We start from the raw sequence: 70,562 nt of genomic DNA on the forward strand, positions 1-70,562 counted from the left end.
GACTCAGCGCAGCACCCGGGGAGGACTCAGCTCCCAGCACCCGGGGGGACTCAGCACCCAGCACCCGGGGAGGACTCAGCGCAGCACCCGTCACCAAAGAGGACTCAGCGCAGCACCCGGGGAGGACTCAGCGCAGCACCCATCACCGAAGAGGACTCAGCGCAGCACCCACGAGTCAGGAAGACTCAGTCCAGCACCTGGGAGGACTCAGCGCAGCACCTGGGAGGACTCAGTCCAGCACCTGGGGGAAAGGAGGACTCAGCGCAGCACCCATGACTTTACCTCCGCCGTGTGGGTCCGAGGGCAGCGGGTCGGCCGGGAGCTTCGGGTAGAGGCCTGGGGAAGGAGGACTCAGCGCAGCACCCACGGGGCGGGGGGACTGAGCATCCAGCACCCACGGGATGGGAAAACTCAGCGCAGCACCCATGGGGCAAGAAAACTAAGCACAGCACCCGAGGGGGACTGAGCATTCAGCACCCACAGGATGGGAAGACTCAGCGCAGCACCCACGGGGCCGGGGGACTGAGCACAGCACCCACGGGGCGAGGCGACTTAGCATAGCACTCGGGGAGGACTCACCACACACCACCCATCCCCGGGGAGGACTAAGCGCAGCACCCGGGGGAAGACTCAGCGCAGCACCCGGGGGGAGAAGTCAGTGAAGCACCTGGGAGGACTCAGCGCAGCACCCGGGGGGGAGAACTGAGCACCGCATCTGGAGGACTCAGCACAGCACCCCTGAGAGGGGGAGGACTCAGCACAGCACCCAGGGGACCCAGGAGGTCACCTGAGGAGGACTCAGCGCAGCACCCACGGGGCAGGAGAAAGGAGCACACCACCTGGAAGGACTTAGTGAAGCACCCGGGGGGAAGGGAGGACTCAGCGCAGCACCCGCCTGGAGGGACTTAGTGAAACACCCGGGGGAAGGGAGGACTCAGCACAGCACCTGGGGGAAGGGAGGACTCAGCGCAGCACCCGCCTGGAGGGACTTAGTGAAGCACCCGGGGGAAGGGAGGACTCAGCACAGCACCTGGGGGAAAGGAGGACTCAGCACAGCACCTGGGGGAAAGGAGGACTCAGCGCAGCACCCATGACTTTACCTCCGCCGTGTGGGTCCGAGGGCAGCGGGTCGGCCGGGAGCTTCGGGTAGAGGCCTGGGGAAGGAGGACTCAGCGCAGCACCCACGGGGCGGGGGGACTGAGCATCCAGCACCCACGGGGCGGGGGGACTGAGCATTCAGCACCCACGGGGCGGGAAAACTCAGCGCAGCACCCACGGGGTGGGAAGACTCAGCACAGCACCCACGGGGCAGGGGGACTCAGCGCAGCACCCACGGGGAGGACTGAGCATCCAGCACCCACGGGGCGGAGGTACTAAGCATTCAGCACCCACAGGATGGGAAGACTCAGCGCAGCACCCACGGGGTGGGGGGACTCAGCGCAGCACCCACGGGGCAGGGGTACTAAGCATCCAGCACCCCACCCCACCCCCCGGGTCCCCTGACGGCGTCACTCACCCCCGCTGGGCTTCGAAGTTGGGTCTGGAAGAGAAGAGGACTCAGCACCCAGCACCCAGCACCGAGCACCAAGCACCCCGAGCACTGAGCACCGAGCACCCAGCACCGAGCACCCTGAGCACTAATCACGGAGTACTCAGCACCCAGCACTCACCGGGGTCCAAGGCGTCCGCGAGGTCGAAGTCGCCGCCGTCGTCACCTGCGTGGGGGGTCAGGGGTCAGAGGGGGACTCAGCACCCAGCACCCGGGGGACTCAGCACCCAGCACCCGGGGGACTCAGCACCCAGCACCCGGGAGACTCAGCACCCAGCACCCAGGGAGGACTCAGCACCCGGGGGACTCAGCACCCAGCACCCAGCACCCGGGAGACTCAGCACCCAGCACCCAGGGAGGACTCAGCACCCGGGGGACTCAGCACCCAGCACCCAGGGGGACTCAGCACCTAGCACCCAGCACCCAGGGAGGACTCAGCACCCGGGGGACTCAGCACCCAGCACCCAGGGGAACTCCGCCCCCAGCACCCAGGGAGGACTCAGCACCCAGCACCCCCGCCCGCCCCGGGGGACTCAGCACCCAGCACCCAGCACCCGGGGGACTCAGCACCCAGCACCCGGGAGGACTCAGCACCCAGCACCCAGCCCCCCCCCCCCCCCCCCCCCGCACTCCGCCCGCCCCGCCCGCCCGTGACTCAGTTTCCCCCACGCCCCGAAACCGGATCCGCCGGTTCCCGCCGCGCCCCGCGACTCCCGCGCCCCGGCCCTGGCCGCCCCTTCAGAATAAAAGCCCCGACTTTTATTTCTTTAATTTTTATTTTTTTTTGATTAAATTTCCGATTAAAAAAAAAGAATTTTATTTTTATTTTCTTCGGCAGGGGGATGACTGTTTTGAAAGGATAAATTTTTATTTTTATTTTAATAATTTTTAATCATTTTTTTTTTCTCTCTCTCTCCGGACCCCGGACGCCCCGGACCCGGGCCCGAACCGGATCAGACCGGACCAGACCGGATCCCGCCGGTGCTCGGCGGAATTTTTTCTGCGCCAAAAAATCTCGCGGTGTTGAATGAATTAATTAAATTTAAATTAATTAATTTTAATTGATTCGATCTCTGATAATTAATTTCTTTTCCCCCGCTCCCCGCCCCGCCCGAACCGAACCGAAGGGAAAAAAAACCCCGGATGCTTTGGGGAAAAACCCGGATGTTTGGGGAAAAAACCCGGATATTTTGGGAAAAACCCGGATATTTTGGTTTTATTTTTTAATTAAAAAAAAAAAAAAAAACCCGGATGGCGCCGAGAGAAAAAGACCCGGATGGGCGCCGAGAGAAAAAGACCCCGGATGGGCGCCGAGAGAAAAAGACCCCGGATGTTTTTTTTTTTTTTCAATTAAAAAAAAGCCCGGATGTGAAAACCCCGTGACTTTTAGTTTGGAAAAACTCAGAAAATCGGATTTAAATCCCACATTTTCGGGGTTTTTTTTTGGTTTCCTCTCGCGCGGGAATTCCGGAAACCCCGCGAGACTTCCCAGCATGCCCCGCGCCCCATAAAAAAATAAAAAAATAATAAAAAAATCCCGATTTTTTTCCGGATTTTTCCGGTTTTTTGCCGTTTTTTTTGTTCCGGCCCCGCCCCCCTCCCTCCCGGCCCAGGCCCCGCCCCGGTGACGTCACCGCGCCCCCCCTCACCGCGCACGCGCAGCAGCGGCAGCAACGGCAGCGCCAGGAGCAGCAGCAGCGGCGTCGCCATCGTCGTCGCCATCGGGAAACTGAGGCAGCGGCGGCCGCAGCATCCGGGGATTTTCTTCCAGCATCCGGGGACTTTTTCCGCGGGCGGCGGTGCTGGGGACTCGGTTCTCCCGGTCGGACCGGTTCCCGCCGTGACGTCAGCCGTGACGTCGTCAGCCGGGGGCGGGGCTTCCCGGCCGGCCCGGAGCGGCGTGCGGCAGGGGGATGCCCGGTTTGGAAGTTGGATTTTTATTTTCTGCGGCAGGGGGATGACTGTTTTGAAAATTAAATTTTATTTTTATTTTTCCAGCTCGGAGCTGCGGCAGGGGGATGCCCGTTTTGGAAATTAAATTTTTATTGTTTTGCCCCAGCACGGAGCTGCGGCAGGGGGATGACTCTTTTGGAAGTTAGAATCCCCCCCCCCCGCCAGCTCGGAGCTACCGCAGGGGGATGACCGGTTTGAAACTTAAATTTTTTTTTTCTGCTCAGAGCTGCGACAGGGGGATGACCGTGATGAACTTTAAAATTTTTTTTTTCTGCCGCAGGGGGTGACCGGTTTGAAATTTACCATTTTATTATTATATTTTTTTCTGCGCCCGGAGCTACTGCAGGGGAATGACCGTGCTGAACTTTAAATTTTTTTCTCTCTCTCAGCTCGGAGCTACTGCAGGGGGATGACCGGTTTGAAACTTAATTTTTTTTTTTGGCACAGAGCTGCGGCAGGGGGATGACTGTTTTGGAAGTTAAAAAATTTTTATTTTCTGCGGCAGGGGGATGACCGTGTTGAAACTTAAATTTTTTTTTCTCTCTCCGCGCGGAGCTACCGCAGGGGGATGACCGGTTTGAAACTTTTTTTTCTCTCTCCGCCCGGAACTACTGCAGGGAGATGCCCGGTTTGGAAGTGAGAATTTTTTTATTTTTATTTTTTCTGCAGCAGGGGGATGCCCGTTTTGGAAGTTAGAATTTTATTTTTATTTTCTGCGGCAGGGGGATGCCCGTTTTGGAAGTGAGGATTTTTCTCTTTATTTTCTGCTGCAGGGGGATGACTGTTTTGAAAATTAAATTTTTATTTTCTGCGGCATGGGGATGACTGTCTTCAAATTGAAAATTGCTTGTTTTTTTTCTGCTCGGAGCTACCGCAGGGGGATGACCGGTTTGAAACTTAAATTTTTTTTTTCAGCTCAGAGCTGCGGCAGGGGGATGACCGTGTTGAAACTTAAAAATTTTTTCTCTCTCTCAGATCGGAGCTACTGCAGGGGGATGCCCGGTTTGAAATTTACCATTTTTTTTTCCCAGCTCGGAGCTGCTGCAGGGGGATGCCTGTTTTGAAAGTTATAAATTTTATTTTCTGCGGCAGGGGAATGCCCGTGTTGAAACTTAAACTTTTTTTTCTCTCTCCGCGCGGAGCTACTGCAGGGGGATGACCGTGCTGAACTTTAAATTTTTTTCTCTCTCTCAGCTCGGAGCTGCGGCAGGGGGATGACCGGTTTGAAATTTTTTTCCATTTTTTTTTCCCCAGCTCGGAGCTACTGCAGGGGGATGCCTATTTTGAAAGTTATAAATTTTATTTTCTGCGGCAGGGGGATGACCGTGTTGAAACTTAATTTTTTTTTTCCTCTCTCCGCCTAGAGCTACCGCAGGGGGATGACCGGTTTGAAACTTTTTTTTCCTCTCTCAGCTCGGAGCTACCGCAGGGGGATGACTGGTTTGAAATTTTTTTCCATTTTATTTTTTCTCTCCGCCCGGAGGAGCTACTGCAGGGGGATGACCGCCACCCGCCCCCGTCGCCCGTGACGTCACCGGGCCCCGCCCAGCCCCGCCCACCCCGCGATGGATTGACAGGCGGACACCTAGGGCTGGGGGGGGCAAAGCCTTTATTACGACGGCGGCGGCGGGGGTCACGCAGAGGTCACGCGGGGGTCACGACGTCACCGGGGCCCCGAGGGTCCAGCCTGGGCTCACGGACAACAACGGTGAAGCCCGGAAAAAAAAAAAAGAATAAAAAAAAAAATCGGGAAATTTTCGGATTTTGATTAAAAAAATTTTATATAAAAAAATTAATTTTATTTTATTTCTCTCTTGATTTTCTTTTTTTTTGGGGGGGAGGGGGAGGCGGGAAATAAAAAAAGACAGGAAATGAATGAAAAAAAAATAAAATAATAATAAGATAAAAACCACAAAAAAAGTGAGTTTTCCCCCCTCCCCAACCCCCCCGCCAAAATAAAAGTCGGCAATAAAAAAAAATTAAAAAAATTTGGAAATCTAAAAAAAAAAAATAATTCCCCACCTCCTCCCCGCCTCCTCGCTCCTGGGGGGGGGGGATCGGCGGTGATTTGCATAGATGCAAACGATATGCAAATGACGCAGGGGAGGCGGGGCCGGGCGTGGGCGGGGCTTTGGCAGCTGCTTAGGAGTTCGGTTGCTCAGCACTGGATTGGCAATGACATCATTGCGGCAGGGGGGCGGGGCCCTAGACGGGGGCGGAGCCTGCGGGGAGGGGGCGGGGCGGGAAGGGGCGCGTCCGTCATCAGAGGAAGCCCCGCCCCCTTGCCCCATAGGCCACGCCCCCTCTTAGGCCTGGAAACCCCGCCCCTCACGCTCTCCGAGGCCCCGCCCCTCACGCCTGGCCCCGCCCCCTCCCTGGCTCCGCCCCAGCGCAGGCCCCGCCCCTCACCCCCCTAGGCTCCGCCCCTCACCCCTGGCCCCGCCCCCTCCCCTAGGCCCCGCCCCCATCCTCACCGTGCTCCCGGAAGCACAGCCTCCGCCTCTGGTAGGCTACGAAGCTCGAGATGGCGCCGGCGACCGCGGCCACCGCGGCCCCAATGAGGCCGGGGACCAGGCCCTGGGGGGCGGAGCCTGCGGGGTGGGGGGGCGGGTGCTGTGCTCGGTACTCCCGGGTGCTGTGCTGAGTCTTTCCCTTCACTGGGTGCTGCACCGAGTCCTCTTTTCCCCCTGGGTGCTGTGCTCGGTACTCCCAGGTGCTGCCCTGAGTCCTCCCCTCTCCCCCGGGTGCTGCGCTGAGTCCTCCCCTCTCCCCCAGGTGCTGTGCTGAGTCCTCCCCCCCCCCCCCCCCCCCCCCCCCCGTGCTGCACTGAGTCCTCCCCCCCCCCCCCCCCCTGGTGCTGCGCTGAGTCCTCACCGTCCGCCTCAGGCTCCTCCTCCCCTTGGGGTCCTCGGCCTCCACCTGGGTAGGAGAAACGACAACGTCACCGTGGGTGGGGCCTGCGCGGGGATGATGTCATCACAGGTAGGCGGGGCTATGACATCACAGCGGGCGTGGCCATGACATCACGGGTGGGTGTGGCTATGACATCACCGGGGCAGTGACATCACAGGTGGGCAGGGCTATGACATCACCAGGGCTGCGACATCGCAGGTGGGCGGGGCTATGACATCACAGTGGGCGTGGCCTCACCTTTGCCCCCTGCGGCTTCTTCCAGGTCCCTGTTGGAGAAGTCGCCTGGGAGGGGACGGATTTGCACAAAATTAGCATGGATTTGCATAAAATCAGCATGGATCAGCATACGGAGCCAAGGAAATGGCCTGATTCGCATAAATTAGCATAAAATTAGCATGCGGAGCCGAGGAAATGGCCTGATTCGCATAAATTAGCGTGGATTTGCGTGGCAGGAGGCTCATTAGTAACTGGTCATTAGCATGCATCTGCATAAATTACCGGCAGTTCGATTAGCATATATTTACATAAGCGGATCGTGTGTCTCCCCGGGCTCATTTGCATGGATTTGCATAGTGGCGAGCCATGCAAATGGGGCTGATTTGCATAAGCCACACTCACCTAGCACACGCCAGCGCGGCCTCCTCATTAGCATGCATTTACATACCCGGTCGTTAGCAAACATTTGCATACCGCCCTGCAAAGCCCGAGGGGTTCGAGGTCGTTAGCATAAATTAGCATCTCAGCGGCACGTGGGGAGGAGCTCATTAGCATGCGCGGGACCTGATTAGCATACGCCGGCGTTAGCCCCTAACACGCCCACCTCATTAGCATAAATCACCATCTCATTGACTGGCCTCTCAAAGGACTTCAGCACACGCCAACCTAATTAGCACGTGGAGCCTCGCCCCCTCGTTAGCATAAACCCGCGTGGCGCCGCCCCTCATTGGCATAAATCAGAATATCCCCTCATTAGCATAAATCTGTGCCGCCCCGCCACTCATTAGCATAGACCTGCTCTGCCCCGCCCTCTCATTAGCATAAACAAGCATGTCTTCTGCATGCTCAGCGCCTAATTAGCATGTGGAGCCCCGCCCCCTCATTAGCATAAGTCTGCATGGCCCTGTCCCCTCATTAGCATAAACCTGCTCTGCCCCACCCTCTCATTAGCATGAACAAGCATGGCTTCTGCATGCTCCACGCCTAATTAGCATGTGGAGCCCCACCCCCTCATTAGCATAAATCTGCACGACCCCGCCCCTCGTTAGCATAGACCTGCTTTTGCCCCGCCCCTCATTAGCATAAACCCGCATGACTTTGGCATACGCCATGCCTGGTTAGCATGTGGAGCCCCGCCCCACATTAGCATAATCCCGTGAGGTCCCGCCCCCTCATTAGCATACACCTGCATGGCCCCGCCCCCTCCTTACCTCCCGAGGGCCGGGACTCGCGATCCGGTTTCGGCTTCGGCCTGGGCGGCGGGGGGGCGGGGTCTGCGGGGGGAGGGGGCGGAGATTTCCCATGATGCCCCGGGCCGCACGGGGTCTCCCCACGCCCGCCCCTGCGGCCCCAGCACCCGGGAGGACTCAGCACCCAGCACCCGGGGAGGACTCAGCGCCCAGCACTCAGCACCCAGCACCCGGGGAGGACTCAGCACCCAGCACCCAGGACTCAGCACCCAGCACCCAGGACTCAGCACCCAGCACCCGGGGAGAACTCAGCACCCAGCACCCGGGGAGGACTCAGCACCCAGCACCCAGGACTCAGCACCCAGCACCCGGGACTCGGCACTCAGCACCCAGCAGACTCAGCACCCAGCACCCAGGACTCAGCACCCAGGACTCAGCACCCAGCACCCGGATCACCCAGCACCCAGCACCCAGGACTCAGCACCCAGCACCCGGAGCAGCCAGGACTCAGCACCCAGCACCCAGATCACTCAGCACCCAGCACCCAGGACTCAGCACCCAGCACCCAGATCACTCAGCACTCAGCACCCAGCACCCAGGACTCAGCACCAAGGACTCAGCACCCAGGACTCAGCACCCAGCACCCAGGACTCAGCACCCAGCACCCGGCACTCAGCACCCAGCACACAGGACTCAGCACCCAGCACTCAGCACCCAGCACCAAGGACTCAGCACCCAGGACTCAGCACCCAGCACCCGGGACTCAGCACCCAGCACCCAGGACTCAGGACCACCCAGGACTCAGCACCCAGCACCCAGGACCACCCAGGACTCAGCACCTAGCACCCAAGACCCAGCACTCAGCACCCGCATCACTCAGCACCCAGCACCCCGGACTCAGCACCCAGCACCCAGGACTCAGCACCCAGGACTCAGCACCCAGCACCCAGGACTCAGCACCCAGCACCAAGGACTCAGCACCCAGCACCCAGGACTCAGCACCCAGCACCATGGACTCAGCACCCGGGACTCAGCACCCAGGACTCAGCACCCAGGACTTAGCACCCAGCACCCAGATCACCCAGCACCCGGATCACCCAGCACCCAGGACTCAGCACCCAGCACCCAGGACTCAGCACCCAGCACCCAGGACTCAGCACCCAGGACTCAGCACCCAGCACCCAGGACTCAGCACCCAGGACTCAGCACCCAGGACTCAGCACCCAGCACCCAGGACTCAGCACCCAGCACCCAGGACTCAGGACCACCCAGGACTCAGCACCCAGGACTCAGCACCCAGCACCCAGGACCACCCAGGACTCAGCACCTAGCACCCAAGACCCAGCACTCAGCACCCGCATCACTCAGCACCCAGCACCCCGGACTCAGCACCCAGCACCCAGGACTCAGCACCCAGCACCCAGGACTCAGCACCCAGCACCCAGGACTCAGCACCCAGCACCCAGGACTCAGCACCCAGCACCCAGGACTCAGCACCCAGCACCCAGGACTCAGCACCCAGCACCCAGCACCCGGGACTCAGCACCCAGGACTCAGCACCCAGCACCCAGGACTTAGCACTCAGCACCCAGCACCCAGGACTCAGCACCCAGTACCCAGGACTCAGCACCCAGCACCCAGGACTCAGCACCCAGGACTCAGCACCCAGCACCCAGGACTCAGCACCCAGTACCCAGGACTCAGCACCCAGGACTCAGCACCCAGCACTCACCACACAGCACCCAGGACTTAGCACTCAGCACCCAGCACCCAGGACTCAGCACCCAGGACTCAGCACCCAGCACCCAGGACTCAGCACCCAGGACTCAGCACCCAGGACTCAGCACCCAGGACTCAGCACCCAGGACTCAGCACCCAGCACCCAGGACTCAGCACCCAGCACCCAGGACTCAGGACCACCCAGGACTCAGCACCCAGGACTCAGCACCCAGCACCCAGGACCACCCAGGACTCAGCACCTAGCACCCAAGACCCAGCACTCAGCACCCGCATCACTCAGCACCCAGCACCCCGGACTCAGCACCCAGCACCCAGGACTCAGCACCCAGGACTCAGCACCCAGCACCCAGGACTCAGCACCCAGCACCCAGGACTCAGCACCCAGCACCCAGCACCATGGACTCAGCACCCGGGACTCAGCACCCAGGACTCAGCACCCAGGACTTAGCACCCAGCACCCAGATCACCCAGCACCCGGATCACCCAGCACCCAGGACTCAGCACCCAGCACCCAGGACTCAGCACCCAGCACCCAGGACTCAGCACCCAGGACTCAGCACCCAGCACCAAGGACTCAGCACCCAGCACCCAGGACTCAGCACCCAGCACCCAGGACTCAGCACCCAGCACCCAGCACCCGGGACTCAGCACCCAGCACCCGGGACTCAGCACCCAGCACCCAGGACTCAGCACCCAGCACCCAGGACTCAGCACCCAGTACCCAGGACTCAGCACCCAGGACTCAGCACCCAGCACCCAGGACTCAGCACCCAGCACTCACCACCCAGCACCCAGGACTTAGCACTCAGCACCCGGGACTCAGCACCCAGCACCCAGGACTCAGCACCCAGTACCCAGATCACCCAGCACCCAGGACTCAGCAATCAGCACCCGGGACTCAGCACCCAGGACTCAGCACCCAGGACTCAGCACCCAGCACCCAGGACTTAGCACTCAGCACCCGGGACTCAGCACCCAGCACCCAGGACTCAGCAATCAGCACTCAGCACTCAGCACCCAGGACTCAGCACCCAGCACCCAGCACACGAATCACCCAGCACCCAGGACCCAGCACCCAGCACCCGGGACTCAGCACCCAGGACTCAGCACCCAGGACTCAGCACCCAGCACCCAGGACTTAGCACTCAGCACCCGGGACGCAGCACCCAGCACCCAGGACTCAGCACCCAGCACCCAGGACTCAGCACCCAGCACCCAGGACTCAGCACCCAGGACTCAGCACCCAGCACCCAGGACTCAGCACCCAGCACCCAGGACTCAGGACCACCCAGGACTCAGCACCCAGGACTCAGCACCCAGCACCCAGGACCACCCAGGACTCAGCACCTAGCACCCAAGACCCAGCACTCAGCACCCGCATCACTCAGCACCCAGCACCCCGGACTCAGCACCCAGCACCCAGGACTCAGCACCCAGGACTCAGCACCCAGGACTCAGCACCCAGCACCCAGGACTCAGCACCCAGCACCAAGGACTCAGCACCCAGCACCCAGGACTCAGCACCCAGCACCCGGCACCATGGACTCAGCACCCGGGACTCAGCACCCAGCACCCAGGACTTAGCACCCAGCACCCAGATCACCCAGCACCCGGATCACCCAGCACCCAGGACTCAGCACCCAGCACCCAGGACTCAGCACCCAGGACTCAGCACCCAGCACCAAGGACTCAGCACCCAGGACTCAGCACCCAGCACCCAGGACTCAGCACCCAGCACCCAGGACTCAGCACCCAGCACCAAGGACTCAGCACCCAGCACCCAGGACTCAGCACCCAGCACCCAGCACCCGGGACTCAGCACCCAGCACCCGGGACTCAGCACCCAGCACCCAGGACTCAGCACCCAGGACTCAGCACCCAGCACCCAGGACTCAGCACCCAGTACCCAGCACCCAGGACTCAGCACCCAGGACTCAGCACCCAGGACTCAGCACCCAGCACCCAGGACTTAGCACTCAGCACCCAGCACCCAGGACTCAGCACCCAGTACCCAGGACTCAGCACCCAGCACCCGGGACTCGGCACCCAGCACCCAGGACTCAGCACCCAGCACTCACCACCCAGCACCCAGGACTTAGCACTCAGCACCCGGGACTCAGCACCCAGCACCCAGGACTCAGCACCCAGTACCCAGATCACCCAGCACCCAGGACTCAGCAATCAGCACCCGGGACTCAGCACCCAGGACTCAGCACCCAGCACCCAGGACTTAGCACTCAGCACCCGGGACTCAGCACCCAGCACCCAGGACTCAGCAATCAGCACTCAGCACCCAGGACTCAGCACCCAGGACTCAGCACCCAGCACACGAATCACCCAGCACCCAGGACCCAGCACCCAGCACCCGGGACTCAGCACCCAGGACTCAGCACCCAGCACCCGGGACTCAGCACCCAGCACCCAGGACTCAGCACCCAGGACTCAGTTCCCAGGACTCAGCACCCAGCACCCGGGACTCAGCACCCAGGACTCAGCACCCAGCACCCAGGACTCAGCACCCAGGACCCAGCACCCAGCACCCGGGACTCAGCACCCAGGACTCAGCACCCAGCACCCAGGACTCAGCACCCAGCACCCAGGACTCAGCACCCAGCACCCGGGACTCAGCACCCAGGACTTAGCACCCAGCACCCGGGACTCAGCACCCAGCACCCAGGACTCAGCACCCAGCACACAGCACCCAGCACCCGGGACTCAGCACCAAGCACCCAGAACTCAGCACCCAGGACTCAGCACCCAGCACCCGGGGGACTCAGCACCCGGATCACCCAGCACCCAGGACTCAGCACCCAGCACTCAGCACCGAGCACCCGGATCACCCAGGACTCAGCACCCAGCACCCAGGACTCAGCACCCAGCACTCAGCACCGAGCACCCGGATCACCCAGGACTCAGCACCCAGCACCCAGGACTCAGCATCCAGTACCCGGGACTCAGCACCCGGATCACCCAGCACCCAGGACTCAGCACCCAGCACCCGGGACTCAGAACCAGCACCCCGGACTCAGCACCCAGCACTCAGCACCCAGCACCCGGGACTCAGCACCCTGCACCCAGGACTCAGCACCCAGCACCCAGTACCCAGGACTCAGCACCCAGCACCCAGATCACCCAGGACTCAGCACCCGGATCACCCAGCACCCGGGACTCAGCACCCGGATCACCCAGCACCAAGGACTCAGGACCCAGCACCCGGATCACCCAGCCCCAAGGACTCAGCACTCAGTACCCGGATCACCCAGCACCCAGCACCCGGATCACCCAGCACCCAGATCACCCAGCACCCAGATCACCCAGCACCAAGGACTCAGCACTCAGCACCCGGATCACCCAGCACTCAGCACCCGGATCACCCAGCACTCAGCACCCAGATCACCCAGCACCCAGATCACCCAGCACCCTGCACCCAGCACACGAATCACCCAGCACCTGGATCACCCAGGACTCAGCACTCAGCACCTGGATCACCCAGCACCCGGATCACCCAGCACTGGATCACCCAGCACACAGCACCCGGATCACCCAGCACCCAGCACCCCGGGGTCCCCCAGGGCCGCCCCTCACCATCTCCGCCTCCCAGGGCGTCGCTCAGGTCCAGGTCTCCGCCTGTGGGGGGGGAGGGAGGGGAGGGTTGGGCTAGCCTTGGCAAACCGGAAGTGAAGGGAGGGGGCGGGGCGAGCCCAGGGGGGGGGGGGGGTCCCCAGTTGCTGCCTCAGTTTCCCCACACCACGACCTCACCCGACGGCGGAGGCTTCTTGGGCGGCGACGTCGGCTTCTTCGGTTCTGGGGGGGGAAAAAATCAGGGAAATTTTATTAAATTCATTAAATATTAAATATTAAAAATTTTATTAAATCTATTGATTATTAAATATTAAATTAAATTTATTTATTAAAAATGTTAAAAAATTTATTAGATTTATTTAATATTAAATATTAAAAATTTTATTAGATTTATTTGTTAATATTAAATGTTAAAAGTTTTATTAAACTTATCAAAAAATTTGTTAAAAAAGATTTGTTCCAAAAAAAACAGGTGAATGAAAAAACTTCACTTTTGCCTCCTCCCCTGAAAAAAAATTTCATTTCTTCATGTTTTTGAACATTTTTTTATTAAATTCATTTAATATTAAATATTAAAAATTTTATTAAACTTATTAAAAAATTGATCAAAAAAGATTTGTTCAAAAAAAAAATAGACGAACGAAAAAATTTCATTTTTGCCTCACAAATATTTCATGCCTTCATTTTCCTTTTTTTTTCCTGAAATGGAAATTTTCCATTTATTTATTTATCTGTTTTCATTTATTTATTATTTATTTATTAATTTTTAAGACCGGAATTTCCCGGTTTTTTTTTTTTTTTTTTTTTGGCTGGAAGCCTCGGCCCCGCCCCGCCCCCCCCCCACTCACCATCAAGCGCGTCCGAGAGGTCGAAATCTGGAAGGAAAAAAATAATTAAAAATTAAAAAAAAATTAAAAATTAAAAAAATATATTAAAAATTAAAAAATGTCACAACCCGTGAGTCATTTTTTTTCCCCCTCCACCCACGCTGACGCCCAGGGCCGCACCCGCCCGGCCCTGAGTCACCGCGTCACGTGACCCCGCCCCCGCCGCCCCGCGTCACGTGACCCCGCCCCCGTCACGTGACCCCGCCCATCCCTCCCCGGGAATCGCCGCCCCTCGGGGTTGGTTGATTGACTTCACGAGAACGCGGTCCGGAGTGGGAGGGGCGAGGGGCGGGGCCAGAGTCACGTGGGTCCTGGAGTGGGGGGGCGGGGGTGTGGGCGTGGCGCACGGCATGCCGGGAGCAGCCGCGCCCCAAAAGTTTTTAAAAAGAAAAAAAAAAAAATTCCAAAAAATAAAAAATTTCAAAAAAAAACCCAAAAACGGAAAAAAAAAAATCCTCGGCGGCGGCGGCGGCAAAAAATTTTCCAGCGTTCCCCGCGCGCGCCGCGGCGGGAGCTGCGGCCGGGGATTGACGGCGAAGGGGAGGGAGGCGGAGGCGCGGACTCCTAGGCGCCCGCCGCGGCCCCACGCGCGGAACCCGAACCCCGCCGCGACCCCGCCGTGACCCCCGCCGCGACCCCTGACCCCTGACCCCGCCCCGACCCCGCTCACCCTGGCCCCGGCCGAGGCCTCCGAGCAGCGCGAACGCGAAGAGGAGCAGGAGCGCGGGAGCCATGACCGCGGCCGTGATTGAGGGCGGGCGGGAACTACATTTCCCAGGAGCCTCGGCGGCCGGGACGGGAAGTGCTTAGGGTCGAAACCGGAAGTGCCCTTTCCCTGGGCTCTAAGGCTCCGTATCGGGTCCGGGAAACTACATTTCCCAGGAGGCTCGGCGGCCGCGACCGGAAGTTCCCAGGGCAGGCACAGGAAGTGGTTTTCCCTGGGCTCTAAGCCTCCGTATCGGGTCCGGGAAACTACATTTCCCATGGTGGTCGGCGGCCGGGACCGGAAGTGCTCAAAATTGCACCGGAAGTGGTTTTTTTTTTTTAGCTCCGAGGGTCCGTTTCGGGTCCGGGAAACTACATTTCCCAGGAGGCTCGGCGGCTGGGACCGGAAGTGCTCGGCACAGGCACAGGAAGTGCCTTGCCCTATGCGCTGAGACTCCGTTAAGGGTCTGGGAAACTACATTTCCCATGGTGCTCGGCGGCCGGGACCGGAAGTGCTCAAAATTGCACCGGAAGTGGGTTTTTTTTTTTTAGCTCCGAGGGTCCGTTTTGGGTCGCCGAAACTACAATTCCCAGGAGGATCGGCGGCTGGGAACGGAAGTGCTCGGCGCAGGCACAGGCAGTGCCCTTTCCCTGGGCTCTAAGCCTCTGTGTCTGATCCCGGAAACTACAATTCCCAGGAGGCTCGGCGGCTGGGACCGGAAGTGCTTAGGGTCGACCGGAAGTGCCCTTTCCCTGGGCTCTGAGGCGCCCGTTCCGCCATCTTTGTAGTTCTCCGGTTTTCCGGTGCGGCGCGGTGGCCGGAAGGCGCGCGGGGGACCGGAAGTCCCGCCTCCGCCGCCGGCGTCACGGGGGAGGGGTCGCGCCGGGGTGACGTCACGATGCAGTCGCTGGTGTCGCCCGTGACCAAGGCGCTGCTGGTCGCGCTCTTCATCTTCGCCATCCTCCTCATCCTCTACGTCATCCTCTGGTACATCTGCCGCGACGTCGACTGCGACCACGGCCTCTGACCCCCGCGCCCCGCCCCCGTGACGTCACGCCCCGCCCCCCGGATCCCCGCGCGCCCCCGTGACGTCACCCGCGGGTGAGGATGGAAAAAAAAAAAAAAGATCCGCCGCGTTGGTTGGTTGACTTCGCGATGGTAAAAAAAAAAAAAAAAAGACGTGACCCCTGACCCTTCCCCCGTGACCCCCTGACCTCCCCATGACCCCTGCCTGACCCCCGACCTCCCCCTGACCTCCCCGTGACCCCTCCCTGACCCCCGACCTCCCCGTGACTCCTGCCTGATGCCCTGACCTCCCCCTGACCTCCCTGTGACCCCTGCCTGACCCACCCGAGACTCTCTGTCCTCGTCTTGACCTCTCATGACCCTGTGACCCCAGGGGAGGGGGCGGAGTCCTCGGGGGACAGGAAGTGACCTCAGCGGCCTCGACCTCTGACCTTGGACTCTGGAGAGACCGCACTGAAACATATTTAATTCGGAAATTTAAAATTTCGGTGGCTCATTTGCATGCGGATTTAAATATTTGGGGGCGGCCCCCCCACCGGGTGGGGTCTATCTGCGCTCGGACCCGCATCAATTTGCATAAATCTGCGTAGATGCGTGCGAATTTGCATAAATCTGCATACATTTGCATGAATTTCATTGCTTGATGGATTTTCACTTTTTGCTTATTTCCCCCTTGCCCGGCTCATTTGCATATCCCCGCCCACCCTGACTAGGCCCCGCCCCCTCTCTCCCAGCAGGCCACACCCCCCCGCCATGGACGCCCTCGGCCCCCGGGTTTCCGATGACGTCGCCGCCCGATGACATCACCACCCGATGACGTCGCCGCCCGAATGATGACATCACCGCCCAATGACGTCGCCGCCCGATGACATCACACCGCCCGACGACATCACGCCGCCCAAATGATGATGTCGCCGCCAGAACGATGACATCGCCGCCCGATGACATCACCGCCCGATGACATCACCGCCCGATGACATCACACCGCCCGAATGATGACGTCACCCGCCCGAACGATGATGTCGCCGCCAGAATGATGACATCACCGCCCGATGACATCACACCGCCCGACGACATCACGCCGCCCAAATGATGACGTCGCCGCCCGAATGATGACATCACCGCCCGATGACATCACCACCGCCTCCAGCCATCTCGCGCCGCGTGCCTCCTCCCCCCCTCCCCACGTGACCACATCTTGCGTAGGCCCCGCCCCCGCCGGACGCCGCCATCCGTCACGTGACGCCATTTTCTACCATGTAGAGAGATCGCCCCGCCCCCCCCACCCCCCCCACCCCCGACCCTTGATCCCCCGCTTACGACGTCACAGGAAGTGACGTCGCCGCTGCTCGCGGAGGGACATCGCCCGCCAATAAAGGAAAAGGTATTTTTGAGCCTGGTTGGTGTGTGTGGCTGTCAATCAGCAGCGGAGGGGGGGTGGCCCCGCCTCCCGATGACGTCACTCTCGGGTCGGGCCCGCCCCCGCTGCCCCCCGCTGTCAATCATCGGAACTGGGGTCCGCCCAGGTCGGGTGTCACGTGATTGGCAGGTGGTGGGCGGGGTCATCCTGTGCACTTCCTGCCTGTGGGGGGGGCGGGAGGACACCCACTTCCTGTCGGGGGGCGGGACCATCACACGCCAGCCATGGGACTCCGTTTCCCAGAGGGCCGTGCGGTGGCGACAGGAAGTGGGTCCCAGATGGACAGGAAGTTGGTATTGGAGGGACAAGAAGTGGGCACAGGAGGGACAGGAAGTGGGTCCAGGAGAGACAGGAAGTGGGTCCCGGAGGGACAGGAAGTGGGTCCCGGAGGGACAGGAAGTGGGTCCCCGAGAGACAGGAAGTGGGCACAGGAGGGACAGGAAGTGGGTCCCGGAGGGACAGGAAGTGGGTCCCAGAGAGACAGGAAGTGGGCACAGGAGGGACAGGAAGTGGGTCCCGGAGGGACAGGAAGTGGGTCCCAGAGAGACAGGAAGTGGGCACAGGAGGGACAGGAAGTGGGCACAGGAGGGACAGGAAGTGGGTCCAGGAGGGACAGGAAGTGGTCACAGAAGGGACAGGAAGTGGGTCCAGGAGGGACAGGAAGTGGGCACAGGAGGGACAGGAAGTGGGTCCCGGAGGGACAGAAAGTGGGCACAGGAGGGACAGGAAGTGGGTCCCAGAGAGACAGGAAGTGGGCATAGGAGGGACAGGAAGTGGTCCCAGATGGACAGGAAGTGGGTCCAGGAGGGACAGGAAGTGGGCACAGGAGGGACAGGAAGTAGGTCCAGGAGGGACAGGAAGTTGGTCTTGGAGGGACAGGAAGTTGGTCTTGGAGGGACAGGAAGTGGGTCCAGGAGGGACAGGAAGTGGGTCCCGGAGGGACAGGAAGCTGGTTATGGACAGGAAGTGGGTTCAGGAGGGACAGGAAGTGGGTGCAGGAGGGACAGGAAGTGGGCACAGGAGGGACAGGAAGTGGGAACAGAAGGGACAGGAAGTGGGTCCAGGAGGGACAGGAAGTGGGTCCAGGAGGGACAGGAAGTGGTCACTTGAGGGACAGGAAGTGGGTCCAGGAGGGACAGGAAGTGGTCACAGGAGGGACAGGAAGTGGGCACAGGAGGGACAGGAAGTGGGCACAGGAGGGACAGGAAGTGGATCCCGGAGGGACAGGAAGTGGGCACAGGAGGGACAGGAAGTGGGCACAGGAGGGACAGGAAGTGGGTCCAGGAGTGACAGGAAGTGGGTCCAGGAGGGACAGGAAGTGGGTCCAGGAGGGACAGGAAGTGGGCACAGGAGGGACAGGAAGTGGATCCCAGAGGGACAGGAAGTGGGTTGCGGAGAGACGGGAAATGGGCCTCTCTCACACAGGAAGTCGCTTTATTCGCCCCGACCCGCCCTCCCCGCCCCGATGACCTCACTTCCTGGCCAGCATGACCTCGAGGTCGCCCCCGGTCGGGTGGCGCTGGAAGCGGGCGAAGCCGGCGGCGGCGGCCATGGCGCAGAACTCGGCCTCCGTGCGCTCGCGGCCGCGCGTCTGCAGCAGCATCGTCAGCGACAGGAGCAGCGCGCGCGCCGGGCCGCGGCCCCCGGGGGTCAGCACGGCCTCGACCAGGAGGACGGCGGAGTCTGGGGGGTGACGGGGGGACGCCCGTGGTGACCCCGTGACCTCTGGGTGACCCCTGTGACCCCCCTTAATCCCTGGGTGACCTCTGGGTGACCCATGGGTGACCTCTGTGCCCCCTGTGACCCTGTGTACCCATGACCTCTGTGTGACCTCTGGGCGACCTCTGTGACTCCCGTGACCCCTGGGTGACCTCTGTGTGACCTCTGCGACGCCTCGATCTCCGTGACCCCCGGGTGACCTCTGCGACCCCCTCCATGACCCCACGGGTTCCATGACCCCTGTTTGAACTCGGTTCCTCCTGGGTGACCCCCGTGACCTCCGGCCGACGTCCGTGACCCCCGCGACCCCCCCCGCGACCCCTGCGACCCCCGACCGGCCCCCGCCCGCCGCTGCTGACCCGGTCCGCCCGCGCGCCCGATCCTCCCCAGCAGCCGCGCGGCGTCTGCGTCCGTCCAGTCGTGCAGGACCCGGGCCAGGATGTAGAGGTCGGCGCGCGGGAGCGGGGACCGGAAGAAGTCGCCTGGGGGTCAAGGGGTCAGGGGGTCAGGGGGCGGGGCCTCCGGGGTCACGGGGGTGATGGGGCGGAGAAATCCCATCCCCCGATGCGTGATGGACAGGCGGGCGGGGCGGGGGCCCGCCCACCCGATACAGGAAGTGCCCGGACAGGAAACAGGAAGTGCCCGGACACAGGACACAGGAAGTGCCCGGACAGGACACAGGAAGTGCCCGCACAGGACACAGGAAGTGCCCGGACAGGACACAGGAAGTGCCCGGGGTTGGGACCTGGAAGCGCCCGGACAGGACACAGGATGTGCCCGCACAGGACACAGGAAGCGCCCAGACTGGACACAGGAAGCGCCCGTGCAGGAAACAGGAAGTGCCCAGACAGGACACAGGAAGTGCCCGGACAGGACACAGGAAGTGCCCGGACAGGACGCAGGAAGTGCCCGCACAGGACGCAGGAAGCGCCCAGACTGGAAACAGGAAGCGCCCGTGCAGGAAACAGGAAGTGCCCGGACAGGACACAGGAAGTGCCCGGACAGGACACAGGAAGTGCCCGGACAGGACACAGGAAGTGCCCGCACAGGACGCAGGAAGCGCCCAGACTGGACACAGGAAGCGCCCGTGCAGGAAACAGGAAGTGCCCGGACAGGACACAGGAAGTGCCCAGACAAAAAACAGGAAGTGCCCGAAGAGGAAACATAGGAAACAGGAAGTGCCCGGACAGGAAACAGGAAGTGCCCGGGCAGGACACAGGAAGTGCCCGGAGAGGACACAGGAAGTGCCCAGACAGGACACAGGAAGTGCCCAGACAGGACACAGGAAGTGCCCTGCAGGACACAGGAAGTGCCCTGCAGGACACAGGAAGTGCCCGGACAGGACACAGGAAGTGCCCGCACAGGAAACAGGAAGTGCCCGGACAGGACACAGGAAGTGCCTGGACAGGACACAGGAAGTGCCCGGACAGGACACAGGAAGTGCCCAGACAAAAAACAGGAAGTGCCCGAAGAGGAAACATAGGAAACAGGAAGTGCCCGGACAGGAAACAGGAAGTGCCCGGGCAGGACACAGGAAGTGCCCGGAGAAAACACAGGAAGTGCCCAGACAGGACACAGGAAGTGCCCGGACAGGAAACAGGAAGTGCCCGGACAGGAAACAGGACGTGCCCCGCCCCAGGCCCCGCCCCTCGCCCACCTCCCAGGAAGCGGACGGGCGGGTCCCCCCGTGGGCGCCGGAAGTGGGCGCGGGCGGCGGCGACGACGTCGCGGGTGTCGAACACAGACACGGAGCTGGCGGGGTGGAGGCGGGCACAGGCTGTGGCCAGGGCTCCGGAGCCGCCTGGGGGACGGGGGGACTCAGCGCAGCATCGGGGGGAGGGGAGGACTCAGCGCAGCACCCGGGGGGAGGGGAATACTCAGCGCAGCACCCAGGAGAGAGAGGAGGACTCAGCGCAGCACCCAGGGCAGAGGGGAGGACTCCGCGCAGCACCCAGGGGAGAGGGGAGGACTCAGCGCAGCACCCCGGGGGCCGGGCCTCACCGCCGACGTCACAGATGACCCTGAACTCCGAGAGGTCAAAGGCCGTGAGCACCCGGGCGCCGTAGACGCTCCAGGTGTCCTGCAGGGCACGCATGAAGAGCAGGCGCTCGGCGCGGGACCTGGGGGCGGGGCCTGGGGTGAGGGCGGGGCCTGGGGCGAGGGGCGTGGCCTCGGGTGAGGGGCGGGGCCTCCTGGGGCGAGGGGCGGGGCCTCCTGGGGTGAGGGGCGGGGCCTCCTGGGGTGAGGGGCGGGGCCTGGGGTGAGGGGCGGGGCCACGGAGGTGACGGACAGGAAGTGGGAGGAGGGCGGGGCCTCGGAGGTGATGGACAGGAGGGAGGAGGGCGGGGCCTCGGAGGTGATTGACAGGCGTCGTCACCTGTAAATGGCCTCGAACGGCTCCCGCGTGGCCACGCCCACCGCGCGTGCGTACTGGCTCCGCCCCTCCCTGTGGGCGGGGCCGGCCGGGGCCCCCAGAGGATGATGGGAGAAATCAGCACTCGGCTCACAGACGGACACGCAGGCCCCGCCCCCCAAGGCCCCGCCCACCACCCGAGGCCACACCCCCTATCGAAGGCCCCGCCCCACCCAGGCCCCGCCCACCGTAGACCCCACCCCTCCTGTAGGCCCCGCCCACCCCAGGCCCGCCCCTCCCAGACAGCCCCTCCCATTGTAAGCCCCCCCTCCCGCAGACTCCGCCCTGCTTGGGCCCCCCCCCCCACATCCCAGGCCCCGCCCCTTTCACATGGCCCCGCATATCCCAGGCCCACCCACCCCGATGCCCCCGCCCATGTTGAGGCCCCGCCCACCCGATGCCCCGCCCACCCCAGGCCCCGCCCCGTCCCACTGGCCCCACCCATTCCAGCAGGCCCCGCCCACCCCGGTCCTGCTTCTACTGCACGGCCCCGCCCACCCCAGGCCCCGCCCCTACTACACAGCCCCGCCCACCCCAGGCCCCGCCCCTACCGCACGGCCCTGCCCACCTCAGGCCCCGCCCCCTCCAGGCCCCTCCCACCCCAGGCCCCGCCCCTACCGCACGGCCCCGCCCAGCTGGCCCCAGCACCGCGCCGTCGTCCCTGCCAGGTAGCGCAGCATCGCGCGCTGAGACAGGGGGCTGCCCGCCAGCAGGAACCGGCGCGAGAGAGGCGTGAGGGAGAAGGCGGGGCCTGCGGGGAGAGGGGGAGGGGCCGGGGCGATGATGTCATCGGGGGCGGGGCCCGCGAGAAGGGGTGGGGCCGGGTGGAGGGCGACGTCATCGGGTGGGCGGGGCCTGGAGTGGGATGACGTCGTCTTCCCCTCGCCCCGCCCCCGTTCCCCTCCCCTATGATGTCATCGTCGCCCAGCCCCGCCCCCGTGACATCATCCCCTCCTCCTGGGCCCCGCCCCCATGATGACATCACCTAAAGGCCCCGCCCCCACGACGTCGCCGCCTCCTCCCAGGCTCCGCCCCTATGACCTCCAGGCCCCGCCCCCGGTGACATCATCATCACCTCCTTCCAGGTTCCGCCTTCTCCCAGGCCCCGCCCCCCAGTGATGTCATCACCTCCTTCCAGGCCCCGCCCCCGTGACCCCCAGGCCCCGCCCCCAGTGACATCACCACCCCAGGCCCCGCCCCCGTGACCCCAGGCCCCGCCCCCGCGACCCCAGGCCCCGCCCCCACGACCCCCAGGCCCCGCCCCCTGTGACGTCATCACCTCCTCCGCCCCCGCCGTCCTCCGCGCTCAGGAGCCCCAGCCCGGCGCAGGCGTCCAGCAGCCGCCGCGTCCCCCGAGGACTCGAACCCAGGGCCCGGGCAACCGCGGCGGTTTCGAGGGGCCCCGCGGCCAGGGCCTCGAACAGGCCAAGGTCGGAGGCCGTGAACAGGACCTGGGGGGGGGTGGGGGGACTCAGCGCAGCACCCGGGGGGACTGAGCACAGCACCCGGAGGGACTGAGCGCAGCACCCGGGGGGACTGAGCGCAGCACCCGGGGGGGGGGGTACTGAGCGCAGCACCTGGGGGGGACGGAGCGCAGTACCCGGGAGGGACTGAGCACAGCACCCTGGGGGGACTCAGCGCAGCACCCGGGGGGGACTGAGCGCAGCACCCGGGGGGACTGAGCGCAGCACCCAGGGGGACTGAGCGCAGCACCCGGATGGAGGACCCAGCACCCAGCAGCCAGGGACACGGAGTGCAGCACATGGGTGGACTCAGCACCCAGCACCTTCGTCTCAGCGGACTCGGTGCAGCACCTGGGGTGACTTAGTCCAACACCCAATGGGACTGAACACAGCACCCAGGGGGGGACTCAGCACCCAGCACCCTGGGGGACTCAGCACCCAGCACCTTTGTCTCCAGGGACTCAGAGCAGCACCCCGGGGAGGACTGAGCGCAGCACCCGGGGGAACTCAGCACCCAGCACCTGACTCTTAAGGGAGTTAGGACGGCCCAGGAGGGAGACTCAGCGCAGCACCCAGAGAAGGACCAAGTATAGCACCCAGGGAAAGGCAGCCCAGGGCACAGCGGCCAGGGACTCAGCGCAGCACCCCGGGGAGGACTGAGCGCAGCACCCACCTGCGAGACCATGAAGCCGTGCGCGTAGTCCATGAGGAGGCGGAAATCCCCGTCCTCGGGGTCCCCGTCCGCGGCCTCGGCCATCGTCGGCCCCGGGTGCTGGGTGCTAGGTCGATCTGGGATGGGCGGGGGGGGGACTGAGCGCAGCACCCGGGGGGACTGAGCGCAGCACCCGGGTGCTGGGAACTAGGTTAATCTGGGATGGGGGGGACTGAGCGCAGCACCCGGGGGGACTCAGCGCAGCACCCAGGTGCTGGGAACTAGGTCGATCTGGGACGGGCGGGGGGGACTGAGCGCAGCACCCGGGGGGACTGAGCGCAGCACCCGGGTCACCTAGCACCCAGCACCCGGCTCTTCGGCCATCTTCTGCCCCGGGTGCTGGGAACTAGGTTGATCTGGGATGGGCGGGGGGGGGGGGGGAGACTGAGCGCAGCACCCGGGGGGACTGAGCGCAGCACCTGGGTCACCCAGCACACGAATAACCCAGCCACGGGATGACCTAGCACCCAGCACCCGGATGACCTAGCACCCAGCACCCAGATCACCCAGCACCCAAACGACCTAGCACCCAGCACCCAGATCACCCAGCACCCAGGACTCAGCACCCAGCACCCAGGACTCAGCACCCAGATCACCCAGCACCCGGATCACCCAGCACCCGGATCACCCAGCACCCAGCACCCGGATCACCCAGCACCCAGATGACCCAGCACCCGGATCACCCAGCACCCAGATCACCCAGCACCCGGATCACCCAGCACCCGGATCACCCAGCACCCGGATCACCCAGCACCCGGGTCACCCAGCACCCGGATCACCCAGCACCCGGATCACCCAGCACCCGGATCACCCAGCACCCGGATCACCCAGCACCCGGATCACCCAGCACCCATATCACCCAGCACCCGGATCACCCAGCACCCGGATCACCCAGCACCCAGATCACCCAGCACCCAGATCACCCAGATCACCCAGCACCCAGATCACCCAGCACCCGGATCACCCAGCACCGTCTTTACCTGGCACCCAGACGACTCAGCACCCAGCACTGAGGTCACCTAGCACCCAGCACCCGGCTCCTCTGCCAGCCGGGTGCTGGGAACTAGGTCAATCTGGGATGAGCCAGCTGGAGCCGGTGACGGCCGGGCGTGGGGGGGGGACTGAGCGCAGCACCCGGGTCACCCAGCACCAGGATAACCTAGCACCCAGCACCCAGATTACCCAGCACCCGGATCACCCAGCACCCAGATCACCCAGCACCCCGCCCAGAGACCACACCGCAGACGCCGGGCGCAGGGGGGGCAACGACTTTATTGAACCCAGGCGGAGTCCGCGTGGTCACGGAGGATTCGAATTCGCACCCGGGGCGGGAAAAAAAAAAAATCTCAAACGACCTGGTGGGGGGGGAATGGGGGCGGCCATCTTCCCAGGGATTCGAATTCGCACCCGGGGCGGAAACAAAAAAAAAAAAAAAAAAAACCTCGCACTCGGACCCTGTTCCCAGCATGCCCCGGGGCCGTCCGTCCATCCGTCAGTCCTCACCGGGTCCACGCCCCGCGCCTCCGCGGTCACCGCGGCGACCGGGACCGGGACCGAGAACGGCGGCCGTGCCCGTGGCTGTGGCTGCTCCGGCGGCGCCGACCGCGACGACGGCGATGGCCGCCGCGCGACTCCTCGCACTCGGGCCCCCGGTGGTCGCCCTTGTCGTGCTCGCCGCCGCCGCGGTCGCGGGTCGGGGTTGTCGGGGTCGACGCGGCGTCCGCGCCTGGCTTAGGCGTCGCGTTCTCGGGCGCCATCTTGGGTTCGGGGTTCGAGTCCTGCGCCGCCGCTGCCGCCGCGGGTTCGGGGTTCGAGTCCTGCGGCGGCAACGGCGGCGTCGGGGGTGGTGGGGGCGCCCGCGCGTGGGTCACGCGGTGCAGGATGTCGAGCACGGGCCGCAGGAGGGCGTCGTTGGCGCCGGGTTCTGGATTCGAGGAGGCGGCGTCGTTGGCGCCGGGTCCCGGGTTCGAGTCGCCGGCGGCCGGGCGCTGTCCGAGCAGCAGGGAGAGCAGGCGCCGCCTCAGCTCGCGCTCCCGCCGCTGCAGCCCCAGCGCCCGCGCCTTCTCCTCCTCCACGCGGCGCAGCTCGGCCTCCTGCAGGCGGCGCCGCTCCTGCTCCTCCTGGCGCGCGCGGTGCTGGCGGCGCTGCTGCAGCTTCGCGGCCTGCGGGGGGGGGGGGGGGGGAGACTCGCACTCGGGACCCGGGACTTGCGCGCACGCGGGACGCTGAGGGTGTACGCGGCCGCGGGGGTGGGGGTGGGGCCTCGGGGCTGCGGTGGACTACATTTCCCAGAGTGCACTGCGGGGGTCGCATGGGGGCGGGGGGGAGCGGGGTGGGGTCGTCGGGGGCGGGGCCTGGGGCGAGGGGCGGGGCCTCAGGGTCCTGCGGACTCCGTGGTGTCCCAGAGTGCTGGGAGTGCACACGTGCGACACCGCGTGTATACACACACACCGCGCACACGTGCAACACCACGTGTATACACACACACACCGTGCACACGTGCGACACCAAATGCATACGCAGACACACACCGCGCACACGTGCGACACCACGTGCATACACACACACCCACCGCGCACACGTGCGACACCACATGCATACACACACACACACCGCGCACACGTGCGACACCACATGCATACACACACCCCGCACACATGCGACACCACATGTATACACACCCACCGCGCACACGTGCGACAGCAAATGCATACGCAGACACGGCGCACACGTGGGACGCCGCGTGTATACACAGACGTCTCACACACCGCGCACACGTGCGACACCACGTGCATACACACATACACCGCGCACACGTGCGACACCACGTGCATACACACATACACACCGCGCACACGTGCGACACCGCATGTATACACGCACACCGCGCACACGTGCAACCCCGCCTGCATACACACCGCGCACGTGCAACACCGCGTGTATACACACCTCCCACATGTATACATGCACACGTGCAATCCCGCCTGCATACACACCGCGCACACGCGCGACACCGCCTGCATACACACACATCGCGCACACGTGCGACACCGCATGCATACACACCGCGCACACGTGCGACACCGCCTGCATACACACGCGCCCACGTGCGACACCGCCTGCATACGCACCTCCACGCGGCCCAGCAGCTCGGCCACCAGCCGGATCGACTGCAGGTTGCGCTGGGCGAGCAGCAGCTTCCGCTCCTCCGTGCGGATCTTCTCCTGCAGGCGCCGCTGCTCCTCCGCCTGCTGCTTCTCCGCCCGGCGGCGGCTGTGGCGCTGTTCCCGCTCCCGCTGCTCCCGGCGGCGCAGCTTCTCCTCCCGGCGGCACGCGCGCTGCTGCTGCTCCAGCTGCTTCTGCTTCCTGTGGGGGGCGGGGCGGGGTGAGGTCATCGGGGGGGCGGGGCCTGGGGAGAGGGGCGGGGCCTCTGGACTACATTTCCCAGAGTGCTCTGCGGGGTCATACAGGGTGACGGTGAGGCCATCGGGGGCGGGGCCTGGGTGAGGGGCGGGGCCTGGGGTGAGGGGTGGGGCTTCTGGACTACATTTCCCAAAGTGCTCTGGGGGTCATACAGGGTGACGGTGAGGTCATCGGGGGCGGGGCCTTGGGGTGAGGGGCGGGGCCTCAAGGCCCTGTGGACTCCATTTCCCAGAGTGCATTGCGGGGTCATACAGGGGTCAGGCTGAGCGAGTGAGGTCATCAGGGGCGGGGCCTGGGGGTGAGGGGCGGGGTCTCTGGGCCCCGTGGACTACATTTCCCAGAATTCTCTGCAGGGTCATGCGGGGTGACGGTGAGGTCATTGGGGGCGGGGCCTGGAGTGAGGGGTGAGGTCATCGGGGCAGGGCCCCATGGACTCCATTTCCCAGAATGCTCTGAAGGGTCACACGGGGTCATGCGGAGCGGGTGAGGTCATCAGGGGCGGGGCCCGGGGAGAGGGGCGGGGCCTCAGGGCCCCGTGGACTACATTTCCCAGAGTGCTCTGCGGGGTCACACGGGGTCGTGGGGAGTAGGTGAGGTCATTGGGGGCGGGGCCTGGAGTGAGGTCATCGGGGGCGGGGCCCCATGGACTACATTTCCCAGAATGCTCTGCGGGGTCATGTGGGGTGACGGTGAGGTCATCGGGGGCGGGGCCTGGGTGAGGGGCGGGGCCTGGAGTGAGGGGTGAGGTCATCGGGGGCGGGGCCCCATGGACTACATTTCCCAGAATGCTCTGCGGGGTCACACGGGGTCGTGGGGAGGGGGTGAGGGGCGAGGCGACTGGACTACATTTCCCAGAGTGCTCTGGGGGTCATACAGGGTGACGGTGAGGTCATCGGTGGCGGGGCCTGGGGGTGAGGGGCGGGGCCTGGGGAGAGGGGCGGGGCCTCTGGACTACATTTCCCAGAGTCCTCTGGGGGTCATACAGGGTGACGGTGAGGTCATCGGTGGAGGGGCCATGGGGTGATGGGCGGGGCCTGGGGTGAGGAGCGGGGCCTGGGTGACTGGGCCCTGTGGACTACATTTCCCAGAGTGCTCTGCGGGGTCAGACGGGGTCGTGGGGAGCGTGTGAGGTCACCAGGGGCAGGGCGTGGGGTGAGGGGCGGGGCCTGGGGTGAGGGGCGGGGACTCCGGGCCCCATGGACTACATTTCCCAGAATGCTCTCCGGGGTCAGACGGGGTCATGGGGAGCAGGTGAGGTCATCAGGGGCGGGGCCTGGGGCGAGGGGCGGGGACTCCGGGCCCCATGGACTACATTTCCCAGAATGCTCTCCGGGGCCAGACGGGGTCGTGGGGAGCAGGTGAGCTCATCAGGGGCAGGGCGTGGGATGAGGGGCGGGGCCTGGGGTGAGGGGTGGGGTCTCTGGGCCACGTGGACTACATTTCCCAGAGTGCTCTGAGGGGTCATGCAGAGCGGGTGAGGTCATCGGGGGCGGGGACTGGGGTGGCCAATTTGTATATTCACGGGGCGGGGCATCCTTTGCGTGCCGTGATTTGCATATTCATGACCAAAGCCTCGTTTGCATGTGCACGCCACGGGGAGGGGGGGCGATTTACATACTATGATCTGCATATGCATGAGTATTCAGGACCTCATCTGCATACCGGGATTTGCAAATTCATGAAGCACGGGCCATTTGCATACTACGAGCCGCATGCACAGGAGCGCCTCGTTTGCATATGCGCGCCACGGGGGCGATTTACATACTACAATTTTCATATTAATGAGCAGCCAGGACCTCATTTGCATGCCGGGATTTGCATGCTCATGACCCCATTTGCATACCGGGATTTGCGTGTTCATGACCTCATTTGCATGCCGGGATCTGCATATTCATGACCTCATTTGCATGCCGGGATTTGCACATCATGGCCAGAAGCAAGGCGACAGGAAGTGGGCACAGGAGGGATAGGAAGTGGGTACTGGAGGGACAGGAAGTGGGTCCAGGAGGGACAGGAAGTGGGTCCTGGAGGGACAGGAAGTGGGCACAGGAGGGACAGGAAGTGGGCACAGGAGGGACAGGAAGTGGGTACTGGAGGGACAGGAAGTGGGTCCAGGAGGGACAGGAAGTGGGTGCAGGAGGGACAGGAAGTGGGCTCAGGATGGACAGGAAGTGGGTCTCGGATGGACAGGAAGTGGGTGCAGGAGGGACAGGAAGTGGGCACAGGAGGGACAGGAAGTGGGCGCAGGAGGGACAGGAAGTGGGCGCAGGAAGGACAGGAAGTGGTCCAGGAGGGACAGGAAGTGGGCGCAGGAGGGACAGGAAGTGGGTCCAGGAGGGACAGGAAGTGGGCACAGGAGGGACAGGAAGTGGTCCAGGAGTGACAGGAAGTGGGCACAGGAGGGACAGGAAGTGGTCCAGGAGGAACAGGAAGTGGGTCCAGGAGGGACAGGAAGTGGGCACAGGAGGGACAGGAAGTGGGCACAGGAGGGACAGGAAGTGCGTTCCTGATGGACAGGAAGTGGGTCCCGGAGGGACAGGAGGTGGTCACAGGAGGGACAGGAAGTGGGTCCAGGAGGGACAGGAAGTGGGCACAGGAGGGACAGGAAGTGGTCCAGGAGGGACAGGAAGTGGGCACAGGAGGGACAGGAAGTGGGTCCCGGAGGGACAGGAAGTAGATCCCGGAGGGACAGGAAGTGGGTCCAGGAGGGACAGGAAGTGGTCCAGGAGGGACAGGAAGTGGGCACAGGAGGGACAGGAAGTGGGTCCAGGAGGGACAGGAAGTGGGTTCCTGATGGACAAGAAGTGGGTCCCGGATGGACAGGAAGTGGCCCAGGAGGGACAGGAAGTAGGCACAGGAGGGACAGGAAGTGGGCACAGGAGGGACAGGAAGTGGGTCCAGGAGGGACAGGAAGTGTGTCCCGAATGGAGAGGAAGTGGATCCCGGAGGGACAGGAAGTTGGTCTTGGGGGGACAGGAAGTGGGTCCCAGATGGACAGGAATTGGGTCCAGGAGGGACAGGAAGTGGGCACAGGAGGGACAGGAAGTGGGCACAGGAGGGACAGGAAGTGAGTCCAGGAGGGACAGGAAGCCACCGCACAGCCACGCCCCGCCCCCGAAGCCCCGCCCCCGCGCTCACTGCTCCTCCTCCCGCCGCCGCTCCTCCGCCTCGCGCTCCCGCCGCTTCTGCTCCTCGCGCTGCAGCTCCAGCTCCAGCAGCTTCTGCTGCTCCAGCTGCCGCCGGATCGAGGCCTCGCTCAGGTGCTTGGTGGCGTCGAACGAGACCTGGGGGCGGGGCCGGGGGGGGGTGGGGGTGTGACCTCGGCGCCCGGAAACCCCGCCCACCGTCCCGTCGCCTCCTTGAACCCGAGCCCCACGCCCCGATGACACCACCTCGAACCCGAGTCCTACTCCCATCACCTCGCACCCAAGCCCCACGCCCCGCCCACACGGACCCGCCCACGAGCCCCGCCCCCCCCGCGGCCCCGCCCCCTACCTTGATGCCGCACGCCACCGCCTTGCCGTCCTTGCCCTTGTACATGAGCTTCGCGCCCCGCAGCGCCGCCATGGCGCGCACGAACCCCGCGTACTCGCGGTACTGCACGTAGGCCTCGAAGTGAAGCCCGCCGCCCCAGCCGAACGTGTGGAACCCGCCGCGGCCGCCGCCGCCGCCGCCCACGCCTCCGAGGCCGCCGCCCACGCCGAGGCCTCCGCCGACCCCGCCGACCGCCGCCATCTCCTCGCGGTACGGGTCCAGCATCGGGATGTCCACCTGCTGGATCTCCCCGAACGCCGAGAACGCCTGGCGCAGCACCGCCTCGCTCGGGCGCTCCGACCCGGCGGACACGGAAAACGGAGCGCTGGCGGAAGTGGACGAAGTGCTCGCGGAAGTGCTGGCGGAAGTGGCTTCACTCCTGGCGGAAGTGGCTTCACTCCTGGCGGAAGTGGACGAAGTACTGGCGGAAGTGGTGGCGGAAGTGGCTTCACTCCTGGCGGAAGTGGCTTCGCCGCCATGGCCGCCGGCGCGGGGCGCGAACCATCGGCAGGGCAGCCCCTCGAGGTGGATGGTGTCGGGCCTCTCGCCGGGCCGGGTCTCGTTCATGTCGGTGGCGTTGCGGAAGAAGGCGTCCCAGTCGTGGCGGGAGGGGGCGTCGGGGCGGAACTCGGCGGCGCGGACGCGGAGCGGGTCCGGGAACCCTGCGAGCTTGAGGCCTCGGCCGTCCAGCCGCGCCAGGAACGGCCGCACCAGCGCCCGCTGCTCCACCTCGCCCTCGAAGCGGATGAAGTCCAGCGTGCTCTTGGCGATGCGCAGCGACGAGAACTGCACATGCGGCACCCGCGGGGGCGGCGGGGCCGGCGCCGTGGAGGCCCCGCCCCCTTCCGCGGTGATGTCGTCGGGCCCCGCCCCCGCCACCATGGCCTTGAGCCGCTCCATCACCTCCCAGTTGGAGATCGACTTCCCCGGCGGACGGCGCGCGGGCAGCGCCACGCTGATCGCCAGCTTCGTGATCGGCTTCAGGTAGAGGCCGAGCGCCGGGCACAGCGGCGCCGCCTCCGATGGGTCATGCACAATGGTGGCCGCCGACATGGCTGACGGGGGAGAGGGGGGCGCGGGGCCGGTGAGGGACACGCCCACCCCGCCCGATCGTCCCCGCCCTGAAGCTCCGCCCACCACGTCCTCCCGACCAATCCGTGTCTCTGTCCTGCACTATGGCTCCACCCCCAAGGGTGAGCCCCTCCCATCCGTGTCCCTGTCTTCTAGCCCCACCCACCACGTCCTCCCAGCCAATTTGGGTCCCCGTCCTGCGCACTGGCTCCGCCCCCACAGGAGAGCTCCGCCCACCACGTCCTCCCAGCCAATCTGGGTCCCCGTCCTGCCCTCTGGCTCCGCCCCCACAGGAGAGCCCCGCCCTCCAGGCCCATCCGTGTCCCTGCCCTCTAGCTCCGCCCACCACGTCTTCCTGACCAATCCGGGTCCCCGCCCTGCCCTCTGGCTCCGCCCCCAAGGGTGAGCCCCGCCCTCACAATCCGCAACCACCCCTGCCCTCTAGCCCCGCCCCCACAGGAGAGCCCCGCCCACCACGTCATCAGGACCAATCCGTGCCTCTGTCCTGTCATCTGGCTCTGCCCACCACGTCATCCTGACTAATCCGTGTCCCCGTCCTGCGCTCTGGCTCCGCCCCCACAGGAGAGCCCCGCCTACCATGTCCTCCTGGCCAATCCGGGTCCCCGTCCTGTGCTCTGGCTCCGCCCCCCACAGGGGAGCTCCGCCCACCACGTCATCCTGACTAATCCGTGTCCCCGTCCTGCGCTCTGGCTCCGCCCCCACAGGAGAGCCCCGCCCACCAGTCCTCCTGGCCAATGCGTGTCCCCGTCCTGTGCTCTGGCTCCGCCCCCACAGGAGAGCCCCGCTCATCAGTGTCCCTGCCCTCTAGCTCCGCCCACCACATCATCCTGACCAGTCCATGTCCACGTCCTGCCCTCTGGCTCCGCCCCCCAAGGGTGAGCCCCGCCCACCACGTCCTCCTGGCCAATGCGTGTCCCCGTCCTGTGCTCTGGCTCCGCCCCCACAGGAGAGCTCCGCCCACAAGGTCATCAGGAACAATCGCTGTCCCCTCCTGACCTCTGGCTCCGCCCACACAGGAGAGCTCCGCCCACTACATCATCCTGACCAATCCGTGTCTCCGTCCTGACCTCTGGCTCCGCCCACCACATCCTCCTGACCAATCCGTGTCCCCGTCCTGCGCTCTGGCTCCGCCCCCATCGCTCAGGCCCCGCCCTCACCTAAATCAACAACTCACTGAGGCCACGCCCCCACCATCCTGGCCTTGAAGTCTCAGCCCCGCCCACTCTGACAGTCCTGCCAATCCCTGTCCCAGTCCTGCCCTGGAGCCCCGCCCCCAACAGCTAAGCCCCGCCCCCGGCTATTCCTGTCAATCCTAATCCCCTTCTGCCCACTGGCTCCGCCCCCATCCCTGAGGCCCCGCCCTCCCCTCTATAAACCCCTCATGCAGGCCACGCCCCCAACACCCCCTCCTTCTGCCCTTTAACTCCGCCCTCCCTGGCCACGCCCCCGCACCCCCAGCCAATCCCCTTCCTGTCCTTCCCGCTAACCACGCCCACACAGAAGCGCCGCCCCTCGCCCAATCCCGACTCCATTACCTGTCCTCTGGCCCCGCCCCCTTCTCAGCCAGGCTCTTTGGCCCCGCCCACATCCTGTAGCCCCGCCCTCCCCAGAGTCCTGGTCAATCCCCACCCCCGTCCTGCCGACTAGCTCCGCCCCCAACGGCTTCAGCCCCGCCCCTCACCCAGACCCCGCCCCCGCCGCTCCTCGGCCCCCCGCAGCCCCGCTCCTTTCCCCCCTCCCCTCGTCCGCCGCCCGAATCCGCCCCGAACCGGTTCAATCCGGGTCCCCGGGCGGCGGACGGGCGACTTCCGGGTTCGCACTCACCGGCCCGGGCTCCGCTTCCGCCTCCGTCCCCGTCCCGAGGCCTCCGCTGTGGCCGCCCGCTCCGTCCGCAACCGACGCTGCCCGCCGGGCGCCCGGATGATCCCGGTGACGCACTTCCGCCTCCGGGCGCGCGAGAAAAGTTCCGCCCGGTCAGCGCCGAGGGTCCTGGGAGCGCGAGAAAAGGAACGCAGGATGAGCCAAGGACTTCCGCCTCCGGGCGCGCGAGAAAAGTTCCGCCCGGTCAGCGACGCGGGTGCTGGGAGCGCGAGAAAAGGAACGCAGGATGAGCCAAGGACTTCCGCATCCGGCCGCGCGAAAAAAGTTCCGCCCGGTCAGCTCCGCAGTTTACGGCGCGCGAGAAAAGTTCCGGGGCCCGAGGGAAGCGGTTCCGCCTCTGGGCGTGCGAGAAAAGTTCCGCTTGGTCAGTGCCGCGGGTCCCAGGCGCGCGAGAAAAGGAACGCAGGATGAGCGAAGCACTTCCGCTTCCGGGCGCGCGAGATATGTTTTGCACGGTCAGCGCCTCCGTTTGCGGCGCGCGAGAAAAGTTCCGGGGCCCGAGGGACCCGGTTCCACCTCCGGGCGCGCGAGAAAAGTTCCGCACGGTTAGCGCCGCGGTTCCGGCCGCGCGAAAAAAGTACCGCCGGCCTAGGAACTCTGTTCCGCTTCCGGGTGCGCGAGAAAGAAATTCCGCCAGCCGCGGGACGCGCGAGAAAGGTTCCGCTGGCCGACGGACGCGCTTCTGCACTCGCGAAAAAGCAATTTGGGCTTGCGAGAAAAGTTCCGCGGGCCGAGGGACGCGCTTCCGCGTCAGGACGTGCGAAAAAAAAAAGATCCGCGGAACAAAAGACTCGCGAAAAAGAGACCGCCCCGGACGACGAACGCTGTTGCGCTTCCGGGCCTGCGATAAAAGTTCCGCGTAGACGAGGGGAACGCTTTTGGGCGCGCGGAAAAAAAAGTACCGGCGGCCGGACGTCCGGTTCTGTCCGGACCCGCGGAAAAAAATCCGTCCGTTCCGGGTTCGCCGCGCCGCCGCCCGCGATGATAACGGAGCAACGCGGGCGCCCGTGCACATCGGTTCCGCTTCCGCCGGATGTTCCTCTTCCGGTGAGGGCCTGGCGCTTTGGTTCCGGGGTGCTGGCGGGGCGAATCGGGGTTTCAGCGTGAGCCGCGGGACCCGCGCCCTCTGACCCGGAAGCGCAACCACCCCTCTCACGGCGACCCGGAAGTGACCTCGTTCCACGAGGAGACGCGGGTGACAGAGGAGGAGGAGCTGATGCGCCACTACGTGGACAGCGGGAGCCCATGTGGGCGTGGGGGCTGGGCCTGGGCGGGGGCGGGGCATGTGACATCGTCACCGGGGGCGGGGCCTGTGACATCAGCAGGGGGCGGGGCCAGGGAGGGAAAAAACAACACACACGGGGTCACCAAACTCCTACACAAGCCGCCAAGCCCTGCGCTCCCTGCCCATTGTCCCCTCCCCCCGGGGAGACAGGAAGTGGGCGTGTCCCCGGGGAGGAGACAGGAAGTGGGCGTGTCCCCGACGCCGAGGCCCCGCCCCCTCCCCCCCCCCACCCGCAGGGACAAGGCCGGCGGGTACTTGCTGCAGGGCCTGCTGGGGGCTGCGGGGTGCGACCCCCGACCCCCGACCCCTGAACCCCCGACAACCCCACAACCCCCTGACCCCCCCCTGACTTCCATGACCCCTGAACCCCTGATCTCTGACCGGAAAAATAAACCCGAGGGTCGCGCCCCGACCTCTGACCGCTGACCCCCTGACCCCCCGGGACCCCCCGACCCCCCCGTGACCCCCCTGTGACCTCCCCTGACCCCCCGTGACCCCCTCACCCCCCCTGGCCGGAAAATAAAAATGAAAACAAACCCGAGGGTTGCGCCCCAACCTCTGACCCCGTGACCCCCTGACCCCCCCGGGACCCCCCCCCGGGACCCCCCCCGTGACCCCCCGACCCCCGTGACCCCCCTGACCCCTGACCCCCCTGGCCGGAAAATAAAAATGAAAACAAACCCGAGGGTCGCGGAGTTTGCCGTCATCGCTCCCGGTTCTTGTTTCGTCATCCGCTCGTTTGCTCGATACAGGTTTATTTTTTTATTCGTTATTAATTTATCCCCGATTTATTAATGTATCACCAGTTATCATTTTACTAATGAGTTTGTTCATCGTTACTTTGTCACTGGTTTGATTTCCTTACGAATTTATTTTGATTTATCGTCAATTTATCCCTGTTTTTTTTTTATTTTAATTATTAATTCTTCCCCGATTCGCTCGCTTTTTTGTTTCCGTCGACCGTTCATTCATCAATTTACTCATTACGAGTTTACTTCGGTTTATTTATTAATTTATCAATTCTCCGTTATTATTAATTTATTATTTATTAATTTATTATTTACGAACTTATTATTTATTAACTTATTATTTATTGATTTATTATCCATCAATTTAGTATTTATTAATTTATTATTTACCAATTTATTATTCACTAATTTATTATTTTTATTAATTTATTATTTACTAATTTATTATTTATTAATTTATTATCTATTAATTTATTACTTATCAATTTATTAATTCTCCGTTATTATTAATTTATTATTTATTGATTCATCATTTATTAATTCATTATCTATTAATTTATTATTTATTAATTTATTATTGATTAATTCATTATTTACAATTTATTATTTATTAATTTATTATTTATTAATTTCTTATCTATTAATTTATTACTTATTAATACTCCATTATCATTAATTAATTATTTATTATTTTATTATTTACTAACTTATTAATTCTCCGTTATTATTAATTTATTATTTATTAATTTATTATTTACTAACTTATTAATTCCCCGTTATTATTAATTTATTATTTATTAATTTATTATTTAATAACTTAATATTTATTAATTTATTATTGATTAATTTACTATCTATCAATTTATTATTTATTAATTTAGTATTTATTAATTTATCATTTATTAATTTATTAATTCTCCGTTATTATTATTTTATTATCTATTAATTTATTATTTATTAAGTTATTATTTATCAATTTATTATTTATCAATTTATTATTTATTAATTTATTATTTACTAATTTATTATTCATTAATTTATTATCGATTAATTTATTATTGGTTAATTTATTAATTCTCTTGCGACGCGTTTGTTATTGACTCATTCGTTGCCGGCTCGTTAATTTATTATTTGTTATGAATTTTATGAATGATCCGGCGCCGATTTATTGATTTATCGCTAATTTATTAATTTACTTATCACTGGGCACCCGGGGTACTGAGCACTGAGCACCCAGGGGTACCGAGCACCGAGCACCCAGGGGTACCGAGCACTGAGCACCCGGGGGTACCGAGCACTGAGCACCCAGGGGTACCGAGCACCCGGGGTACCGAGCACCGAGCACCCAGGGGTACCGAGCACCGAGCACCCAGGGGTACCGAGCACCCGGGCTACTGAGCACCGAGCACCTGGGGTACTGAGCACCGAGCACTGAGCCCCGATCCGTAAGCACTGAGTACTGAGCACCGAGTGATGGAGGAAGGTCATTGGCTAATAAAGGCACTGCCCTGGCCCATTTTATTGGTTAGAGGATAGGTGGGAGGAGTAAACAGAACAAAATGCTGGGAGGAAGAGGAAGTGAGCTCGGAGACTCGACCGCTTTCCTCGCGGGAGCAGACGCCTGAGAGAGACGCCATGCCCTGCTCCCAGGATGAAGCTCGGACCCAGGATGGACTAGGCTAGAATCTCCCCGGTAAGCGCACCTTGGGGTGCTACACACAGATGATTAGGAATGGGCTAAATTAATATGTGAGAATTAGCCTAGAAGAGAATGGGCCAAGCAGTGATTAAAAGAATACAGTTTGTGTGTTGTTATTTCGGAGCATAAGCTAGCCATGTGGGCGGCCGGGTGTGGGGGACGCAGCCCTGCCGCCCCATATTACTACAACCGAGCACCCAGGGTACTGAGCACCGAGCACCCAGGGTACTGAGCACCGAGCACCCGGTGTACTGAGCACCGAGCACCCAGGGTACCGAGCACCGAGCACCCAGGGTACCGAGCACCGAGCACCCAGGGTACTGAGCACCGAGCACCCAGGGGTACCGAGCACCGAGCACCCAGGGGTACCGAGCACCGAGCACCCGGGGTACCGAGCACTGAGCACCCAGGGGTACCGAGCACCTGGGGTACCGAGCACCGAGCACCCAGGGGTACCGAGCACTGAGCACCCAGGGGTACCGAGCACCGAGCACCCAGGGGTACCGAGCACCCGGGCTACTGAGCACCGAGCACCTGGGGTACTGAGCACCGAGCACTGAGCCCCGATCCGTAAGCACTGAGTACTGAGCACCGAGCACCCAGGGTACTGAGCACCGTGCACCCAGGGTACTGAGCACCGAGCACCCAGGGTACCGAGCACGGAGCACCCAGGGGTACTGAGCACCGAGCACCCAGGGTACTGAGCACCGAGCACCCGGTGTACTGAGCACCGAGCACCCAGGGTACCGAGCACCGAGCACCCAGGGGTACCGAGCACCGAGCACCCAGGGGTACCGAGCACCGAGCACCCGGAGTACTGAGCACCGAGCACTGAGCCCCGATCCGTAAGCACTGAATACTGAGCACCGAGCACCCAGGGTACTGAGCACCGAGCACCCGGGGTACCGAGCACTGAGCACCCAGGGGTACTGAGCACCGAGCACCCAGGGGTACCGAGCACCCGGGGTACCGAGCACCGAACACCCAGGGGTACCGAGCACCGAGCACCCAGGGGTGTCGAGCACGGAGCACCCAGGGGTACCGAGCACTGAGCACCCAGGGGTACCGAGCACCCGGGGTACCGAGCACCGAGCACCCAGGGGTACTGAGCACCGAGCACCCGGGGTACTGAGCACCGAGCACTGAGCACCCGGGGTACTGAGCACCGAGCACCCAGGGTACTGAGCACCGAGCACCCAGGGGTACTGAGCACCGAGCACCAGGGTACTGAGCACCGAGCACCCAGGGGTACCGAGCACCGAGCACCTAGGGTTACCGAGCACCGAGCACCCAGGGGTACCGAGCACCGAGCACCCAGGGGTACTGAGCACCAAGCACCGAGCACTGAGCCCCGATCTGTAAGCACTGAGTACTGAGCACCGAGCACCCAGGGTACTGAGCACTGAGCACCCGGGGTACTGAGCACCGAGGACCCAGCGTACTGAGCACCGAACACCCAGGGGTACCGAGCACCAAGCACCCAGGGTACTGAGCACCGGGCACCCGGGGTACTGAGCACCGAGCACCCAGGGGTACTGAGCACCGAGCACCCGGGGTACTGAGCACTGAGCACCCAGGGGCACCGAGCACCGAGCACTGAGCCCCCATCCGTAAGCACTGAGTACTGAGCACCGAGCACCCAGGGTTACCGAGCACCAAGCACCCAGGGGTACCGAGCACCGAGCACCTGGGGTACTGAGCACAGAGCACCCGGGGTACTGAGCACCGAGCACCCGGGGGTACCGAGCACTGAGCACCGAGCACCCAGGGGTACTGAGCACTGAGCACCCGGGGGTACTGAGCACCGAGCACCCGGGGTACTGAGCACCGAGCACCCAGGGGTACTGAGCACCGAGCACCCGGGGGTACTGAGCACCGAGCACCCAGGGGTACTGAGCACCGAGCACCCGGGGGTACTGAGCACTGAGCACCCGGGGTACCGAGCACTGAGCACCCAGGGGTACTGAGCACAGAGCACCCAGGGTACTGAGCACCGAGCACCCGGTGTACTGAGCACCGAGCACCCAGGGTACTGAGCACTGAGCACCGAGCACCCGGGGTACTGAGCACCGAGCACTGAGCACCCATCCATAAGCACTGAGTACTGAGCACCGAGCACCCGGGGTACTGAGTACTGAGCACTGAGACCCGATCCGTAAGCACTGAGCACTGAGCACCCAGGGGTACTGAGCACCGAGCACCCGGGGTACTGAGTACCGAGCACTGAGACCCGATCCGTAAGCACTGAGCTCTCCTCATCTTTAGGGGGCTTTCAAAGCAAACGTTATTAGTTAATCATAATTAACTAATAGTTATTAGTTAACTAATTATTAGTTATTTATTAGTTAATACATTCACTGGGGCCCTCTGATCCCCCTGCAGGCGGCTCCACAAGCCATGGAGGTGATTGCAGAGCAGCAGCAGGTGGAAGGGGGAAGGGGGGGGGAGCAGCAGTTTTTCTCCTTTTCTCCCTTCTCCTGCATGCTTCTCCTGCATGCTTCTCCTGCATGCTTCCCCTGCATGCTTCTCCTGCATGCTTCTCCTGCATGCTTCTCCTGCATGCTTCTCCTGCATGCTTCTCCTGCATGGCTGCAAGGTGGTTAAACCAGCCTGGCTGGAGCAGCAGGCAGGCAGGCAGGAGCCCGGCCTTTGATGCCAGGGATACACTGCTATACCCAGTCCATCCCTGACTACAGGCAAAGTTGCCACCACGGGGAATCTTTGGAGACATCGCCTCGCCACCCCATGTCCCCAGGGACCCCAGGGTCACCCTGTCCCCTCCCTGACCCTGACAACACCCCACCCCTAGTCCTGCCACCACCATCAATGCCCCACCCCTAGTCACACCCTAACCCTAGGTCTAACCCACACCCCAGCCACACCCCACCATGTCCCCAGGGTCACCCTGTCCCCTCCCTGACAACACCCCACCCCTAGTCCTGCCACCACCATCAATGCCCCACCCCTAGTCACGCCCTAACCCTAGGTCTAACCCCAACCCCAGCCACACCCCACCATGTCCCCAGGGTCACCCTGTCCCCTCCCTGACAACACCCCACCCCTAGTCCTGCCACCACCATCAATGCCCCACCCCTAGCCACACCCTAACCCTAGGTCTAACCCTAACCCCAGCCACCCCCCACCATGTCCCCAGGGACCCCAGGGTCACCCTGTCCCCTCCCTGACAACACCCCACCCCTAGTCCTGCCACCACCATCAATGCCCCACCCCTAGTCACGTCCTAACCCTAGGTCTAACCCTAACCCCAGCCATACCCCACCATGTCCCCAGGGTCACCCTGTCCCCTCCCTGACAACACCCCACCCCTAGTCCTGCCACCACCATCAATGCCCCACCCCTAGTCACGCCCTAACCCTAGGTCTAACCCTAAACCCAGCCACACCCCACCATGTCCCCAGGGACCCCAGGGTCACCCTGTCCCCTCCCTGACAACACCCCACCCCTAGTCCTGCCACCACCATCAATGCCCCACCCCTAGTCACGCCCTAACCCTAGGTCTAACCCCAACCCCAGCCACACCCCACCATGTCCCCAGGGTCACCCTGTCCCCTCCCTGACAACACCCCACCCCTAGTCCTGCCACCACCATCAATGCCCCACCCCTAGTCACGCCCTAACCCTAGGTCTAACCCTAACCCCAGCCACACCCCACCATGTCCCCAGGGACCCCAGGGTCACCCTGTCCCCTCCCTGACAACACCCCACCCCTAGTCCTGCCACCACCATCAATGCCCCACCCCTAGTCACGCCCTAACCCTAGGTCTAACCCACACCCCAGCCACACCCCACCATGTCCCCAGGGTCACCCTGTCCCCTCCCTGACAACACCCCACCCCTAGTCCTGCCACCACCATCAATGCCCCACCCCTAGTCACGCCCTAACCCTAGGTCTAACCCCAACCCCAGCCACACCCCACCATGTCCCCAGGGTCACCCTGTCCCCTCCCTGACAACACCCCACCCCTAGTCCTGCCACCACCATCAATGCCCCACCCCTAGCCACACCCTAACCCTAGGTCTAACCCTAACCCCAGCCACCCCCCACCATGTCCCCAGGGACCCCAGGGTCACCCTGTCCCCTCCCTGACAACACCCCACCCCTAGTCCTGCCACCACCATCAATGCCCCACCCCTAGTCACGTCCTAACCCTAGGTCTAACCCTAACCCCAGCCATACCCCACCATGTCCCCAGGGTCACCCTGTCCCCTCCCTGACAACACCCCACCCCTAGTCCTGCCACCACCATCAATGCCCCACCCCTAGTCACGCCCTAACCCTAGGTCTAACCCTAAACCCAGCCACACCCCACCATGTCCCCAGGGACCCCAGGGTCACCCTGTCCCCTCCCTGACAACACCCCACCCCTAGTCCTGCCACCACCATCAATGCCCCACCCCTAGTCACGCCCTAACCCTAGGTCTAACCCCAACCCCAGCCACACCCCACCATGTCCCCAGGGTCACCCTGTCCCCTCCCTGACAACACCCCACCCCTAGTCCTGCCACCACCATCAATGCCCCACCCCTAGTCACGCCCTAACCCTAGGTCTAACCCTAACCCCAGCCACACCCCACCATGTCCCCAGGGACCCCAGGGTCACCCTGTCCCCTCCCTGACAACACCCCACCCCTAGTCCTGCCACCACCATCAATGCCCCACCCCTAGTCACGCCCTAACCCTAGGTCTAACCCCAACCCCAGCCACACCCCACCATGTCCCCAGGGTCACCCTGTCCCCTCCCTGACAACACCCCACCCCTAGTCCTGCCACCACCATCAATGCCCCACCCCTAGTCACGCCCTAACCCTAGGTCTAACCCTAAACCCAGCCACACCCCACCATGTCCCCAGGGACCCCAGGGTCACCCTGTCCCCTCCCTGACAACACCCCACCCCTAGTCCTGCCACCACCATCAATGCCCCACCCCTAGTCACGCCCTAACCCTAGGTCTAACCCCAACCCCAGCCACACCCCACCATGTCCCCAGGGTCACCCTGTCCCCTCCCTGACAACACCCCACCCCTAGTCCTGCCACCACCATCAATGCCCCACCCCTAGTCACGCCCTAACCCTAGGTCTAACCCTAACCCCAGCCACACCCCACCATGTCCCCAGGGACCCCAGGGTCACCCTGTCCCCTCCCTGACAACACCCCACCCCTAGTCCTGCCACCACCATCAATGCCCCACCCCTAGTCACGCCCTAACCCTAGGTCTAACCCCAACCCCAGCCACACCCCACCATGTCCCCAGGGTCACCCTGTCCCCTCCCTGACAACACCCCACCCCTAGTCCTGCCACCACCATCAATGCCCCACCCCTAGCCACACCCTAACCCTAGGTCTAACCCTAACCCCAGCCACCCCCCACCATGTCCCCAGGGACCCCAGGGTCACCCTGTCCCCTCCCTGACAACACCCCACCCCTAGTCCTGCCACCACCATCAATGCCCCACCCCTAGTCACGTCCTAACCCTAGGTCTAACCCTAACCCCAGCCACACCCCACCATGTCCCCAGGGTCACCCTGTCCCCTCCCTGACAACACCCCACCCCTAGTCCTGCCACCACCATCAATGCCCCACCCCTAGTCACGCCCTAACCCTAGGTCTAACCCTAACCCCAGCCACACCCCACCATGTCCCCAGGGACCCCAGGGTCACCCTGTCCCCTCCCTGACAACACCCCACCCCTAGTCCTGCCACCACCATCAATGCCCCACCCCTAGTCACGTCCTAACCCTAGGTCTAACCCTAACCCCAGCCACACCCCACCATGTCCCCAGGGTCCCCAGGGTCACCCTGTCCCCTCCCTGACAACACCCCACCCCTAGTCCTGCCACCACCATCAATGCCCCACCCCTAGTCACGCCCTAACCCTAGGTCTAACCCCAACCCCAGCCACACCCCACCATGTCCCCAGGGTCACCCTGTCCCCTCCCTGACAACACCCCACCCCTAGTCCTGCCACCACCATCAATGCCCCACCCCTAGTCACGCCCTAACCCTAGGTCTAACCCTAACCCCAGCCACACCCCACCATGTCCCCAGGGACCCCAGGGTCACCCTGTCCCCTCCCTGACAACACCCCACCCCTAGTCCTGCCACCACCATCAATGCCCCACCCCTAGTCACGCCCTAACCCTAGGTCTAACCCCAACCCCAGCCACACCCCACCATGTCCCCAGGGTCACCCTGTCCCCTCCCTGACAACACCCCACCCCTAGTCCTGCCACCACCATCAATGCCCCACCCCTAGTCACGTCCTAACCCTAGGTCTAACCCAAACCCCAGCCACACCCCACCCCTAGCAATGCCCTAACCCTAGGTCTAACCCTAACAGGCTCCAAAGCTACAGAGAAACCCTCTCTCAAAAAAAAAAAACCAAAAAATAAAAATAAATAAATAAAAAAATGCTTGTGAAACAATTATAAAATGTGTGGCTTTAAAATGGGCATTCTTTAAACGTCTGTTATCTTGTATTTTTTTTAGTTAAGTAATTAATTAGTTGTTTTTTTAAACAAATAATTGTTTTTTTTTTAAGATTTTATTTATTTATTATGTATACAACATTCTGTCTGTGTGTATGCTTGCAGGCCAGAAGAGGACACCAGACCCCATTACAGATGGTTGTGAGCCACCATGTGGTTGCCGGGAATTGAACTCAGAACCTCTGGAAGAGCAGGAAATGCTCTTAGCCACTGAGCCATCTCTCCAGCCCCCTAATTAGTTGTTTTTCCATTCAAAAATTTATACTTTCTCATTCCCCACCCTCTCCCCCACTACCCTCTTCCCCCCTTCCCTCCTTAAGAGGGCAGGGAACCCTTCACATGGGGTCACACGGGGTCACTCGGGGTCACTCGGGGTCACACGGGGTCACACGGGGTCACTCGGGGTCACTCGGGGTCACACGGGGTCACACGGGGTCACTCGGGGTCACACGGGGTCACACGGGGTCACGCGGTGTCACACGGAGTACCAAGGCCTGAGCACTGAGCACCCAGCACCCCGAGCACTGAGCACCCAGCACCCTGAGTACTGAGCACCCAGCACCCCGAGCACTGAGCACTGATTGAGTACTAAGCACCCAGCACCCTGAGTACTGAGCACCCAGCACCCTGAGTACTGAGCACCCAGCACCCTGAGTACTGAGCACCCAGCACCCCGAGCACTGAGCACCGAGCACCCCGAGTACTGAGCACCCAGCACCCTGAGCACTGAGCACCCAGCACCCTGAGCACTGAGCACCCAGCACCCCGAGCACTGAGCACCCAGCACTGAGCACCCAGCACCCTGAGTACTGAGCACCCAGCACCCCGAGCACTGAGCACCGAGCACCCTCAGTACTGAGCACCCAGCACCCTGAGCACTGAGCACCCAGCATCCCTGAGCACTGAGCAACCAGCACCCTGAGTACTGAGCACTGAGCACCCTGAGCACTGAGCACCCAGCACCCTGAGTACTGAGCACCCAGCACCCCGAGCACTGAGCACCGAGCACCCCCCAAATGGAAACCACGGATATCAATACATAAATAACATAAGTATCTTAGTCATAGGTAGAAATGTGTACTGTGATATGGCATACATATATGAGTACAATATGCATCGATGTGCAAAGATGTTTTAAACATAGGTAGAAGCGTGCATGCATACAATATTAAACATAACTCAGCTTTGTATCCATATTCAAAAATCTATACCCATGGAATTAGCCATGAATATTCACAAATACCGTTATTACCTATCCAAATTTCCATCTTTTTTTTTTCAAACAGATCCTTGAGCTTATAAAATTCCTCTCCCAAACCTCAACGGTATATTAATTATAAGCAACCCCTAGGTATGGTCCCTGAATCTGAGCACAAACTGTGTGTGGGCGGTGTTCTATCTGAAGGATCCCGTGATAGTAAAATCATGGTTACATTTCAACATCAATGTCTTTTAAAATTGCAAACAGTCTCTGAGCATTTTGTTGAGGTCTGCCAAAACACAGGCTTCTTATTTCCTTAATTTAATTTCTGACTTATCCTCCAAATTTTCCTTATGTCCCCCTCATCGCTGTAGAAATTGCTAATCCTACCCAAGATTCGTCATCGTAATTAAAGGTCTTAAAAATGAAAGATAATTTCCTCCATCATTTCAAATTTCTGTATCATTGTCTTTCTTAGATCATGCGTCTCCTTACCTGCATGCGTCTCTAGGGATTCCAGTAAGGTATCAATTTTTTTGTTCCCCATTCTGCACCTGAGTCCAAGTTCTTCATGTTTCCTTTTAAAGATAATATATGCTCCTTGAATGGCCCCTGGATATCCTGTAAGTTACCGTCCTGGACGTCGATCCTGTCCGTTTCTTTGTCAAAACTCGGCAATAACTCCTGAAAGTCATGGTCAACAGCTTGCCACCTTTCAGGTAAATTCCTAGTGTACCGTTATCTAAAAAAGCCAATTTTGGAAAATATTTTCCAGTTTCAGATAACTCTGGATTTTGAATTATACCTGGTTTTCTGTTCAGTCTGTCTGTGTGTTGTACATAAACGGTTTGTACCTTCATAAAGTACTGCATTATGCCGTAATAAAGATACTAATGCTTTAAAAAAAATACTTCCACCATGATGTAAACTAAGGAGGAGGCTAAAATTTAATAAGTAAATAGAGGTCCGAGTGTTGTGGGCCCTGTGTCCCTGTGTTGGGAGTAAGGGCCACAGTGCTTGCGATCAGTTGCGGCGTGGTTTCTGTGAATTCAAAGGGAGATTTTTTTGCTTACGTGGTTTCTATCTTGGGCAACCGCTTGCTCTTGAGCTCTTTGACTCACCTTGCAAGGTGAAGCTAAAAAAACCTGATCAGTGTAGACCCGATTTTTCCTGGGAGAGACATTCCATACCTGTGGGTACCCGGAGGCGTGGGGTTACATATTTAAAAATATTTAAATATTTAAATAAAAATATTCAAATATGTATATATTTAATATATATATTTAATTTATATTTTATATATATTTATATTTTATATTTATATATTTTATATTTATTTTTATATTTATATATATTTTATATTTATAAATTTATATTATATATATTTAATATATATATATTATATATATATATTTAAAAATGGTGTAAGATCCCCTGCGGAAATGCTGTAGGTTCCAAACGGTGATGGCAGAGAAGGGAAAGCAGAGAAGTGGGGAGAGAGGCACAAGTGAAGCTGACTCTCCGAAAGGAAGATGGAAAAGAGAGCGAGCTCGGTCCAATAGCTGAAGATCAGCCTGCCTCAGCTGGTAGGAAGGGAGTGGGCGTGGCTTGTCTCTTTTTTTTTAAATATTTATTTATTTATTTATTTATTTATTTATTTATTTATTATGTATACAATATTCTGTTGAAGACACAGAAAACCAAAGACACAGAAAACCATAACATTCCCAGGTCTTCTCTATAAAAACAAAACAAAACAAGGGTATTACACACCGCATTTTGAAGGAATTGGGGTGGAGAATTCTCAACTGCTTACTGCTGGTGTGTGTGCGTCGTTTTTTTGTGGTCGTAGAACCCAAGGAGGGGGTTTGCTCAGAATCTGAGTAGGCTGGGTGCTGGCCCCATCCTGGCGTAGCTGGTCTCTTGGCTTCTCACCGCTGTCTGTGGCATGGAAATGTCTGGTATCTCTTGTCCTTTTTTAAGGCATCGGCAGAACAGAAAACAAAGTTAAATGAGGGGGGAAAAAAAAGAATTCTAGCAGGGAAATGAGGGGGGGGGGATCTGACATGTTTAATTATGAAGTCGTTCGTTCAGCTCCCGGGGATTCAAAAGAACGCCTGGTGTTTGTGGAAACAGAATTTGTGGACCCATGTAAGGTAGCATGGGGAGAGAAATTTGATTTGAAATTTCTTGGGGGCTGGAGAGATGGCTCAGTGGTTAAGAGCATTGCCTGCTCTTCCAAAGGACCCGAGTTCAATTCCCAGCAACCACATGGTGGCTCACAACCATCTGTAATGAGATCTGGTGCCCTCTTCTGGCCTGCAGCATATACACAGACAGAATATTGTATACATAATAAATAAATAAAAAAAAGAAATTTCTTTGAGGTAACCAGGCAAAACCTCTCAGCCATCAAAAACTGTCAGAGATTTTAGAGAAGGATGAGATTTTACCCGAGTTACTGCTTAAAGAAAGGACAGAGAACTGACTAAATGCAATTTTCCCCCAAATGGTGAGCACTGTGAGGTGGAAGCCAACTGCATACGTACGTTCCTCAGCTCCATCCAAGACTCCAGAAAGGTGCAAAATATTACCTAAGCAAACAAGAAATAAGCAACTTCCAAACTGTAGAAATCACAGAGACATCTCGCTGCCCGGACAGTCACCCAATAGTGATTTATTTTAAAATATCATTCTGTGCCCTTTGAGATAGATGAAGAATGCCTACCTGAAATATATCTATGCACATTAAGAAAGTCTACTGAACATAACGACCAGGTATATTATTATTAATGATTATTATTTATTATCCATTAACAACCTATATACATTCCATTTTTGCATGAACGATGTAATCACAGTGCCATAATTAATATTAGAAATATGTATAGGTATATGCATATAACAATTGCCCTTCAATTTATTTTTACATGAACTACGTAATCACAGTACCATCATTAATATTAGAAATATATATACAGATATATGCATATAACAATTGCCCTTCAATTGATATCAACAAAGCAAAACTTATACCAATGTAAATTATTTATATCTAGATCATATCCCCCTTTAAATGGAAAAGGAGATTTATAGACAATGTTTGGGAATATTGGCACGGTTATTTTTTTTCTTTTCTTTCTTTCTTTTTCTTTGTTTCTTTTTTTTTTTTGGTTTTTCGAGACAAGGTTTCTCTGTAGCTTTGGAGTCTGTCCTGGAACTAGCTCTTGTAGACCAGGCTGGCCTCGAACTCCCAGAGATCCGCCTGCCTCTGCCTCCCGAGTGCTGGGATTAAAGGCGTGAGCCACCACCTCCCAGCTTAACAAAGCAAAGTTATATACAACAAAATAGTTACCAAACAAGAATTATAGTTACAACATTTAGTCCATTTACATTTGGCTAATTAAGGAAAATACTCTATCATCTATCTTATTTTGTGAGTCTAAAGCTTTATATGTAATCTATTCTTTATAATTATAAATATTTTTCTTCAAGTCCATGAAAGACTCCAGAAGCATATAAAATTACCTATGTAAACATAAAGTGCATTGTACATAACTTCCAAAACTCTAGAATTAACAGAGACATCTTGCTGCCTGGACAGTCACCCAAAGCTGTTCTGTAACTTTGGAATATCCATCTTCATCCTACTGACCCATAACATCTGACAGACTTTTCTATGAAGAAGGAAATTTCAAAAACTGTTTCACCTATATTGGCAGTTTGTCAGTCACTTTCTTCTGGGTCCTGCAGAATGTCTGGCAGACTCTTAAGTGAAGCAGGAGCCCTGAAGGACTGTCTCATGTCTCACCTTCTTTAGGTAGTTTCAGCAGTAAAAATACCTTTATAATACACATGCTGGTTTAGCTTAGCAGCCATACAATGAAATGTCTCTCTGTACTTAGCTCCTTCACAGTCAAATAATTCAAAGAAAACACAATAGTATACATTACCCAGACTCTCTGTGTATATTCCATCTCTATGTGGCTTATTTTTCTTTTCTCCTCTAATCTACGACTGTCTGCACTGTGTCTGTTTAAAGGCTCTGTTTTGTTTTTTAAAAAATTATTTCCATTTATAATCGTCTATACTTTTTTTCTTGTATCTCAAGCCTATGTACTTTATAAGACAGACTGTGACCCATTCAGAGGTTTATTTCTGCCTGAGTCTGTTTTTAGTGCATATCTATAATTATTTTCTGACCAGGTGCTTTTTTTAAATGCTAATCAGGTATAGCAAGGACTAAGACTGCAAGGCTGCTTTGTCTTGTGGCTCCACCCAATCCAACATGGTGGAGGTCTGTTCACTGCCTCTGAGATTGCCTGGTGAGAGCAGTCCTCACCACCTCAACTCTTGGTAGCACCGAGCAAAATACAAACCTTTTTATCTGAGTAAAAGCTAAATCTGTTAATGCAGCACACTGCACAGCTTGGAAATATCTCTGGGCATGACAGCAGGAATTTGCTGAGCTGTGGGCATGGTCTCAGCTATTTTGCTCCTGACCCCAAGTGGGCACAAAAGCATCCAGACCCAAAGGGAGTGGTGGACATTAGCCCCGAATATTTCAGATCACACTGGTGTGCCAATCTGTTGGCGGAGGCTGTTCATTCATTCCCAGCTGCCCATAGCCAAAATAATCACACAGAAATCTGTACTAATCATAATAATGTTTGGCCAATAGCTTAAGTGTAGTTCTGACTTACTCTTATATATTAAATTGACCCATTTATATTACTCTGTGTATTACCACGTGGCTGTGGCTGTGGCTTACCAGCAAGGTTCCAGTGTGGAACCTTGGCTTGGCGTGTAGCTCGGGTGGCTAGATGGCTTCTCACTGACTCTGCCTACTCACTCTGTACATCTCAGTTTGTATTTCCTGGCTGGTTTTACACTGTCAAGTCATTGGCTAAAAGCAGCTTTGTTCATTAACAATAAAAGCAATACACATACAGAAGGGCTTTGCACACCAAAGGACAATGTTGTGGATGAACTAAACATGTAGAGAAATTCACAATTTAAACAATTGCAGGACCAAGAAAAGAGATTTTCTCAACTCTTAGGAGAGCAAAGCACAGAGGAATATTGGAGCTGTTTTCAGGCCTGACCTTTCTCCTAAATGAAAATGAAGTCACAGAGCAAAGCATAGAAACAAGGCCAAGTCTTGGATTTAGCCCAAAACCATCTATGTGGCTGAGAAATAGAGTATGTAACTACTGTATGTTGTCTTTTTGTTCAACTGCCAGTGCTTCAAAAAAAAATCATTGATCATTGTTAACAATAAAAAGATTAAATATTATAAATAAACCTAGCAAGAAGATAATGCTATCAATATTGTTTCTAGAGCATGTAGTGTATACTCATTCTTAGATAACTTAATCCTCAAAGAATTACTGTGAATTTGGAAGCATCATTGTTTAGAGAAAGAAAATGTAGACTACAGGGGTAAAGATACTCCCCAAGATTCAATCAGTAATCAAAGCCAGGGTTCTGTCCTGAGTAGTCAGTAATGGTGGCATAGAGTCCACAACAGTGCAGCAAAAGCAGTTTTGCATTTGTTAAGGGTAATTGGGATTGTGACTTGAGTAAATTAAGAAACTCTTATGGGGGCTGGAGAGATGGCTCAGAGGTTAAGAGCGTTGCCTGCTCTTCCAAAGGTCCTGAGTTCAATTCCCAGCACCACATGGTGGCTCACAACCATCTGTAATGGGGTCTGGTGCCCTCTTCTGGCCTTCAGGCATATACACAGACAGAATATTGTATATATAATAAATAAATAAATACATAAAAAAGAAACATCTTATGTATTAGATGTGCTTGTGAAGGTATTTCCCGAAATGATTCACTGAGGGATAAGACCCACATTGAATGAGAACAGGACCATTTACTGTGCTAGGATCTAGGTCAGATTAAAAAAAGAGGAGGCAGGTGGAGCCAAGTGCCATTATGACTTTGTCTGCTTCTTGACCCACCCAGAAGTAAGAAAGCAACTCACGTTCTCCCCATCATGACAAACTGTCTCCTGACCTGTAAGAACAGTATTTAATATGAGAAATCAGAATAAAACCAAGTAACACAGCTTTTTATAGTCATAAGTTATTACATAAGTATAAATTTTGCAATTGTCAAGTCTCAATCACAAACTAAACATGTAGGTAAAGTTTAAAGTCTCATATCAAAGTAAAAACAGCAAAAAGGAAAGAATGCAGCTAGATAATTGAGTTATAATAATTTTAAAGCTGTGCCTGTGTCCAATCCTGAAACAAAGAGGTTAATGACAGTACACCAGGAGTCCAAAGGTGGGAGGATTTCAGAGAGGCTGCGCTATCAGGGTTCCAGCAGATTCAGACTTCTCCGACTGATCAACTCCCCACTCTATTTGTTCAACTCTGATTCAAAACTTTTTTAAATTCAAAACACATTACTAAAATAATCCCTCCTAAAATCAAGGGATCAAAGCTTACATGCACAGACCAGTTATTTTTTTATCTGTCTAGATTACTTCCGTGAATATTTATTACTGGCTTGAGAACAATCTGATGCCTCCCGCATATTAGTTGTTCATATCAAAAGTTACTTCCAATGAAGAATAAAACTTGTGGCAACTCTACTCCTTATCAAACTTGCTTATTTCCCATGTATTTTATAGTATTCCTTTGAGAATAATATTCTTCATTGCCAGAAAAACTAACCTTTGAAGTAATGACCATATAAATAGATATTAGGTTTTGTTTCTTCTTCGGGAGAAAGTTGATCCAGTTGAGAAAGTATGAATCTTACATAGAAATTTATAAATTTTTATACTAAGTTAGTCTTGTCAGGCCAAGTTCATTCCTCATTTTTATTCTCCTTCATCCCTCTCAGTTTGAATGTGATCTTAAACCCCTAGAGCAGTATATTGCATTGGGAGATACAAGAATTCCTAGCAGCAAAAAATACAGAAATGATGTGATAAAAAAGCACTTTAGGGACGCATGTAGCATTAAAATCCCATCCAGCCTCATTGTCTATTCATGAGGATGGGATGATCATTTTGCAACATGTTCTCAAAGGAGATGCACACTTTTTATTTATTTGAAGAAGTATAACTGGTAACAAATAAAATTGCTTAAAACCCTGCTATCAAATTTGGTTCAGAAGTATTTCTTAAACCTGATAGACATGTGTACATATCAATAGACTATTATTATATAACAAATCTTTCGTAAAATTTAAAAATATATTTACTTATCTAATATTTTTAAGAGTAAAAAGTACAATCTTATGATGGAGGAAGCTCATTGGTTAAAAAAATAAAGAAACTGCTTGGCTGGCCCTCATAGGTTAAAACATAGGTAGGTGGAGTAAACAGAACAGAATGCTGGGAGAAAGAAGCTGAGTCGAGGAGTCGAGATGATTCTCCCACTCCAGGCAGACGCAGGCTAAGATCATTCCTGGTAAGCCAGCTTGTGGGCTACAGCAGATTATTAGAAATGGGCTAGTCCAGGTGCGAGAGCTAGCCTAGAAGAGGCTAGATAGAAATGGGCCAAGCGGTGTTTAAAAGAATACAGTTTCCGTGTAATTATTTCGGGTAAAGCTAGCTGTGCGGGCGGCCAGGTGCCGGGGATGCAGCCCTGCCGCTCCTGTTTCAACAATCTTAGGTTTCCTGTCTGTTGTATCTAGTGTCTCAAAAGATTTGCCACTGAGGTGTCTGCTGCACTGTTTTAAATGGAGGCCAGACTAGAGAATATCAGCTTTTGTGAATTCTTAGGCACTTGGTAGAAGATCTCACTCACAGAATAATACTAAGCTTCTCTTTCTCTGCACTCTGATCTCAACACACTAGAGTATGCACTGTAAGCCCTCTAACCAGACAGAGACTTCACAAAGTATCACGATCACAGTGTAGATTCAAGGAGACTTTTCATTGTCTTAATTAGGGATTCTATTACTGCGATAAAATGCTATGGCTCCAGGACTACCTGCCTGGGGGTGACACTACTCCCATTGGACAAAACCTTCTGACAGTCAATCATTAATCAAGAAAATTTCCAGCCAAATTACCTATAAGCTAATCGAATAGAAACATTTTCTCAGTTGAGGTTCTGTCTTCTCAGATATTCTTTTTTTTTTCAATTAGAAAACACAAGTTTATTGGAAATGACAAAGTTTAAAGATGTGACACCATTTTCCTCATTTATTTTGCTATAGTGTTATCAGAGATGTGTTTGTAGTTCCAATTGTGTACAACTCTCTTTTAACTCTCTTGTAAACTATTTTATTGACTGCTTTTGTGTGACACAAGCTAGAACCATCAGATATAAAGGTACCTCCTTGAGAAAAGTCGTCTATGAGATTTAGCTGTAAGACATTTTCTCAGTGATCATTGGGGAAGAGCCCAGCCACAGTGAGTGATTCCAGCACTGAGCTGGTAGTCGTGGCTTATATAAGAAAGCAGATTGAGACAGCCAGGGAAGAAATGCCAGTTAGCAGCACCTATCCATCCATGGTTTCTGCGTTATCTTCTCCCTCCAGCATCGTGCCCTGCTTGACTTCCTCTCCTGACTTACTTTCTTTTTTTCTTTCTTTCTTTTTTTTAATATTACTTTAAAAAAACAATCCAAATTCGCACTTCCTCTCCTTCTTTCCATCCCCTCCCTCTCCCTCCACAGACCCTTGCCCCCACTGCCCCCACCCCTCCAACCCTAAGGGAGTGTCATGTACCACACCCTGTGGAAAGTTGAAGGCCCTCGCTACTACTTCTAGGTTGAGTAAGGTTTACATCCAAAGAGAACAGGATCCCATGAAGCCGGTATCTGCAGTAGAGACACATCCCAGTGTCACTAGCAGTGGCCCCTCAGTCTGCCCCAGCAGTCAACCCCCGTAAAAGCAGCTTGTTTCTTCCCATACTCATTCACTCCCAGTCCAGTTGGAGTTGGTGAGCTCCCATTAGCTCAGGCAAACTGTCTCAGTGGACGACCCCCTCATGATCTTGAATTCCTTACTCATACTCTCCCTCCTTCCACTCTTCAACTGGATCTTGGGAGCTCAGTCCAGGGCTCCAATGTGGGTGATTGCCTCTGCTCCCATCTGTTGTTGGATGAAGGTTCTATGGTGATATTTAAGATAATCATCAGTCTGACTACAGAGTAAGGTCAGTTCAGACACCCTCTCCTCTATTGCTTAGGGTCTTAGCTGGAGTCATCCCTGTGGGTTCTTGGGCATTTTCTAGAGCCAGGTTTCTTGCTAACTCCATAATGGCTCCCTCAATTAAGATATCTCTTTCCTAGGCTCTCTCTCATATCTGTCCTTCCTCCATTGCAACTATCCTATACCCTCAAGTTCTCCTCAACTACTCTTATCCCCTTCCTTCTACTCCCTTTCCTCTGCTCCCAAATTTTTGTCTGATTCTAATTTCCAGGTAGGTCTATATATGTTTTTCCTTGGGTTCACCTTATTACTTGGTTTCTCTAGGATTCTGAAGTATAGGCTAGTTGCCCTTTGTTTATGACTAATATCCACTTGTGAGTGAGTACATACCATATTCGTTTATTGGGGTCTGGGTTACCTCACGCAGGATAATGTTTTCTAATTCCGTCCATTTGCATGCAAAATTCAAGATGTCATTATTTTTTTTACTACTGAGTAGTACTCTAATATTGGGGGGAGAGGAGCCAAGAAGATTGTAAGAGCCAGAGGATCAGAGAATTTGCTGTGAGACTATGTCTCCTAGTAATGTCAGATGCTATACTTATAAAATCTTTTCATCATGACTACCTAAACATGAGTTGAATAAGGACAACAAAAGACATCCAAAAGTTGTCTGGTAAAAACCAACTAGAACTCACCACTATGCAAAGAACTACAAGCAACTAAGGAGTGTTGAGGGTGAGAGAACTATTCTCTGCAAGGGAAGAGTATACAAATACGCATGTAAAACAATGGCTGAAAAGAAGCCATTAACTTGAAAGAGAACAAGGGAAGATAAAATATGACGAGATTTGAAGAGAAAATAGGGAAGGAAGACTTGGTGGAACTGTATTATAATCTCAGAAAACTAAAGAAACAATAATTAAGAAAGAAAAATAAAAAAATATCATTATGAACATGTAATAAGATCAGGTCTTAACCACTGCACAGTTTAATATTTATTTTTATTTATACAAGGTTCAACTTCCCACATCTGTTTCTGGTTTACAGATTTTATTTATGGAACACTTATGTGGGGATTTATTCTAGGAATTTTCATATGCTAAGTGCTATCTCACATTAGTGCCTTGTATCTATTATACCCTTACAGATAGCTATAAACCATTTTTAATTATTATTTTTACATATACAGCTTAAAAGAATACATTTTACTCTTTTAAAGTTGGATCTTTTTGAAGATTTTACTTGAAAAGTAAAGTGCCAGGTCATGGGAAATGATTTTTGCAACAACTGAAGTAAGATTATAAAAATAACACCTATTGATAAGTTTAGTATAAAGCCAGTCATCAAGTTCTTTGTCAGCCTTGGAACCACATTGCATTGTTAGGGCTTCCACAAGAATCAAATATTCTTTGAGAAGACAGTGATTTCACAGACACGCAGAAGATATCATGAGAAGGAATAGGGATCTTCCAGTATTTAAAGTTGATTTTAACTCTTGATGCAAGATGTTAATCAGATACTCTAGAATCATTCACCACCATGCAGCAATGTCAAAATTAAGGCCCATAGCTTGAGCTCCGAGGAATGTATAAGGGGAGGTTCAGCATCTAAAGAGAAGTGAAAAAAAAAGTAGACCTCAAGGTTCTTCATAGAAAAATAACCAAGATCTTTGATCCATTCCTTTTTCTTTTCTTTCAGAAATGTATTTCTGATGCATTCTGTATCTTCAGCCATGCTGACAACTCTCTTCTTCATCACACTACACTCTGAATCTTCTGATGCAGGTGGTAGTAACCTAGCAACTTGCCAGTTTCCCTAGCAAAATCCTTTCCCTGATCTACATTTTCAGAAATGTCCTTCCACTCTCTTCCCATATTATTTTTGTTTTGTTCTGTCCTTTCATTTTGCTTTGCTTTCTTGAGACAGGGTTTCTCTGTGTAACAGTCCTGGCTATCCTGGAACTTACTCTGTAGACCAAGCTGGCCTCAAACTCAAGGAGATCCACCTGACTCTGCCTCCCAAGTACTGGGATTAAAAGCATGTGTCACCACCCAGCTATTTCCATATTTTTATATTTTGATCTTAGTTGTGTTTTCCCTAGACTGCTTTAAACTTTTATGTATTCAGATTTACTCCAATTAATCATTTTATAACACATTATGTATGTCCCTAATGAGAAGGTCATTTTAGACAAAATAGAGAATAGTGACCAGTGACTATAATCTCAATTTGGGAGACAGGGGAATAGTGAATTTAAAACAAAATAAACAAATAATTTATTTCACTGTTACTCCTTGTCTATGTGCCTGAGGGTTCCAGACAAAGTGAAAAAATAATTCTACCCCTTTTTTTATTGTGAAAAGAAGAAAAAAAAACATAAACAAAAAACAAGTTTCCACCTCCTCCCACCCTTCCCCTCCTCCCACCCTTCTCCCCCTCCTCCCACCCTTCTCCCCCTCCTCCCACCCTTCTCCCCCTCCCCCCACTCCTCTCCCCCTCCCCCCACTCCTCTCCCCCTCCCCCCACTCCTCTCCCCCTCCCTCTCCAGTCCACAGAGCAGTCTGGGTTCCCTGCCCTGTGGTAAGTCCTAGGTCCTCCCCCCTCCATCCAGGTCTAGGAAGGTGAACATCCAAACTGGCTAGGCTCCCACAAAGCCAGCACATTAAGTAGGATCAAAACCCCGTGCCATTGTCCTTGGTGTCTCATCAGCCCTCATTGTTCCTACCCCTTTTAACACAATAATCTAGGAGACTTATTGATATGTAGAAAATTACTAATAGTTGTTTCAAAATTAAATGATCAAATAAATTCATGTTTGTGGAGGGCTGACATTCTTAAATGCATATGTCTCAGGTTGTAGGAGGAAAGGTGATAACCACTGAAACAAAAGACTGACCGTTATATTTTGTCATACTATGCTGAAATACATGTGGATTCTAAGGGTTTGACATATATGCTGATATATATATAATATATATAATATATATATATACATATATAATGTATATATCTAATTACTAAATTCACTTCTAACATTATACTTTTAACATTTTTATCCCAATTAATTGCAAAACACGTAATTTGGATAAGCTGTGCTCTTAGTTTTTAGTTTTTTTAGTGTTATTGTCAAATCCATTATATACGTCATTATTCAAACAAATAATGATACAGATAGAATAAAGACAAAACATAAAAGATTAAATATATCTATTTGTCAATGAATACTATTTGACAGAAAATTAAGGTTACTGTTTCTCTTCTTTTCAATGGCTTCATTAAAAACCCTTTCTGATTATAAATTTTCAGGTAAGAATTTTTTAAAAAAAGAATCACTGTCTTAATATTTCATTTTATTTTTAAGATATTATCTTTGTTTTATTTTTGTGTATGTGTGTATGTGCGTGTGTGCACATGCCCGCACGTGTTTGTAGAAACCAGAAAAGGGTGTCCAATTCCTTGGAAATGGAATTAGAGGCAGTTGTGAGCTGCCTGATATGGATGCTTGGAACTGAGAACAGCAGCTTGCTCTCTCTGCTGAGCTACCTTTCCAGGTTCAACCTTAAACATCTTGATTAACCATGATGGTCATTTAGTGACTGATTCTGTCTCTCTCTATCACTAGCTGTTTGGGGCTGCATTCAATACACTGTATTACTATTTACAGGACAATTGCCTTCTCTAAACATTTCTTCTGCTTCTAAAGCCTGAAATAATTCTGCTGTTTCAAAAAAATCAATTCAGTAAATATCTTATAATAGGACTCCTTACTGTTCCAAATGTGCACTCTACAGTACAGGAAAGGATAGGTATTCATAAAATAAAGAGGTAAAATTGCTCTTAACAAAGGAGCCTTGTGCCTGGCATTCATGCTTTTGAAAGCTCTGCTTTGAGTTTGTATAAGAGAAATAGATCAGTCAAGCTTGGACAAAGCACATAAAATTTCAAAACAATATGGGATATTCATTACTTCCAATACCCTTTTCACAGAAAATTGTATTGATTTCTAGGGGGACAGCGCATCCTGCACAAAGACACACACACACACACACACACACACACACACACACACACACTCACTCACATACACACACAAACACACAGACAAACAAAACCAAAACAAAATAGTAATTGAAAACTTGAGCTATATGGACTGAATCAAGTCTCAGTTCTGCCATTACTAGCCTGTGTAAGTACTAGTCATTTACTCTATCCTCACTAACATATACACACACGCACACACATACACACAAAAAAATGTACCCAATAATAACATTTATCTCAGAGTCTTATTTAATGGATCAATGTTAATGATGAATGTATACAAATGTATATACCTGCACACTTTAATCCTTTGAAAAAGAAAGAAATCTCCTAATTATTTTTATAGCAGAGAAAATATCATATTATTTCAAACAGAAACTTAAGGGATTGTGAAACTTACAGAGCATCATGTCTAAGTGTGGCTAAAGCCCTGGTGACTGTGATAAAAGCCACATGAATTGTGAATAAAGCAGAAAATATTTTAGAAGGGAGATGAAAAGAAAATAAATCATTTGTGGATATTTCAAAACTTCGATGTCAAATATATAAGTAAAATTATGTAGCTCTGTGTAATATGCATAGAAACAGATATTTGCCATTTACATTTTCCTTAAAGCAGAAAAAGGTCAATGTCTCTAGGAATACCCATATAGTTAATTATAAAAAGAAAATAGATAATCTACAAAATGCTATAAGTGAAATATCAACTAAAATGTGTAAATAAATTCCTATCAAAGAATGCTTTGTCCTACACTTTATACCCAACAAAAAAAATAATGAAACAGCTTAGTGTTTGGAACACCAAGAAATTCAAGTTTACGTTAAAATAGCATAATTTTATAATAAAGTACAAAATGCCAAGTGTGGACAGTTTGTCTCCTACTGTAATTACTTTTAAAAGAACACACTAAAAGATTTTTTTGATAACCACAATTTTATACAAAAGATCATAAATATCTACAGGGCATTAATAAAGAAATTGGCATGACACTCAATATCTGAGGGAGTTATATCCTGGATCTTTCAAAGGAGCTGGGCAATAAGTAGATTAAGGGGGGATTTGAACAACAATTACAACAGCAGCAAAGAAAGATATCAGAGGAAAAGAAATGAAAACAAGGGAAGATAAAGGAACATTATGATAACAAATATTTGAGATAACATGTGGATATAGATACATATAATATATGCATAAATATACAAAATACAAGGGTGTGAATGTGATTAAATATGAGTAGGTAAATTAATAAGTCACAAATGACAAGAAGGTTTGTTGAAAACATACCTTAAATTCTCAGTTAATTTACACAGAGACTTAGTTACTTCTAAGAGAACGAATGCACTAGGAAGGTTATCTGGGGATGTTTAAACCGGCAGACACTAAAGTACTATCCTCTTGAGCCTATCATTTTTTTGATTAGGAGGAAAGTTTATAATTTGTTTAAAGGCACAGAGCTGATTATTAGCAGAGAGGGTGCTACAATGGAGCACCTTGATTTATTAATTCAAATACAGATTATCATGGCAGACATCTGAATATTCTTTAGTCATTTACTCTGAACAGTGTTAATCCTGGTAATCCAATGAAATAAGTAAACTGAAACTTTTATTTTCAATCAAGTTCAATGTTTTCAGTACTTTAAAGAATTAAATGTTTAACAGCAAGTAAAGTGTTATGAAATATAAATGTTGTATTGTTTGATTTCTGATCTATTAATGAGCAAAAATAAGCAATGCTACTGAACTTGCAACATGAGATTCCTAAGGTACTAAGATTTGTATGATGTAATTGAAAATAGTGGCAACTTCCCAATTTTTTTGTGTATCAAATTCAAAATCAGCTTACTACCAATAAGTATATAACAGTCATTCTTTATGAAGCAAGCAGTGGAATAACCAATAAGGACTTTTTGAAATGATTAAAAAGCACCTACTTGGGGAAAAATAGTCTTCTTGCATTTACCTGCCAACCTCTATGTTTTAAATATATCAGCATGACTTACTTTAATCAACCTCTTATCTCTGAAAATGAATTGGAAAAAAATGTATAGGAGCATGCCATTGTTGTGTTCCCAGGACAATTGTAGGCCTTTGTGAAACTGTGTAGCACCAACCCTCCATGCACTTGACTTCTCTGTGGGACCTTCTCTAAGAAGGGCAAATAACTAAAAGTACTAAAAATTGCATAAACTATTACATATTGTGTTATAATGAGTTCTTTGACAGAACTACCATGTTCAAACTCCATCCCTTTCCCTTTCAATATTTGAATTCTTCTCAAAATCTGTGTAGTGTAATTATGTGAAAACAGTATAAGAAGTATTAACTGAAGCAATTTTTATATCAATTGTTTTCGACTTAGTTTTTCTTCTTCCAATTTTAACTTCTTTTCTTCCATTTTCCTTTCACCCGTACTCTCTCATTTACATACCACACACACACACACACACACACACACACACACACATTAATGTACACACACACACACACACACACACACAATGTTTGTTAGCCAGCCCAGTAATTGAATCAGTTCAGAATGTCAGCACTATAAATACATTAATAAACACAGATTGAAGTAATAAGGGCAGCGGGGCTGCGTCCCCAACACCCCGGCCACCTGCCCAGCTAGCTTATGCCCCAAAATAATTACACAGACACTGTATTCTTTTAATCACTGCTTGGCCCTTTAGCCCTAGCCCTTACTGGCTAATTCTGATATCCCGATCAACCCATCTCTAATAAACTGTGAGAACCGGTCTTACCGGGAAGATTCTAGCCTATGTCCATCCTGGGTCGGAGCTTCATGGCGTGTGTCTGCCCGGGAGCCAGGAGCATGGCGTCTCTCTCTGAGGCGTCTGCTCTCGAGAGAGCTGTGGAGTCTCTGAGCTCACTTCCTGTTCCTCCCAGCATTCTGTTCTGTTTACTCCTCCCACAGGGCCAAGCAGTTTCTTTATTGGCCAATGACCTTCCTCCATCAACAGATGGCCATTTCATCCCCTTACTGCTAAAATGATTTTGTAAGCAGACTGTTTTCCAGAAAATTCATGGAAATATACTGTCAGCTGTACATCACTGTACAGTCTTGTGAGCTCCAATAGCTGGTCTAAAACCTTTTTGAAGTATCAATAAAATGACTGCTAATGATATTCTGCTATACTCATAGATCACTGCCTTATCCAGCCATTATCAGCGATGGGAACAGATGCAGAGACCCACAGCCACCTTTATGTGGAGAAAGTCTAAATGGAAGGATTCCACCAAATACCTCCCCTCAGAGCTCAGAGAATCTCATGGAAGACGGGGCAGAAAATTTGTAAGAGTAAGAGGGGATGGAGGACATTTAGAAGACCCTCTGAATCAACTAAACAAGTCTCATAGACAGAGACTGAAGTGTCAAGCACAGGGCGTACATGCGTTTGTGCCAGGTTCTCTCCATACATATTATAGCTACTAGATTAGTATTTTTATTGGACTCCTGACTGTGGCAACAAGTGGATCTCTAATTATTGTTCCTGTTCTTTGGACACTTTTCATCCTGTTGAGTTTCTGTGTTCAACATCCAAATGATAGTTTTTGCTTCATCTTATTATATTTTATTTTGTCATGCGGGATTGTTGTCTCTTGGAAGCCAGCTCTTTTCTAATGAGAGACAGAAAGGGAGTGGGTATGGAGGGAAGAGAGAGATGTGGAAAGGACCATGGAGGAGTGGAGGAAGGAAAAACTGTAATCAAGATATATTGTATAAGAAAAAAAACACTATTTTCTCTTTTAAAAAATGCTAATTAATTCTTTGTGGATTTCCCAACATGCATCCTGATCCCACTCATGTCCCCATCCCCTAGCTTCTGGTTTTTACCCTTGCAACCTCCCCTACGAAACAAAATTTAAAAGTAAAACAAGATAAAAACCAAACCAAACAAAGATCAAATAAAAAGTCTTTACATGTAAGTGTTCATCACAATGAGTCATTGTTCTGGTTCAAGGAATCTGGTTTTTGCAAAACTGTTGATACTGGGCCGTGATTGGTAATCCTTTTGGATATCCTATTGTTGTCTTATGTCTTGGAGATCCTGGAGCTTTGACTCTGAAGGTCTGACCCCTTCACATGCTCTAGAAGTTCATAGATGAGGTGGGCAACATGGGTTTCCTTGTAGTCCTGGTTCTGAGCCTGGGTGGTATCTGGATTGATCCGGCTGCTAGCTTTACCTCATTATCACCACTCAGACAAACTCTACAGCACTGCCTCATCTAACTTGCCCAATGTAGCAGACAGCAGGGAATGGGCGAGTTCTCCTGCTCTCACACCGTTGGGTCTAGCTCATCTGCACCCATCCACCAGAGCCAGCTCTATTATTTTGTCCAGGTGGGGTACAGGACCTGCTCTACTCACCCTATTGCCTCAGTTGGTGAGGAAAAGGGCCAAGTCCTCCATTCTCATGCTCCCTGATGTCAGCTCTCCCCGCATCCCAGCTAGCAAGGGATTGGGACAGAGAGCTTATTTCTGTTAAACTTGTCATCCAATGCTATAACAGGGAAAGAATAGGGGCAACTCTACTGTTTTGCCCAGGCAAGGTGTAGGGCCCTCTCTCCCATGTTCTGCAGCTTGTGGGGGTCATGGCCAGCTCCCTCACTCTCCTGGCCCTGGGCCAAGCTGTTAAGGTGGCAAGGGTCAAGAGGAGGGAGAGCATTTTTTTTATCACCCTTGCAACAGCATGGCAGATAAGGAGTAATGGGGTCAGTTCTCTTTCTGTTATGCCCTCTGGGCCATCTCATCTGCACTCCTACCATCAGAGGCAACTCTAATGTGTTACCCAGGTGAGTTGAAGGACCTGCTGTCTTTAGTGATGCTGTTGGTTGGAAACCATGAAAATTCTCTTACTGCCATGTCCTCAGGGCCAGCTCTCTCACCTGTCACAGGAGATGAGGGGTGAGGGAGGTCATTTCACTCTTGTTCACCCCACCATATGGTGGATGAAGAGTGTAGCTAGATATCCGACATGACTTGCAATCACAGGAAGGTGGTACTATGTGGATTTCTATCTATGATCAGCTGTACTATGGTGCCCAGACTAGGTACAGAGTGCTGTTAGGAGTAGACTCTCCCACTCTCGAATAGTGAAGGCTGGTTCTTCTGCTGTAGCAGGAGTTCTAATAGGTCTTAATAATATATTAATGATATATATGTATTATATATATATATAATCTTCAGTCAGATATTGATGAATATGTGGAAAGATCAGAGAGATGAAGGAGCAAAACCACGGTCACCTTACCTCTCCACTTCCCAGATGAAGGGAAGCTAAGTTCCTCTCTCCACCAACATTACCACTTCCTTTCTCTGCCCAATCATATCACGTCCTCTCTCTGTGTACAGACCTGTAGACGTATATGGTTAGCTGTGGCTACCTCTGCCCTCTGGTATTCAGGCAAACTTTATTTGTAAAAACAAGATAGCACCACATTTCTCCTGTTTTTTTTTCTAAATTTTTTTAAAAATACTTTTGCTAACGTAGGAAAGATTATATAAATAGATACAACAGGTATGTACAATATAAGCATGTAATAAATTCATTAGCAATGTCTAGTCCATTAACAATTGATAAATTCAGAGAAAATACTCCATATGTCTCCTGTCTTGGTGAGTCCAAAAATTCTACCTAATTCACTTTCTGTTCCAGATTGTATTAACTATCTTTTCATGTCTCTCAACCTTTATAGATCTTTAATGACTTTCTTCTTCTGAATCTGATAACAAGGAAAACTGTAACTATTAAGTCTTCATCAGAGATCCAATGAGGAAATAATATTACATGAGTAAACAGGAAGTACAAGCAAACAACATCCAAAAAATATAAGAAATTGTGGAAACAGCAAACTGCCTGGACAGTCACCCAAGGTTCCTCTGTAAAGTTTGGGTACCCATATTTGGTCTATAGGCCTAGCATATCTGACAGACATTTCTGTGAAGCAGGATATTCTGAAGGGTTGTCCTCCCTTGTCTTGGCAAAGTTTGGCAATCATTTCTTTTGTGTCCTCCTTGTCCAGTCTGTACAGCATACTGTCAGCCATTAAGGCAAGAGCACTTTTTTAGCCAGTGGCTGATATTTGCCACAAAAAGAATGTCTTCGATGACTGTTATCTTCTCTGAAGTAAATTGGTTCTCTCAGTAGCAGACATGTTTTATTGTCATAAAAAGAAAAGAAATGCCATCTTCTTTACATATCTGAAATACTTGAAGATGATCTGTCTATCTAAAATATATCTTTATATGACCTTGAAAACCTACTTAATATAACTACAAGTTTTATTGCAATAGATGATTAATTGATAACCTGTACTTCCTATTATCCTAAATACTTGGTAATAACATTCAAGGGCTAAATATATGCATTATAAGGTTAAATGAATTGCATAGTTACCATACCTTGAACAAGATTACAAATGTAAGCACATTATGTTCTAACAAAAATAATCTCAATTTTGTATCAATATACAAAGAATCCAAGCCAATATTTAAAACTAGTAGCTTTTTATTTAAAAGTAGTTTGAATAATCTATCTTTTAATTCAATTTCTATATCCCCCTTATTTCTTTATACAGTAGAGCTGATATCCTATCACATATATGCACTTGCTCATTTTTTCAAAGCAAGAACTCTGAATCTAATTGTTTTCGTTCAACTTTCTTTCTGACTATAACCCCTAACAACATGCAACCAACCCCCCTAAACAATAACAAACATCCATAACCCATTACACAACAACAAAAAGCCACCTACTCCACCTCTTAGAAATGTGGGTATCATATTCTTAAAGTTACTTCCTACTATCTAAGGGTAACGGTATCTTTAGGGAAACTACAAAGAAAATTTTGGGTTAGTTGTCAAGTCCTGGGAGAGGCAACTATAACTTTTGTTGTCTAGTCTAGTCTCTGTGTAAAGGGAAATGCATGGTTTGTCTCATGTCTTGACTAGAATAGTCTGTAAGGCTGGATTGTCTCAGCCAACTCAAAATTGTCCTGAGCAATTTTTAGCCCAAAGCTGATCTTTAGGTATTGTTTTTCAGCTCAGTGGTATTATCATAGTCCTGGTGGAATTGTCCTTGTGGGGTCCCATCCTTCATTTTTTTTTTGAGACTTCAAATGTCACTGTTGGACATGGTCTTGGTTCACTATAGAAAACTTAGACATTTAAAATGTCATGTATATCAGATCTCAAAGAGGTTAAGGAAAATCTTCAAAGACTCAAAATACAATCAAGGATTATGAGATTAGTGGCAATAAATTAGTCTTTTAAATTATTTGTCTTCTGTTCTAAATTATGTGTCTCTTCTCACATGAGACAGTGATTTGGCCTTTACTTTAATGAACATGCTTGGGTTTAGAGAAGGGGAGAGTCACACTCCAACTCTAAAGTCAGCTTTAATGTTTAAGTTGACTGGGACTACAAAAAGACCATTTGTATTATGTATGTCTGTAAAGAATAGCAGAAACAAACATTTGGGAAGATTTATAAAATTTTATACTGATGGAAATGTGATATTCCAAAAGATCAATTGACTCTTTTTCTTGAGACATTTTTTCAGGATGATATGTCCTTTTCCTTCAGACGTCTTATATATTCAGTGTTTTTGGATTTCTTAGCTGAATGCCTTTGTTCTCATAAAAATGAAAAAACAAAAACAAAACACTCCCCAACCCTAATTTTGGGGTTCCCTTATGACAAGTTATATCTGATCAAATGAAAAGCATTTGCTAGTTTTAAAGTTAGTTTAGATTGAATGGTCACACTGTCTGATTAAATATTACCTCTTCTAATCAAGGAGTATCTCTTATTCAAATCAAATATTCATCAATTTTGATGGCATCTATAGGTTTTCTTCTCCTGTAGAAACAAAAGCAAAACTCCTTCCCCAACATAACACATGTGCTGGCTGCCATTCTGAGTTTAGCATACCTTTAAAATAAATGGCTGATTTAATTCCATAGTTTTTCTACTATCTAATGTCTCTCCACAGCTGTTGTTCCTTTCACATTAATATTTAGAAAATTCAAAGTTAATAAAACATTATGTAATGTATTTCTAGGGGCCTTTATCATCACTTATTTTATTGTTAGCATATCCTTTAGAGTTCAGTTTGATGTTTCTATAATTGGTTGCTCTGTAGGATTGTGTGGTTTACCTGTAATATTCTTTATTTTATAATAAGCAAAAACTATATAATTTTCATAGAGACATATGCTGGTCCATTGTCTATCTTTATTTGTACAGGTATACCCACGATGGCCATAACATCTAACAAATATGCGATTACCAAATCAGCCATTTCCAAATTTAAAGCAGTTGCTTATTGAAAACCTGATTTGGTTGCAATGGTGTGGTGTACATACATATTTTAGTTTTCCAAATTTGACAAAATGGAACCCATCCATCTGCCATATTTCATTCCTTTGAGTACCAGTTGGGTTACTTCTCATAGTGGTACTTGGTTGTATAAAGAACAAATAGTACATTTCCTTAACAAAATACCATACGATGGAAAAGTCTTTTTTTAAACCATTGCTATTGACATGATGTATTTTATGAAAAAAGGCCTCCAACATATTTCCCATCAATAATTGATCAATTTCTGCATTACGTTTTGCTAGAAGACCTGGCAAACCCATATTGATTTTTATGTGTGTTATGTATATGAGATGATTCCTATTCTCGATTATTTCTTATAACTGAATAAATAATAAAGTCAATTCTGAATCATCTGGTATAAATTCAGTAGTTTCAATATGCAAAATTACTCTTTCTGTACATTGTGAATCAGTAATTTTGTTGAGCATTTCCTTAAAATATACTAGCACTGTCTTGATGGTTGTTGTGGGAGCTCCTTCCGCTTCTTCAGCTAATAGCTGCTGAGATACCAGCCCATTGGGGCCTGGTCTCTCTTTCTTTAAAAAAGCGGCAACTGCCCTGGCTTGCTCTCTGGCTTCCGGCTCCACTTCTGGCAAGTAGGCTCCCTTCCTGATTGCACAGAGGGCCATTGTCTGGGACGGTGATATGTAAGTTTTTCCCCTTTAAATAAATAACCTCTCTATTGGTCATAATTCCAAACTGGTGTGGGATTGTTTGTGACTTACGCCATCAGATGGCGGTGGCAGACACATTTAACTCCAGCACTTGGGAGGCAGAGGCAAGCAGAACTCTATGAATTTGAGGCCAGTGTAGTTTATAAGAGCTAGTTCCAGGACAGTCTCCAAAGCTACAGAGAAACCCTCTCTTGGGAACACAAACAAACAAACAAACAAACAAACAAACAAAAAAAAAAACAAAAAAAATTAGTACTATGAGAATACCATATAATTTTGACTTTTGGACAGTATCATAAGGGACTTATGATTTGTGATCTGCATTTTCTGATTTATTTGCATCATTATAGAATGTAGAGGCTCCAGATATTTTCCCAAACAATGTGAAGAAGGATTCAGTCAGTTCTCTGTGGAAGTAGAATTCTCTTGCTTTTGGGATACATGCTGTTAATATCTCCCCAAAATTGCTACAAGCTCTTTGCCAGGGTTAACTCTCTGCCCATAATTTGTCAGTATCATCTTTCATGAATGTTACTACATTTTTTGCTGGGTCTATTCCTGCTAATTGATAAAGTCTCAATAATCTGTATAATTCAGAAGGGAGAGGGATTCTGTTTGAATTATGCTTAGAAAAAAAACATTGTTTCTAGGAACATCCTGTTTATAATCTCTTATTAGGTTACCATGTTTGCCATAATTGAAACATTTGACATTTCAATTTTTTCTTCAAACTTCTGAAAATTACCTCTCCTATCTATGCATCATCATGGTCATGAGATAAATACTTGCTGTGTGTCAGATCCATTCCTCCATGTCTTCTGATCTTGCCTATAACAGCTTAATTACCCCTTTGCATTTTACATTAGTATTTTCAAATGCCAAATACTTAATTATTATTTGTCTAGCTTCTGAATCTGGTATCCTTCTACTCATTGCCAAAGTCAGTCAATGTAAGAAATCTATGAAGGCTTCCTTTGGACCCTGTATAACTTTAGTAAATGACTCAATTTTCTTTACTACTTCTTTAATTCTGTCCCAAGCATTCAAAGCTCCTATGCAGCATAAATGTAGGATGTGGTCATCATATAGAGATTGCCTTTGCACATCAGCATAATCTCCTTCTCTAAGAAGTAGGTTTTGGACAATTTCCATACCTCTATTCCTACTTTGCTATTAAATGGTCTTAGCCTCTTCTTTTCCAACCAGTTTACCCACTGTAATTAAGGACCAGATTCTAGGATCACTTTAATCAAGTCTTTCTAGTGTCTATGGATAATTCCATTACATATTAACCATGATTTTAAGATTTATTTCACAAAAGGTGAATGTATTTTTATGAAACTATTACTTCTCCCACAGGAGTCTACTTAACTCTCACACAGTCTTGGGGATCTCTGTCTTTGGTAATTTCTGGATAAATTAAAGTTGTTCATTTGCTGAGAAGTCAAGAACAATGGCACTGGGTTTTGATCCTACTGCACGTACTGGCTTTGTGGGAGCCTAGGCTGCTTGGATGTTCACCTTACTAGACCTGGAAGGACGTGGGAGGTCCTTGGACTCCCCACAGGGCAGGGAACCAGGTCTGCTCTTCCCCCTAATGAAAGAGGGGGAGTTGATTGGGGGAGGGGGAGGGATGTGGGAGGCGGTGGCGGGGAAGAGACAGAAATCTTTAATAAATAAATAAATAAAAATGAAAAATAAAAGGAAATTTTAGGTTGCTTCTGTCTAACCTTATAATGCAATGATGAATTTGGTTCTACATTAAATTTCTCTGTCTGATCCTGAGTATCTCTCTGATCTGTTTTATTAAGAATTTTTAAAACTTGTATCTCAGCACTCATGTTGAACAAACTTTTAGTGAAAAAGCAAAAATGATAAAATTGATAGTGCTTATAATTGACATTACATAACATCTAAATTACATTACATTGCATCTAAATTAGTTTTCCTCTCATTTAATTGTTCCATTTTCAAACTGTTCGGCATATTATCATACAGAATCCTAAATCCCTCCATAGTAATAGTGTTTCTAATGTGAGAAAAAAGAATCTCTGTGTTTTAACTACTTCCTCTCTTTAGAAACTCCCAATTGTCTTAGCAAATCTGCCTGTGATGTCAATGAACTGGGAGGGGTATCATGTCTGAGTGGAGAGCACAGGCAGTGAACAGCCTAGCTGGGGACACTGTGGCTGCTAGCATGTAGCCATGAGTTGCAAGTAGCAGACTGAGGGGAGGGGGTATAAGGAAAGTCTGAGAGAGAGAGAGAGAGAGAGAGAGAGAGAGAGAGAGAGAGAGAGAGAGAGAGAGAGATCTAGAAAATATACAAGGGATTTTGTGGAAAAAGCATGTGTAGCAGGTGGCAAGCGGTCTGGGGCTGTTAAGTCCTCTGGTGTTGGGATCCAGGGGCTTCTGGAGTTTGGGTCGCAGCTAGAGATTGTTTCAGAAAGGGGAGAAGAGGAAAATCCCAAACTCACTCAAGGAAAGAAAGCCTAGCCATGTGGGACAGGAGCCCTGTGTGCAGCTCTGGCCTGTGCCGGTAGCTACATAGCCACAGACAAGTGGCTTTTTGTGAATTCCTGCTCTTAAATTGGGCTCCAATAAGTAGCATGAGTTCTAACAGGATTTAATAATAAAAGCTCACAGTCAGATATCGAGAGAAATACTGTTATATGAGAAAGAGAAAGTAGCAAAACCACGACACTTTTATCTCTCCACTTCCCTGTCAAAAAGACATGAGTTCCTTTTTCTTCCCACCTTATCACTTTCTCTATCTACCCAGCCGTATCACTTCCTATCTCTCTGTACAGACCTCCAGACCTCTACAGTTAGCTGTGGCTATCTCTGCCCTCTGATCTTCAGGCAAGCTTAATTTGTACAAACTAGCTATCACCACATGCTGCATCCTCTCCAGCAGGGATAGTTTTACTGTGCTGCTCTGGGAAGTGCAGGACCCACTCTCCAGAGTAGTGCAGTTGGTGGGGAGGGGGGCAGGGCCAGTTCTCCCTAGTGCTGTACCTAGTGAGGAATAGGCTCAACTCTGTATAGATCTATCCTCACTTCTTTCAGGGATGACAGAAGCCATGGACATTAACACAAACAGTGACGGTGACAAGGCCACAAAGTCAGGTATGGCTCCTGGAAACAGCCCAGACTCACACAATGCCATGGCCCTGGTGGCAATGCAGGCTACTCAAATCTGCATGGCCCCAGCACAGGCTCAACCCTCAGACATTAATCTGGTTCTGGATGGTGGTCCATGCCCTTGATCCCTGTGGCACTGAGTGGTTTTATGGCCACAGACATCAATACAGACCTCTGGTCAGATTAAACCATGGGACCCAGACATGGACCTTGGCAGCAGCCCAGGCTGTATATCACCATAGTATTGGTTGGCAGTGTAGATTATTTAGATCAACATGGATCCATTGGCAGCATGGCCCTTAAAACCC

The 70,562-nt window shown here is 53.5% G+C and overlaps 3 protein-coding genes across 8 annotated transcripts; all 3 read right to left on the minus strand.

The window, feature by feature from the left end:
• Positions 1-170: 170 nt before the first annotated feature.
• Positions 171-14,815, minus strand: LOC121445345 (CD99 antigen-like). 5 transcript variants are annotated; one of them, XM_041647434.1, is made up of 12 exons: positions 14,701-14,814; positions 13,992-14,018; positions 13,321-13,365; positions 13,147-13,188; positions 7,843-7,905; positions 6,653-6,697; positions 6,377-6,421; positions 5,977-6,093; positions 1,671-1,715; positions 1,517-1,540; positions 1,101-1,154; positions 171-241 (listed from the first exon to the last, which is right to left on the minus strand). In XM_041647434.1, the coding sequence occupies exons 1-12, from the start codon at positions 14,762-14,764 to the stop codon at positions 186-188; spliced, it is 627 nt and encodes a 208-aa protein (XP_041503368.1). In that variant the 5' UTR covers positions 14,765-14,814; the 3' UTR covers positions 171-185. The 5 variants fall into 5 exon arrangements, with proteins under 5 accessions (XP_041503368.1, XP_041503372.1, XP_041503370.1 ...); XM_041647436.1 differs by lacking the exon at positions 171-241 and adding an exon at positions 264-738; XM_041647435.1 differs by lacking the exon at positions 171-241 and adding an exon at positions 637-946 and having other exon boundaries at positions 1,031-1,154.
• Positions 14,816-18,646: 3,831 nt separating this feature from the next.
• Positions 18,647-25,005, minus strand: LOC121445347 (acetylserotonin O-methyltransferase-like). Its single transcript, XM_041647442.1, has 9 exons — positions 24,993-25,005; positions 23,451-23,566; positions 22,594-22,765; positions 21,933-22,065; positions 21,279-21,347; positions 20,903-21,021; positions 20,559-20,702; positions 19,261-19,383; positions 18,647-18,865 (listed from the first exon to the last, which is right to left on the minus strand). The coding sequence occupies exons 2-9, from the start codon at positions 23,532-23,534 to the stop codon at positions 18,654-18,656; spliced, it is 1,056 nt and encodes a 351-aa protein (XP_041503376.1). The 5' UTR covers positions 23,535-23,566; positions 24,993-25,005; the 3' UTR covers positions 18,647-18,653.
• LOC121445346 (A-kinase anchor protein 17A-like) lies at positions 24,734-33,460 on the minus strand. Of its 2 annotated transcripts, none has more exons than XM_041647439.1 (5): positions 33,363-33,460; positions 30,408-31,501; positions 30,051-30,196; positions 26,621-26,855; positions 24,734-25,651 (listed from the first exon to the last, which is right to left on the minus strand). In XM_041647439.1, the coding sequence occupies exons 2-5, from the start codon at positions 31,497-31,499 to the stop codon at positions 25,019-25,021; spliced, it is 2,106 nt and encodes a 701-aa protein (XP_041503373.1). In that variant the 5' UTR covers positions 31,500-31,501; positions 33,363-33,460; the 3' UTR covers positions 24,734-25,018. The 2 variants fall into 2 exon arrangements, with proteins under 2 accessions (XP_041503373.1, XP_041503375.1); XM_041647441.1 differs by lacking the exon at positions 33,363-33,460 and adding an exon at positions 32,115-32,314.
• Positions 33,461-70,562: the final 37,102 nt, after the last annotated feature.

Source organism: Microtus oregoni, unplaced genomic scaffold (assembly GCF_018167655.1).
Source record: "Microtus oregoni isolate MIOR12 unplaced genomic scaffold, Mior012 000178F_ref0000233, whole genome shotgun sequence".
Lineage (NCBI taxonomy): Eukaryota > Metazoa > Chordata > Mammalia > Rodentia > Cricetidae > Microtus > Microtus oregoni.

Excerpts from the sequence above, each read along its gene's own strand:
- LOC121445345 (XM_041647434.1), bottom strand. The coding sequence starts at position 14,764 with ATGGCTCCCGCGCTCCTGCTCCTCTTCGCGTTCGCGCTGCTCGGAGGC. Across the intron at positions 13,189-13,320 it reads CAAGAAGCCTCCGCCGTCGG|GCGGAGACCTGGACCTGAGC; the intron begins GTGAGGTCGTGG and ends CCCCCCCCACAG. Across the intron at positions 1,541-1,670 it reads CGCGGACGCCTTGGACCCCG|ACCCAACTTCGAAGCCCAGC; the intron begins GTGAGTGCTGGG and ends CTTCTCTTCCAG.
- LOC121445347 (XM_041647442.1), bottom strand. The coding sequence starts at position 23,534 with ATGGCCGAGGCCGCGGACGGGGACCCCGAGGACGGGGATTTCCGCCTC. Across the intron at positions 22,766-23,450 it reads ACGGCTTCATGGTCTCGCAG|GTCCTGTTCACGGCCTCCGA; the intron begins GTGGGTGCTGCG and ends ACCCCCCCCCAG. Across the intron at positions 21,348-21,932 it reads CAGCTGGGCGGGGCCGTGCG|GGAGGGGCGGAGCCAGTACG; the intron begins GTAGGGGCGGGG and ends CCCCGCCCACAG.
- LOC121445346 (XM_041647439.1), bottom strand. The coding sequence starts at position 31,499 with ATGTCGGCGGCCACCATTGTGCATGACCCATCGGAGGCGGCGCCGCTG. Across the intron at positions 30,197-30,407 it reads CGGTGGCGTGCGGCATCAAG|GTCTCGTTCGACGCCACCAA; the intron begins GTAGGGGGCGGG and ends CCCCGCCCCCAG. Across the intron at positions 25,652-26,620 it reads AGCTGCTGGGCCGCGTGGAG|GCCGCGAAGCTGCAGCAGCG; the intron begins GTGCGTATGCAG and ends CCCCCCCCGCAG.